At 29.8% G+C, this 64,793-nt stretch overlaps 5 protein-coding genes and 1 long non-coding RNA gene across 6 annotated transcripts; 3 read left to right on the top strand and 3 right to left on the bottom strand.

The window, feature by feature from the left end:
• Window positions 1-4,811: 4,811 nt before the first annotated feature.
• Window positions 4,812-5,192, bottom strand: LOC136089836 (uncharacterized). Its single transcript, XM_065815926.1, has one exon. It carries the CDS (start codon window positions 5,190-5,192, stop codon window positions 4,812-4,814), a length of 381 nt encoding a protein of 126 aa, XP_065671998.1.
• Window positions 5,193-8,587: 3,395 nt separating this feature from the next.
• On the bottom strand, window positions 8,588-9,115 carry LOC136089837 (uncharacterized). The gene has a single exon (XM_065815927.1). It carries the CDS (start codon window positions 9,113-9,115, stop codon window positions 8,588-8,590), a length of 528 nt encoding a protein of 175 aa, XP_065671999.1.
• Window positions 9,116-14,720: 5,605 nt separating this feature from the next.
• LOC136089838 (uncharacterized) lies at window positions 14,721-15,287 on the top strand. The gene has a single exon (XM_065815928.1). It carries the CDS (start codon window positions 14,721-14,723, stop codon window positions 15,285-15,287), a length of 567 nt encoding a protein of 188 aa, XP_065672000.1.
• Window positions 15,288-36,896: 21,609 nt separating this feature from the next.
• LOC136090174 (uncharacterized) lies at window positions 36,897-37,614 on the top strand. Its single transcript, XR_010643225.1, has 3 exons — window positions 36,897-37,018; window positions 37,103-37,347; window positions 37,533-37,614. It is a non-coding gene; the product is annotated as an uncharacterized LOC136090174 (long non-coding RNA).
• Window positions 37,615-39,016: 1,402 nt separating this feature from the next.
• LOC136089424 (uncharacterized) lies at window positions 39,017-40,153 on the bottom strand. Its single transcript, XM_065815413.1, has 2 exons — window positions 39,904-40,153; window positions 39,017-39,654 (listed from the first exon to the last, which is right to left on the bottom strand). Exons 1-2 carry the CDS (start codon window positions 40,125-40,127, stop codon window positions 39,399-39,401), a joined length of 480 nt encoding a protein of 159 aa, XP_065671485.1. The 5' UTR covers window positions 40,128-40,153; the 3' UTR covers window positions 39,017-39,398.
• Window positions 40,154-51,259: 11,106 nt separating this feature from the next.
• Window positions 51,260-52,089, top strand: LOC136089839 (putative nuclease HARBI1). Its single transcript, XM_065815929.1, has 3 exons — window positions 51,260-51,380; window positions 51,544-51,750; window positions 51,797-52,089. Exons 1-3 carry the CDS (start codon window positions 51,260-51,262, stop codon window positions 52,087-52,089), a joined length of 621 nt encoding a protein of 206 aa, XP_065672001.1.
• Window positions 52,090-64,793: the final 12,704 nt, after the last annotated feature.

Below are 64,793 nucleotides of genomic sequence, written 5' to 3' on the forward strand. Positions count from 1 at the left end.
AAGTGGCTGATATTATGACTCAAGTGCAATTTGAAAACATATGAAATATTTGCACTGCAACAGGAAGCAGGTCAGAATTGACCACACTGACAAGTTTTTTAAAGTTAGACCATTTTTCGATGCTCTGACAGCCAAATTCATTTTAAGTCCACCTGCAGAAAAGCTTTCCATTGATGAACAGGTTATTCCTTTCAAGAGCAAGTCAAGATCTAAAACTCCAAAACACCCAAAAAATGGGGTCATAAAGTTTACGTGTTATGTGGAACAGACGGAACGGTTGACAACTGGGTGTACTACACAGGTAAAATACACAGATAAAATACACACTTATCCTTGACAGCCAGATCTTAATGCCTCTAGCAACATTGTTCTTAAACTTTTTCAAGCAGTCCCTCAATATGTTTGTAGTGCACTGCAACAACTGGTTTACCAGCTTAAGCCTTTAAACTTGCCTCTGGAAACAAGAAATTTCAACTATCGCAACGGCAAGAATAAATTGTTTGATAGGACTTAGCCTTGGTGCTGAGCGTGAAATAAAGAAGCAAAGAAGAGGTATCACAGAAGTGAACACAGCAGTGATTGATGTGCAATAAGAGCCATCAAATGGTTTGACAATAGCGGAGTGACCCTGCTCACTACATTTGCTCGGGTTAGTCAACTTGTATTGTAAAGCGGTGGGACAAGCAAGTAAAACGAATAAAAAAGATCAGCTGCCCATCAGTGATAAAACTGTACAATCAGTTTATGGGTGGTGTTGACCTAATATCATTTTACTGGCTTTGCACAGAATACCAGTTAAAATCCAAGAAAGACTACCAGCGCTTGCTGCGACACATATTTGATTGTGCTGTGCTCCAGGCTTGGCTACAATTCCGCTATGATGTAAGTCCCAACTAAAAGATGCCACCGCTTGATTTTAAACTTAGCGTGGCTGAGTACCTTATCAGAACAGGCAAAACTACAACAAAAAGTGGGCGGCCTTTAGCTGACATGTAATTCTAGCTTTTGGCTAAGAAGCGCAGAGGGCCAACACCAGTGCCTGAACGATGCGCAAGGATTAACATCATTTCACACTGGACTTTTTTGACGAAAAATGAAGACGGTGCAAAGGTCCAGGCTAAAAGGGCGCGCAAAAAGTGTAATGTGAAAAATGCAATTTGTATATATGTTTTAAACCTGCATCCAACAGCTTCAGAGATTTTTACCTCTAAAACTGCATGTGTTTAACACAAACAGAGACAAAAGGAAAGAGAGACAGCACGTGAGAGATAGATATGGATGAAGTAGAGTAATAGCGAGGGTTAGGGGGGTGGGTTGGAGTAGAGTGATAGCGAGGGCTAGAGAATGATGCGGGTTGGAATATAAGGGAGAGAGATAGAGAAATTGGGGTTTTGTGATAAAATCTATTCTTGATTCTGATTAATGTATAATTGATAATGTACTCTGCTTATTTTTCTAATAGTAATGATGTGGGCAGCAACAGTACAGTTGTATGCGGCGGGAGGGGAGGGGTGGATTAGGAATTGGAAGCTGAGTTTATGTACCTTTTGTGGCATGAAACATAAAGTAATCAATAGTTGATTTGTACAGCAATGGGAAAGTGAATATTCAATTAATAAGAATAAAATAATAATGCAAGTTGCGAGCAATTTATATGAGGCTTTCTGTTAAATGCACTGAACCGCATGTGTTAGCTGTTGCCTGCGGCACGATACCAAGTATATAGATCACATAAGTCAAATCAATCAAACTTTCATGAGAAAGTTATTTTGGAGATCCAAGAAACACAACAAAGAAATAGAACTTTTTTTAAGTTATTCACATGCCAGGCCATAAAGGGTAAATTTTTTTTTTATAAGTTTAAAGTCAATTATTAAATCATTTTTTTAACTTCTAAGTAACCGCGATTAAAGTTGCATACTTTCTGCGGATTGAAGGAGGACAGAAAAGTGTGAAATCTGGTTTCCATATTAAACTTACTGTGAAAATATAAATTCCCAATGTTATCAGGAATAAATGAAAACAAAGAGCTAAGTAATCTATTACCTAGAGTTGTACAACTTAAATGCAATCTGCATCATTCCTATAGATTTTTAATGCATTTATAGTTGGTAGAGAAAGATACTCCTAGGGTGTATTGTAATGACGTTGAAAAGCTTGTAACAATATTGATGTTCATACCAATTAAGTAGTAAATGGAGCGCAGGGATATCTTAAAGTTACTCTATCAATCACCCTAAAACCAGAGTTAGAAAATAATAAAACCTAAATAAATTGAGAAAGTGTGACGGAAAGGTAAAACCTTTTTTATAATCAAATTGTTTAAAAACTCTTATATTTCTCCTTTATTCATTCCTATCTTAACTACGCAAAAATTGCTTGGTATACTAGGGTAGGGTTGGGAATATGGATAGCTGGGGTAATATGGATATGTTCAATAAGTATTCATGGAGCAAGTTATCTGTACATAATGCTAAAACCTAAAAATTACTAACAGATTACGCACATAACTAGCTTTTTTTATTTTGCATTAACAATGTTAAAATTTGATTTACAGAAATAGTTAAAATGTAAAATAATTTATTTTGAAAAAAATACAAAAAACATTACGTTTTAAAACTTTTGTCTGCAAACTTCAGTAATATTACTTACGCAAGTAAATGATGTAAATTTATTAGTTGGACCATGATGTAATAACCTGTAAAATTTAATTTATAAGTTCTTAACCCATATTATAAATAAAAAAAAAATTTTAAATGAGATAAAATGGATATACAGGTAAAATGATAGTGGGGTAAAATAGATATATAGAAAATCCTACGAACAATATAGTGTTTTATTACAAAATCATAGGCTTCAAGAGATTTATTACTCATTTAATAAATTTATTCTCATTTTTGTTTTTTAATATAGTATTATGTTTTTTTCAGTTATATACAACAGTTTTATATTATACTATTGAACTATTTACATTAAGATCATAGTCCAAATTTGTTTCCCCTGAATGGCTAGGGGTAGAACTTAAATTCCTATGTAAATTTTTATATTATACTTTTGTATTCTTCTTTATTTTATGATTAAACTTTATATTTTACATAATTAAAGTTTACTTTATAGTATTTTAGATAAAATAATAACACTAAAAAAAGTTATCATGCTTCGTGAATATCATTGCAAATTATTGTTACCTACGATCACATAAAATTAATGATTGCCATACAGCTTCTTAAGGAAGGGAGTCAGTATAAAATGTATCAAAGTCTTCTGGAATTTCTTATAGGACATTATACAGACGATCCTACGATTAAATCCAAAGGAATGACAAAAGAATTGGAAGTGGTTGTGGGTTTGCTTATCAGTTAAATATATCAGTGCTTATACTTAAAACTTTTAGTAGAAGCCCTGTTACACTTAGCTGATATGGGTCTTCCACAAGACCCATATCAAATATGAAAATATCAGTCTATTGGTTAAATCCTATATAACATTTACTGGCAAAAAACTCTATTCAAAGAAGACAAACCAGGGAAAGACAGGTGCATGTCTTATAAAAAAAGAGTATAGTTTTTGGAATAAAAACATGAACTTTTGAAAAATCAAGAGCTATTGATATTTCTCTAAAAACATTGACAGATTCTTTTGAATTATATAAAAAGACACACAATAATAATTCATTTGATAGACCACATTGTATATTTATTTTAGATAAAGCAGGTTTACGTACAGATCCTACAGCAGGAAAAATCTTTGTTCGGAAAACATCAAAAACAGCCTATTACATTGCTCTATCATGCGGTAAATCAATGTATACAGTACTGTGTTGTGGGTAAGCAAATAGCCATTGCCTACCTTCCTTTGTTGACTACAAAGCCATCCACTTGATGCATGGTGTCAAAATGGACCAGAAAATGCAATGTGTGGTGTAACAAAATTAGGTTGGGTAGAGGACTATACTTTTAAAAGTTGAATTGACAGGTTTATTATTTATTTAAAAGATTAAGAAAAGCCGGTTGCAGGTGTGCGATGGACACAATAGCCACATAACATACTCTACTGTTAAAAAGGCTCTTGAAAATGATATAATTTTACTTTGCTTACCTCTAAACACAAGTCACGCATTAGGGTAGAGCAGGGCATATAGATAAAAGGTCTAATCACTAAGTGGGGCAAGTATTATCTTAAGAATGTAGGTGCGATTTGATTATTATACATATATTTCAGGATGCTCAATACAAATTACAACAAGCCAAATATACAAGAGCTGAGTGCAAAGAGAGCGTAACTGCAAAAAGAGAAGACAGCTCAGCGCATGCCGCATTAGATTAAATACTATAAATTCGCGGGCATGCGCAAGAAGCAAATCTGACCGTAGCGGTATCGAACTAACGCAACACTGCGCCCGGCACTGTTAAATCATTTATCAATGCAATGTCTCTCTCCACTATAAATGTATTTTGTGATTTTCCAGCAGATACAGCTTGTTTAACGTATTTTTAATAATTGACGATTTATCATAAGATATAATTCTATCTTCCGCTGCTCATACTTGACCATCACTCGATGGTATCAAACTTTGAACAACTCCTATTTTCCATATTGACCGAGGAACTTCCGGGTCTTCAACAAGCACAACATCGGTGATTTTTACAATAAACCCAGAATTTTGATGTGAGATGTTCTAAAAATGATTTGTAATTGATATTTCGTTTCTTAAATTTTGCTTTATCGTTATTTTCGAGTAATATGTTATTTGAATCCACGGATTGGAGGTGAACTTTTCTTTCGTATAAGAGATGATTTGGGGTGAGCGGTTAGTCGTAAGTGAACGTGATTGGACATTTATTTGTTATAAATTCTATTTCGGCAAGTATTGTTAGCATTTCTTCGCATTTAAGTCTTGATGTGCCTAGGGTTTTCTTGAGATTTCTTTTAGTAATTCGAATCAATCTTTCGTATATCCCTCCCCACCAAGGAGCTGCAGGAATATTAAAACTCCATCGAATTCGTTGCATACTTGCAAACTTTAGAGTTTCTTCCGCAGTAAAATTTGAACCATTGTCACTGATGACTTGATAAGGTGCGCCATAGCGACCAATAAATCTACGAAGGACACAGATGCAAGCTTCCGCGGTATAATCAGGAACCAAATCTAAATAAAGTAAACGTGTTCTACAACATGAAACGACAAACATTCATGCCTTATAAATTTCACAAATTTGATATGCATTCTTTAACATAATTGGACCACAAAGATCTACTCCTACGTATTTAAAGACATATTAATCGTAAAGTCCAGTTAGAAGTAAAATCGGAGCATTAGGATAAGCACAGGGTTTACTATTTTCAGCATATGTAACAGTCCCTATTATGTTTTTAATTCGATTACGAGCTTTGGACAACCAAAACTTTGACCTTAATTTATTTAAAGTTTCCTTAGCCGCCATGTTAACTAAGTAAATAGAAATGTAAAATTGTAAAATTAGTATTAAGAAAATTTTTCGGTAAATATATCGGGAATTTAGCAATATAAAGTAACGGTGCATTGTTGAATCGACCGTGACAACAAACTATACCATCGACTTAGAAAAAACCTAAATCTTTTTCTAATTGGCTATAAGAATCTATACATTTAATATTTCTTTGAATAAACTTTATCCATGTCTCTGCATAATCTAATTCAGAGGTTGTAGGAGTAGATAAATTATAAATACATGTTTTTTTAATAATATTAACAAGCGTAGCATAAGGCTGAGATTTTAAGGAGACGACCGTACGTTTTAAAATTTTTAATATCAATAGAATTTAAATTAAAGTTACGGTGATCTGTATTTAATAATGTAACTGATTCAGAAAAACAATCTCATTGGCTATTTAAATATAATTCCAAAACTTAATCATATGAAAAACGATTTTTTTTCAAACGTTTTTGAATAAACGTTTTATATTTTTTATTTATATTGTTAACCCAATTTAGACAAATAATAGAATCAGAATCACGAAACACATGAAATGTCTAAACACATGACAACTCTTTATATACAAATGAAAAAAAAATTAGCTAACAATAGCATTGCTCTTAGTTCTAACTTAGGAATTGTATTTTCAAATAAAGGTGAAACTCTTGATTTGGAAAAAAATAGACAGGAATTTGCGAACCCTTCATTGCTACATCTTAAATAAACGCAACACCCATACGCTTGTATCGCAAAAGCCATATAATTCAAATTAAGTGTTGTCTACAAATTTACTGTACCGTCTAGGTATACTAATATAGGGAACCGAACTCAAGTCATTAATTAATTCTTCCCATTCATTTAAAATATCATTTTCTATAGGTGAACACCATCCTAATTTTAATTTGCAAATTGACTAGAGCAAAATTTTACATTCTGCAATAACAGGAGCCATTAATCCTAAGGGATCATATAACCTAGAAATAAATTTAAAATGTTACGTTTCGTAGATTTGTCTATTAAATATAAATGAAAAGATAAAAGTATCTTCAATTTTATTCCACTTAATACCAAGGACTTTAGCAATGTCGTTTGAAATAGAATTGCTCTAGATCCTAAGAATTGAATTCAAATTTTCGAAGGTTGAGGTTTCCTTTTTTAAACATAGTTTTGCTTTATTATTAAACTTACAGTGCTAGCCAATGAATTAGGAATTTAGAAGGATTTGATCAGATCTAGCGTATTCAGTCTTACTCTGGCTATATAACTACATTCTAATTCTTGTTTATTACATAAGTTGCTGACATGATATTTATTTTATTGTTTGTTGTCAAGGACTTTTCAAATTTGTTGCTAAAATATGATTTTTTTTGTATTTTGTATAAAATTTGCTTTAGGTTTTTAAGGCACTTGATTGCGGTATTTGGCGATATCTGGTCATTATTTTTGTCGTCTTTTGTAGCTTAATTGTAATTTAACTTGTATTATCGCTCATAAGTTATTACTTTGCTGTAATTGAAACAAGCTTTAAGTTCAAGCTTAAGAGAGACACTATTTGACAGAAACGGGTAAGAAACGGGACATTAGCGTAGCAAAAAAAAAGTGAAATAATACTGTTATTAGAAAACACTGCTCTTCGTAATTCCGAAATAGCTCGCAAGCTAGAAGTCTCGCGTCAGACTGTTGAAAGAATCAGAAATAAGTCCAAAGGCCAAGATGGCATAGCTACCAAGCGAGAAAATTGTAAAAGTGCTTCCAAGACTACCCCTTGGAATGATCACGTACTTCTGAATTTGTGCCGAAAAGGACGTAAGTAATCTTCCGTAGAGTTAGCACAGGAATGGCATGGCATAATAGGACTTGCAGTAAGTTCAAGAACTGCTAAAAGACGTTTGTTGAATTTCGGTTATAAGGCATACAAAGCCACAAAGAAATCCAAGCTGTCGGTTGCAACGAAGGAGAAGAGGCTGACGTGGGCACGTCGACACGACGATTGGACCAAAGACGACTGTTCGAAGGTAAGCAGTGTACATACTCTTATGAAATTATTTAAAATGAGAAACATATTGCCCACTTTATGGTGATAATAATGTTTTTTCATTAGTTTTGTAGTTTTGTCATGTTATTATGTGTATTTTCCATATCATAAAATACGGTATGTAATACCGTACTGATTACCGTTATTTTACAGGTTTATATTTGTTACTCAGGTGTGCTTCTCTAATGAGTCTACGCTGTAAGTCACGGCTGAGAGGGCATGATTTGTTTGAAGAAAGAGGCAAACCTCCCCACTGTATCCTGGAAACTGTAAAACACCCACAAAAGATCATGTTTTGGAGTGTTAATTCTGTCAACGGACCGGGGTGTCTGTCTTTTGTGGAAGGGATTATGCAACAGGGTCAATACAAGAGAGTACTGGAAACACGTCTCATACCACAGGTACAAGAATGGTATCCACGTGGAGATGCAATATTCATGCAGAATCGAGCTCCATGCCACACAGCCAAATCCGTGATGAAATTCCTGAAGGACCAGAAGATTCCTGTTCTGGGATGGCGGGCAACAGTCCCGACCTCAACCAGATCGAGGGGCTGTGGAACGAGCTGAAGAAGGAAGTTCTGAAACCTGCATTTACTAACAAAAGAGAATTAACTGAAATACTTATTAATACATGGCACCACAGTGATCGTATCCGTCGTCTCTATGTGGAATTTATCCAGTCGATGTCTCGTCGCGTTTCAGCCAATTTAAGAAGTAAAGGTGGACACACCAAATATTAGGCTGCAAACTCAATGATCTTTCAGAATTTTGCATTTGTGAAATTTTTTACATGGTGCTTTTATATTTAAGTCTTATTCAAGTCATTTTTTATGTTTTTCTTTGGATTGTTAAGTTATTCTTGTAGTTCTATTTTTTTTTCTTGTAATAAATGTGATAATTCGTAATTCATTAGCCACCACTGTAATTCCTTCACACACTGAGTCAAAACTATCATTTAAATCATCAACGTGAAGTGATTAAAGTAATTTTTTGCTAAATTTAAAATCATTAGAAGCACAACGTTAAGCGTGTTTAATTAATGCAGCTGATAATAAAAAGGGAGAAGAGGTTACACCAAACAAAACCCTGCACAGTCAATAAATGCATAATGCAGCATTACGTAAATTATTAATATCTAAATTAAATAAGTCTTTACACCATATAAATCTTACAAACTCACAATGTTTTTTAGATAATGCAATGTTTAAAAATGCCTTTTCAATATCGGCTTTAAATGCATTTCGCTTTGCACGAAAAAGTATAAGTACACTAAATGATGAATTTGTAAGAGAAGATCCAGAAAATAAACATTCATTTAACGTAGGACCAAATGCGCATGAACTTGCATCAAAAACAATGCGCATTTTAGAAGTTAATTTATCTTCTCGAATTACCGGACGGTGAGGTAAATAATGAATGTCACCAATATTACTTTTAAAATTTGAAACTTTTTCAATGAAACCCTTGGATAACTGATCCTTAATTATACTATTGTAAGATGAAAACAAATAATCATCATTTGCAAATTTTTTCTCTAAAGCTGAAAATCTAGATTTACATAAATTACACTTATCAATTATTACTGGGTGATATGACTTAAATGGTAACTCAACTTTATACATGGTACCGATAAATTTATTATTTTTTCTAAATTTTTTGTTAACTATTATGTCACTCTCAGTAATTTTAGAATCATCCCATAACAAATTAAATTTATTTTAAATCATAATTTTAGTATTAGTTGATTCAGAGGCTACTATTAAAACATGAGATAATAAAACAGTTGAGTCAACAGTTGAGAATTTTATATACTATCATAGGTCCGCCTATTTAATATCCAACCTTTGACTTAATCGCAACAGGTCCGTTAACACCCTATGAATTTTTCATAAATTTTCAATTAAAATTATCGCCTATTAAAATATCAACTGACAAAGTTTTTTAAAATTATTTACTAAATTTAAATCACTTAGGTGTTTATAACTATCACAAGCTAAATTAATATGTTGTCCGCTTAAAGTAGAACATATATCTTTAACAAAACATTCAACATCAAAAAAATAACAGTAGACATTTTTTGCAGAAATCATAACTTAATCGAAAATATCAGAAATGTTACCGTGTCCAAAAGTTTAAATGTTAATTTCATTACTTTCAATACCTTTCAGATTAGGTTTAGCACATGTTTCAGGAGTGATGTAACTTAATTGCGTACAATTGTTAAATAAAAGTCTAGATATAGCATATCTTAAATGTTACTCATTTTTAACAGTAGCTAACGCTGTTTGTAATAAAACGGTTTCAGTTGGATAAAAAATAGATTTAAAAGAAGAATGAAAAGACGTACTCGCAACTGAAGTCAATTCACCGTCTATTTGATTCACTAGTGTTTTATTATTACAATCTGTATTATAACTTTTATCACTATCATAAATTGAAACATGATGAAAACGGTTACATTTAAAAAACTTTATTTTAGAGGTACATTTGTTACTTATGTGTCCACTACGAAAATAACGGAAACAACATTTCTTATTAAATAAAATCTTTTCCCTTGCAGCAATTTTGCACTGAGGCGATTTATGATCTTTGTTGCAAAATGCACACAAAGGTAAGTAAGAATTATTTTGCATAAAATTAATTATTTTCATATGTTTATTAGCACTTTCAATGGAATGGAACGTACTAGCAGTAAAGGGTAAAATGATCAGAAGAATTAACGTGTTCACATACTCTTAATTCACATTTTAATACATTAAATACATCTTTAATATCCGAAATTGAGTTCTTCGGGAAGTTTTTCTAATAAAATTGGTATAAGTATATAAGAGCCATACATTGAAGAATTAATGCCAATATTTTCTAGCTACGAATTTTTTTTTTTAACATTGCCTAAAAGGTTTCGCAAGGAATGAAAATTTTTATTATTATTAACGCGTTCGAGTTTTATCGAGTTTTAGTAATGTTTTACGATTTCGGGATCAAATTTGTTTCTGTCACATCAGTTCAAAAGATGGCGATGCGATTGCAAGTTGTACCGATATACATAGTATAATTAAAAATTGCTTAAGGTAAATGATTTTGGGACAAAAAACATTTACCTTTAGGGATTTATACATCTAAACAAACATTCTAAAAGTTAAAAGAAGCATGCTGAGAAAAAAAAACTTCATTACCTGATGAACAAAAACGTTGAATGTTGAGAGGAAGAGATATTTAAAATAAACTTAAAAAAAAATAAAAATTTAAATAAAATGTTTTGTTCAATTAAACTTGTAAAACCTGTTATAGGTTACTGGCATATTTTAAATTATTTTGCAAACTATTTGCTTATTAAATGCTAAAGTTAACCAAAGCCCTTACTAAATGAACATTTTTATCTATGAGTTGTATTAGATTCTCCATCTTTAGTAAATAAAAAATCAACCGGTATAGTGTCAAAGACAACAAGACTCTTTGTCATATATTACAATTTTAATAATTTGCTGATTTTTTTTTGATTAGTTTTGATATATAATTTATAACATCTATTATATATTATAATTAATATTTTATAAAGTTTTATGTGCAAAAAACGCTAACCTATCAATTAATTATAGTTAAAAATTGAAACCCTAATGATATATTTTTTATCATATCAACTTTGTTTACATTTTCATCCTCTAAGAAAGAAAATGTTTCTTGAGTCACGTGACCCACGGGAACACTCTTTAAGGTTAATTTGCGCATCTAGGGCAATAAAACGACGATTTTATTTTTTAAGGTAGGAGAGCGTTTTCATTATAATGAGACTTTTTCTTTCGAAATAGATAAACGGAGTTAAAGTTCTAATGTTTAAAAAAATTAAAGTAAAGTATAAGAGGATAGGTAAACAGCTGAATAAGAATTAAAATAAAGGTCCATGTGAAATAAACTCTCGTATAATTTATGGGTCATGATAGCAAATAAAAATATAAATTTGAAGGCTCACAGGAAATAAGTGTGCGTTTATTTGTGAAAGTATTAATCTTTAATAATGATATTTCAGTACGATAACAAAAATCTTTAAAACCTAGATCATTATTAATTGTGTCTACCAAAAAAGAGTTTCATGGCATCAATACCCATACAATACAAATCCGCATCATCTATCGTCGCTAAAAGAGATGCTACCAAAAAAAAGTTTCATCTCATTTTTGAAAAACATAACTTGATTTTCAACATAAACTCCACTAATTTCTTCGATATGAAATGCATGTTAATGACGGTCTTGGATTTATCCTTTGTGAATATTTTTCGGTCATTTCAGATGATCATTATCTCTATATATAAACTACAAAAGATCAATGAGATATATTTTAGCTATTATTTAAGGTTTAAAAACTTTTTAACTTTTTTTTTAAATATTATTTAAAATAGTATTAAGTTAATATTAAAAATAATAATATTATATAAGTAAAAAAACTTTTACTTTGTATGATTTTTTACTGTTGTTTTTATTAAATGTTATTATTGTTTTTAAATAGTTATATATTTTTAGGAATTAACTAGTTATTATTACTACGTTTTCAAGATAAAACTTTTTAATACTATATTTTAATTATTATTGGTAATATTTGAATAATTAGCATGAAAATCATGAAATCACTTTGGTAAATATTTTTATGGTACTAACTTCTTATGATTTACTCACTATTTAGGAATAAAAAAGAATTATACATTTTTTAATAAAGTTTAAATAAAATACTTAAGCTTTTAAATGTCACATACTTTTAAGATAAGCTATTATTTATATTTTTAAGATATTTTCAAATAAGCATAAAAAAGCAGTTTTATTAATTATAAGAATACCTGCAGGTGCAGTGAGAACATTAATAAAATATTTCAGCGGTGTAATTTGGGTAGAAGATAAAATTCATTCGTTGTCATTTGTCGCACGGCGACAAATACAGGTGATTTGGAGGTGTTATCCATTGTTTAGAAACTAGATTAGAAAGAAAATTAGGATGGCTAATATAATTTCTTCACAAAAATGCACTTTGTATTCGACATTTAATAGAAGAGCTCGATAGTAAGAACACCTAAAAACAGGACTTTCTGGACCCATTGGGAAGTTGCTTACAAAGATTACTGAAATGGAAAGAAATTACAATTTTAAGCCAATATCAATAGGTCCTGGCCTAATTAAACTTCGTGAAGAAATTTTATTGTGGGTATGCAGGCATGGGTTAGCGCGAGACAACCTATAAAATATAGAATCAATTGTTAAGTTGTTTGTATCAGTTTACTTCCCTATATGGCTCCAAATTAAAGTGAGGCATAGTTGGATAGAAGGGTCACGATACATCTTGAACCAACTCACCCTAACAAAATTTCAAGATGAAAATGTACAAATGATTATTGAAAAGTATGTGAGATCTTTTGCATGGAATTCTCATTTTTGAAATTTTATTGCAAACATTACTCTGCAGCGAAAATAAAATTGAAAGAGAACTTTCGGTTAATAAAATTCTGGAAATTAGAAAAAATTTGGAAATGGGAAATCTAGCTATCAGAACATACAAGCTTTCGTATTTAAATTGGATGCAATCAATTTAAATATAGATCAATATCTGTGAGTAATGATTTCTTTTTTTGCCCTTCAATGTCATCATGGGTGGTACATAATGACAAACAGAATTACATGCACATAAAATTGTTGTTGTAACCCCTTTTCCCCTACTTGTCACTGATGAAACACACCGTTTTCCCGAAGACGAGATTACTTTTAATGGCTTTAGGACACATGACAACTCAGAGTCATCACAATTAAAAATTTGATGTGCCTAAAAGCGATATTTATCTACCAAATTCTCAAAATTACTAAAATAGATTTTAATATTACCTTTGTTCAAACCAAATACTCTGTTTATAGAAATTGCTTCTGGTTTTCTTAGTGAAAAATCAGGATGGCATTTAAAAAAGCCTCGCACAAAGTTTTCACCTACTAATTTACTATCTTTGTTAAAATTTTTTTGCAGAACTTAAATACTATTAATCTAATACCCATCGTTAATAGACCATAAAACGATTTGTCCATATCTCTAATATACTTATATAGATCTTGTTCTTGGTTATCAGAAAGCTCTTTTCTAAATCTTTTAAGTAAATTTGTATGTAAACTACTTTCAAGTGGAGCCTTTTTAACACGCCAAAGTAATGAATCTTTTGGCACACTAAAGTTTTTACAAGCTTTTCTTAAAGACATCTGCTTCAACTTTACTGCTGTAATAGCATTTTGCATGTCATCTTCGTTCCAGTTTGCTTGATTAGTTTTTCTCTTGTAGTTTCTAATGAAATTATGTTTTACTTTTACATATAATTCTTTCATAAAATGACGAAAGCAAGTTTATTAACTTGCTATCCTAAACGTTTACTTTGACGATCTTTTTCAGTAACTAGCAATGTCGCACTTTCACCGGAAATGTAAAGTTATATATTTCTTAAATATCTTTGAAACAAAATAATCTGACATAAAAAGAAGAATGGCAGCTGAAAGATAACAAATAAATGATTACAAACTCAATATTATGTTTGTTCTGTGGTAAAAAATGGCAGCGTACGTGGATTTTTTCCACAGGAGAAAAGAAAATTAACTTTGATTTTTTAATTAAATTGACGCAATTCGTAAGCTTTAAACCCACTTTTTTATGTCATATTGTATGAAAAAACTGATGGAAACTACTTCGAAACATAAAAAAAACATGAAATTTTAAATATAATAAAACAAAATTACTGAACCATTTTAAAAAAATTCTGTACAAAGCTAGAAAACCTAAATGTCTCACTTTGCCCTAGGTTACCCTAGAATTGTTGTCTGCAAGGGTTTTCAAGTTTTTTACCATAAACCATAAAAAGGATCAAGGTGCCCCATCTTTCCTACAATATTTATATATATATACATATTCAAGTAAAATGTTATATATGTATATATATATGTATGTATATATATATATATATATATATATATATATATATATATATATATATATATATATATATATATATATATACAGGATGCGGAAAAAGTTCCCGTACAAAAGTATAACTTAAAAAAAATATCTGCATGGTGTTTACTTCAATATATAGCGTGTTTTTAGCACTCTTCTGTATTCCTTCGCATTCTTTTAGTATTGTTTTGATTTAAATTAAAGTATAATTTGTTTGTTTTAACAGATTATAATTTATAATGTTTGTATTTTAGTAATGATGAATGCTAAAGGAAAAAGGCATGCGATCATCCAGTTGCCCAAGGCCGGAAATTCAGCGTCCTTTATTATAAAACATCTGAACTATCAACGTCAAACAGTTTACGATGCAATTAAACGTTTTAAAGAATTAGGCACATCAAATGATCGTGCTAGAACTGGTCGACCTGTCACGGCTACTACAACGTACATCAAAAGAAGAATTCACCAACCTGTTCAGAGAAATCCTGAGAGGTCAATGCGGCAGATGGAAAAAACATCGGAACTGAAAATCGGAAAAGAAAAATCAGTCCGAAATGTTGTAACAAAGGATTTAATGCTTCGGCCATATAAGCTTTCACGAGGACATTTTATTTCGAATAACTCAAAAATAAAACGTTTGAAACTTGCGCGAAAACTGTTAAGAAACTTTGCCAATGGTCGTCACCGCAATATTCTTTTCACAGACGAAAAGTTATTTACTGTGCTAAAAATTCACAACCGACAAAATCAACAAGTTCTTTTGCCAAACGGAACACATCGTCCTATTGTTTTGCGTCACTATTTTCCGAAAAGCATTATGGTTTAGGGTAGTGTGACGTCAACTGGTAAAACACTTTTTGGTTTTTATTGATACAGACGTCAAAATTAATGCAGCCCTCTATCAGCAAATTCTTAGAAACGTCCTCCGACTCGGGGTCGCTCAAAACTTTTATAATACACCAATGGCGCTACAGCAAGACTGGGCACCCGCTTACGGTGCAAAGTCATCAATCCAACTTTCAAAACAACTCTTTACGGGAGCATTGGACAAGAACGAATGGCCATCAAACTCACTGGATTTTAATGCAATGGATTACTCTGTGTGGTCCATTCTATTGTATTCCACGCTCTAAGCAAGACTGCTTTGCTTAGAGCGTGGAATACAATCACAGTTGAAGAGTGTTTGCAAATTGCTTACAATTTTCTGAAACGCTTGAGAGCCTGTGTGCAGGCAAACGGTAGTTATCTCGAATATTTGTTAAAATAAATTTGTAGACAATTATTGAGCTTGATTTTGACATACCTACACTGCATATTGTTTTCCTTTTCTCGTCTTGTACAGGAACTTTTGCTGTTTATATTTTTGTGCGGGAACTTTTTCCGCACCCTGAATATATATATATATATATATATATATATAAATATAAATATATATATATATATATATATATATATATATATATATATATATATATATATATATATATATATACACATATATATATATATATATATTAGGGTGTCCCTTGTTTATCGTCGAAAGACTTGTTTTTTGATATTTTTGATGCAGTCCCTCTTAAAAGTTTTTTAATGGTCCCACAACAACTAAATTTTTTTATGACCATTGAAAAATATTTAGGGGTCCCTCAAGGGTCTAGAATTTTTGTGTAAATAGGGAAAAAATTGACCAAAGTACCTTTTTTTTTCTAAAATCCACCCCAGCCTTTTTTTCAATTAAAAATAATTATATATTTACTTTTTCCAAGTTTTTTACTTTTATTGTAGAATAAAGGCTGTAGAGCAATGGCAAAGTGTAAACCTAACACAACTCGAAGTGCCGACATGCTCTGGTTGATTGGCCATCCACGTGACATAATAACTGGAGCTCGCCTTCCTTTAGGTCGTGATGTTAAGCAGAATTTTGTTTACTTCCAGAGGAAGCAGAAACTGACAGTTGCTCAAAGTGCACAGCAAGTACACGACCAACTACTGCCCTTCTGGATGAAATCGAGACTACCGGTCCGACACAAACCAGATATTGTTCAAAAGATTAAAGATCTTTACTCACAGCATGTTGAACTAATGAAAAATTGTTCAAGGAATAATGCTAAGGATCAACAGAATCAAAAAGAATACAATGAAAAGCTGGATAATTTGTTTAATATCAGTCATGCTGGTTCTGACAACCTTATCAAGAATGAGAAAGACCGACAGTTTCTAAAGTAGCAGAAAGAATCTAGAACCGGATGCATTGGATCTGTGGACAATGAAATGTTTTTCCGCGATAAGCGTTCAGCAAAACGTAAAGAACGATTAGTACTCCAGCAAAGAGCAGCATCAGCAGGACATCAATTAATGCAGGCAGATGTGGAAACTGAAGATGAAGATGAGGAAACAGCAGAATCATCGAAGTTGAGCTCCTCAGATGATGAAGAATCTATGAATGAATGAATTTGTTGTAAAGTCTCCAACTAATGATAGACCGACCAAGCAACCCAAGTGTGCTGGTGTGATGACTTCAAAAGTGGCTGCTGTATTAGACCGCACAAACATCAGGATTCGTATATCAACAAGGATAATTGCATCAATGGTTAATGAAATTGGATGCTCCACGACATCTGTTGGTTCTTTTAAAAAGTACAGTCCATCGTCAACGAAAGTTTTTTCGTTGTGAAACTGCACAGAAGATCAAGGATGACTTTCTACATAGTAAATCCGTCGTTCATTAAGATGGCAAACTACTACGTGACATCACTGGAGTAGACACTAACCAAGTTGATAGATTGGCAGTTCTTGTTTCTTCACTTGTTAATGGAAATATTAAACTGTTGGGAGTACCAAAGTTGACTTCTGGAATAGGACAAGTAAGATCGGAAGCAATTCTTGACCAACTCAAATCAAGGCAGTGCGATCAACAAGTCATTGGAATGTGCTTTGACACAACAGCCTCAAATACCGGCAGACTGAGTGGAGTCTGCACTCATCTGGAGAAGGCTCTCGGTCGCAATCTGCTATGGATGGCATGTAGCCATCAATCTTGGTTTTCAAGTCGAGCCATTGCTAAAGCACCATTGAATGACATTCTATTGATTCAAAGGCTGCTTACGTATGAAGATGCTGCTTTGCAGACAAAAGGTTTAAAGATGATGAAGCGTCACTCCTGGTACCTCAGCCAAGAGCTAGCAACAGTTTCCTTGTTCTCTCAGCATGTCTACTGAAGAAAAAACTTAGCTTGTGTCGATAATGAAAAGTGATTAAGGATCGCACTTGCACAAGTCTCTTCCAAAAACAACAGCAAAATTACTCATTTCTCGAAGTTTTTTCCTAGTTACTGCCATTGATGATAGCTTTCTCGATATTTCAGTGGAAGAGTGGCACGAAAATTATTCCTATCAGATGGCACATCAACTTGTAAATAACTTGGCATGTGTTAATGATTGTGCTGAACAGGGCGTTGCTATCATCCAAAATTTTAATGCAGCAATAACAAAGAATGAAGAACAGAAACAATTTCTACTTCAGGTTGTTGAAAAACACAGAAAAGACTGTTCCAAATGCAATCGTGACAATCTTGTGGACATTTAGATTTTAGAAGTTATTTATTATATTTTAGAATGAATAATTGAAACCATGTTGCCATTTTGTATAATAAATTATTGTCTTTAATTGTGTTCAAACGAGAATAAAAAAGTTACGATTACTATTACTATTGCCCATTTACACAAAAATTCTAGACCCTTGAGGGACCCCTAAATATTTTTCATTTGTCATAAAAGAAATTATGGCTTGTTAAGAGACTGCAAAAAAACTTTTAAGAGGGAATGCATCAAAAAATTCAGGAAAAAAAATTTTCTGGGACACCGTAATATATATATATATATATATATATATATATATATATATATATATATATATATTTATATATATATATATATATATAAGTGAGATAAAAAAAACAAACAACTTTTTTACGGTACTTAAAGTTTCATGGCGTTTGCGGCACTCATCAGCCATATATTTAAATCAAGAAAAATCCGTTCTAAAAAATAATTAAAAGTCGTTACAAAATTCAAAAAGAACATTCCGACACCATCAATTAAAGACTTCAAAACACCGTTATTGGATAAAACTGAAACATTAAAAGAATGCGATAGAAAGCGTTTTTCTTTTTAAAGACTTCAAATTGTAAAAACAATTTTTTATTATAACTACGGATTAAAAACATCTAATCATTCAAAACAAATTACAGAAATGATAGCTTTTGAAAATGAACTCATGATCTTGTAAAACACATTAAGTTTCGAAAGGTACACACCAGCTTCCAAAACAAATTAAAACAAGATGTAAACAATATTCGAAAATCTAATCTAACTTATACGTATGCTGATAAAATAACCAATCTTTACAATTTATCTAAAAATGATTATAACCACATGGTGTGAAATGCCATCACTTCAAACTACAAATTATCAAACTCAAGCATAATAAATAAAGTAAATTTAGAAGGTAAACGTCTTTTAAAAAATCATGAAGTTTTCAATAAAATTGACATTAATACATCTTCTAATTGTTTTATCACCATTTTCATTTATAAATGTTTTATCAACATTTTCAAACCATGAAGATAATTTTGAAAACAATTCGACTGCCCGTTTATTGAATCCTGCTAAAACCAAGGTTGGTAGAATTGGTAAAGATATTCGTTCTAAAACTAATACAGAGCAAAGAAATATTATCGATTGAAATGTTATCGATTGGTTTAAGGCCGTAAAAGATAACACCTTTAAAATTTGTTAGTTTTTGATATTATTGAAGCAGCACATAACATTAAATAAAGAAAACATATCACTAATTTTTCATGCAACAAAGTCTTTGCTTTTGAATAATGATCAAGTTTGGATAAAGCAATCAATTAGTTTATTCGATGTTTCCATGGGAGTGTTCGACGGTACAGAGGTTTGTGAGCTGGTAGGAATATTTCTTCTTTTACAAATTTTAAAACTATATAACAAGTTGAGGTTGGTTTAAACCATGACGATGGTTTAGCAGTTTTTAGTAATAAAAGCGGCCCTCAAACGAAAAAATAAAAAAGTACATAGTCGAAATATTTAAATGCAATGACTCACGAATTTCTATACAATGCAACATGAAAATTTTCAACTACCTCGTCGTAGCTCTAAATCTTTAAACATTATTTTAAACATGATAAAACATTAAACTACATCCATTCTGATTCAAATCACCCAACCAATAATTTAATCCTATAACAATCATCAACTCTAAAACGGAACAGAGCCCGCAACATCATTTGGTTGTACCCTCCATTTAGTAAAAACGTTAGCACCAACGTGGGAAAATGTTTTTTGAAACTTATTGACAAACGTTTTCCTAATAATAACAAACTGGATAAAATCTTTTAAAGGAACACATTCAAATTTAGCTACAGGTTTATGCCAAGTGTAAAATATTATAAATTTGCACAAAAAATACATTTTATGTAACAATACAAACCCTAATCAACAGAACTGTAACTGCTATAATAAAAATTTCGGCCCGTTATTCAATAAATGTTTAACAAGCAACATTGTATATCAAGCAACTGTTACAACTGATAACCTTCTCATTTTCATCTTTTAATGAAAAATCCTACATTGGGATAAGTGAGACTCCATTTAAATTAAGATACGTTAATCACAATAAATCATTTAAAATCTCTAAATGCGAAAATAATACTGAGCTCTCAAACATGTATGGAAGTTAAAAAAACCGAAGATGTTTTTCCATATTATTATAATATTATTATTTGACATCAGAATTCATTCCATTATTATTTTTTTAATTTTGTTACGGTTTTTTAATTTAATTTTTAAACAGATTTTTCTTGATTTAAATACATAGCTGATAAGTGCCGCATCGGCATGAAACTTTAACTACCGTAAAAAAGTTTTTTTTTATCGTACTTGTTTTTTGATGAATTTGATCTATTTTGTGATTATTTCACTTTATATTGATCACTCAATAATCGAAAAAATTGATTATTATCACATAATCAAAACAACAATATATATATATATATATATATATATATATATATATATATATATATATATATATGTATATAGATAAATATATATATATATATATATATGTATGTATATATATATATATATATATATATATATATATATATATATATATATATATATATATATATTTATACGTATGCTATCTTACACTTGATCCATATTTCTTTTATTGTTTATTCTTGTTTTCTTTTATTGTTTATCTTGCTCTCCGTGTTTAAGAGCTCTGCTATAAGAGAGTAAACCATCCATAGCTTGAGTATATTACGATTTAAATTTATTTGATCGAAACCAATGTATATATCTTTAATTCTGATAAACATGTTGTAATAGAAAATATATATATTTATATATATATATATATCTAGTTTATTTATGAAATACATTCTTACCCATGAAAGCATCTTCAGATCCCTTCAGCAGATTTATCTTTACATTTCAAGAGCACATCTCAATACTATTATCAAGTTTTTAGACATAAAGTACACACACACACACACACACACACACACACATACACATATATATATAAATTAGTAAAAACACTTATCTAATTTTTCTTTCTTCTACACAGTGTTTCTCTATCAGTAGGTTCATCAGGAAGAATTCTTCCTGATGAACCTACTGATGGTGAAACACAGTGTTGAAGTAATTAAAAATTAGATAAGTGTTTTTACTAATTTATTATTGCTCTGTTCTTTTAGAACATTGAGCACTTTATTTGTAGATTACACTAACATAATATATATATATATATATATATATATATATATATATATATATATATATATATATGTATATTATACATAAACATATTATACATATATCTAGATGTATACTTTCATACTCAAAGTTAGTCTTCAATAAACTCCATATAAATCTTGCAATATAAATATATAAGTTATATACTAAGTTACATCGTGGCATACTAATATAATAAAAATATTATTTGCATTGCAGAGTTAAGGAAGAGATTTTTTATTTTTCTGAAACTTTTTTATGTAGAAGCTTAGACAAGTTTATTCAGTTTAACTTTAATTAACTTATATTCAAAAATTACTTATGAACTTTAACCAAGTGAAAAATAAAACCGCGTCCCACATGGACTCTACGTGGTACCGTGTGGGATTGATGGGATTTATACGAACGAATTTTCCCATATGGTACCCGTATGGAAATTTGTCACTCTAATCCCATATGGGTAATCCTACATGGGTTACATGTGGTAACCATATGGTATTTACTCACATGGGGAATCCGACGTGGGTTTCTTGTGGGATTTATATGGGATTTTATTTGAAGTCTGGAAACTAAAAAAACCTTAAATTTTTAAATCGACATTACATTGCGGCGAGGTTATATCTACATTGTGTAAATATATTTAATATTAATTTAGAGAATGGCAAGCAATTATGTAAGCTCCACGAATAATGTTTATCTTTCTTTACAGAAATAAGATAAGGATTTGTGCAAATAGACATAATAGGATAATATAATTGTTTTTTGAATAATTGAATTCTTGAGTATATTATCTGAAAACAATTAACTGATGCAAGTTTAAATGTTGTCAAAAACCAAGCATTAAATGCATGGGACACTGCAGTGTCCCAAAAAGAAATGCAGATTTGAAAGTCAAATAATTCCCAATTTTCTTTATTAAAAAAGAAAAAAATAGGGAAGATGGGTTTCAGTAAGTTTTTTTAGGGTCTAAAACTTTTAACTTTAGGTAAAATACGGTCTTTAAGACTTAAGGGACTAACGAACTAATAGGTGTATGCATATGAAACCGCTGTTTAAAATAAGACAAGTTAATTTTCTTTTAAAGACAAAATTAATGTATGGATGATTATGTGTGTGAAACTACGTTCAATTTGCTTTAAATATCATAGTTTTTAATTTGATTTTATTCATATCTAGATAATTTTATACATCTTTCAAAATGAACAACTTTGTGCCTTCAAATATGCATTTGCGGGAAGTATTACTTCACTATTTTATTTTAAAGAAAACTGCTGCAGAAAGTCATCGTTTGCTTGTAGAAGCTTATTCTGACCATGCTTTATCTGAAACAACTTGCAGAGATTGGTTTAGAAGATTTAAAAGTGGCGATTTCGATCTTGACAACAAGGAACGTGGTAAACCTCCAAAAAAATTTGAAGATTCAGAATTGCAAAGTTTATTGGACGAAGACGATGCTCAATCCCAAGAACAATTAGCAGAGGAGTTGAATGTTGATCAGGCAACAATTTCAAGACGTTTACAAGCTCTCGGTAAAATAAGAAAGGAAGGAAAATGGGTTCCACATGAATTGAAAGAACGTGATATTGAAAGGCGTTTAGTGACATGCGAAATGTTATTGAATCGTTTTGAAAGAAAGTCTTTTTTGCATCGAATAGTGACTGGAGATGAAAAATGGATTTATTTTGACAATCCAGTCCGCACAACACATTATGTTGACCCAGGCGCACCTGTAAAATCAACACCAAAGAGGAATATTCATGGAAATAAGACTTTGCTGTCTATTTGGTGGGATCAGATTGGTGTGGTATACTATGAGTTGCTAAAACCTAAAGAAACAATTGATGGGCCACTTTACAGACTCCAATTATTCCGTTTAAGAAAAGCATTAGAAGAAAAACGACCCGAATATGCTGAGAGACACGATAAAATAATTCTTCAACATGACAATGCTCGTCCTCATGTTTGTAAAGTTGTTCAAACAGCGTTGAAAACTATCGGATGGGAAGTCTTATGCCACCCGCCGTATTCACCAGACCTTGCTCCATCAGATTACTATTTATTCCGATCAATGTCACATGGCTTGGCAGATCAGCACTTCTCGAATTATGAAGAGGTCAAAAAATGGCTCGATGATTGGATAGCTTCTAAACCTGAGAAATTCTATTGGGATGGAATTCATAAGTTACCAAAAAATTGGCAAAAAGTAGTAGAAAATAATGGAAATTACATTCAAAGAAATATAAATAAAACATCTCCAAAACAAACGTTCTAATTCAAAGAAAAAACAGCGGTTTCATATGCATACACCTATTTCCTCAATTACATTGAGGAACAAAAATAGGATATTTACAGAAACGTTTTAATTTTTAATCTGGAGTACCACAGTGTTATTGGGAATAAAGCCTGAGTCCAGTTTTCAAAGTAATATGATCTAAAGTAATATATAAAATAATATGCTTTAACCCTTTCCTGCCTTACGGTACTTAGAAGTACCACAACATTTTTCGTCTAATAGCTTAAGTACCAAATCACTTGATGTTAACAACAACTGATGTTCGTTTAGAGTAGCGTTTCCGTAGGCCAATCACAGCTCGTTATTTGTATTACCACGTGACATTGTTGATAAATTTGAACAGCGAGTTACAAGTGGTCGGCCATTTTTTCACTTCACTGTGCTCTGTCATTGTAAAGTGTTTATAAATAGAATATCATAGATAAGAGCTATTTTTTTTTTACTAATTACGTTGTTTATGTCAGAGCACATTTATTAAAGCTGTTATAATGTTATATCACTTTATTTTATATGAATATTTGATATAAACCGGTGAGGACTTAAAAAATGGATATTACCAACAATAATGCTGTAATTGAAGCCCTGCTATTAAAAGAAATTCCGGACTGACACGAAGAGTCTGATGCAGGTGTGTCCGATGATGAAGTGAAAAATATTCAACTATCCTCACGAAGAGGCTTGTATGAGGTTTTTGAAAGAGCTCTAGAAAATATTTTAGCTGAAGATCCGCCATTGTCGCCTTCAAAACATGATGAACTGGAGTCAATCAGGCACCACCATCACAAACACCTGGATCTAGTGCTCAGACTAATCTACCGTCAGCAAATACGTTCTCACACAAAACTAATCAGTGATTACCCGAACCAAACCGTAAATGGAAAAAGAAGGACCTAAATTCTTTTTTACCGGAATACATTCTAAATACTGGAGTAATAGAAGACTATTTTGCTTACTGTAGCACCCCGACTGATATATTTTTAGTATTGATTGGAGATATTATTGATAATATTGTGTACCAAAACAACTTATATGCTACTCAGAAAGACAAAGTATTAAACTTAAAGAAGGAGGAACTTCTAACATTTATAGGTGTGAATTTTTTTATGGGTTACAATACTTGACCGGCGTGGAGAAACCATTACTCTTCGGCACCTGATCTCAACAATGCACTTCTTTCGCAAAACAATGCCAAGAGACAGATTTTCTATTATTTTATCTCATCTGCATTGCAAATCATCATCCCAAATGCCTAGAGACTGCCAAGATAAGTTGTACAAAATTAGATTTAAGATTGATGCACTCAATAAAAATTTCAAGAGATTTATAATGGTATTCGCGAACTGAGTGTAGATGAATCTATGATTAAATTTAAAGGTAGGTCTGTCTTGAAACAATATCTTCCTATGAAGCCAATAAAAAGGGGATACAAGTTAAGGTGTCTTGCTGACCAGAGAGGCTATATAAAGAAGATAAAAATTTACTAAGGAAACGACGAAGAACTGAACTCAAAATTTACCGGCTATGGCTTGGGAGAGAAAGTAGTTTTGGAGTTGACGGAACAAGATTGGAGTAAAGGGAAGATAGTATACTTTGATAATTTTTTCTCGTCTGTTGCGTTGCTTGAGAAACTGAAAACTAAGAACACCTACGCATGTGGAACTATCCGAAGTAATAGAAAAGGACTAGCCGGAAATATGCTCGCTGATTCTCAAATGAAAAGGAGCGACAGTGATCATCAATTTTCAAATTTATTCATTGGATATTGGAAATGGAAGGATAACAAAGTGGTATATTTAGTATCTAATTTTTATGGTAATGACACGGCAACTGTGTTACGTAAAGAAAAAATTGGATCCAAGTCTGCCATTACATGTCCTGTAGCTGTCGAAAATTATAATAGCTACATGGGCGGCGTAGATACAGCTGATCGATTGAAAGCCCTTTGCTGTATAGATCGCAAATCACCGACCTACTTTCGTAGAAAATAGGGGAAGGTGTGAGGTTTGTAGCTTGAAAGAGATTCAGTCGAAACCTCAGAGTATATGTTCTCATTGCAAAGTGTTTTCGTATGTAAAATAAAATAAAAATTGTTTTGCTGAATACCACGAGGTCAATTTGTAATTAAAAACCTGTCTATTTAATTATATATATATATATATATATAAATATATATATATATATATATATATATATATATATATATATATATATATATATATATATATATATATATATATATGGGCAATTCCACGCAAGTGACGGTCGTAACATTTGACGCGTTTTTAGCCATTAAAAATGAACCAAGAATGGTATTTACATGAAAATTTCCAGAAATGTTAAATACTATTATATAATTTAGTATTCAAAAGTTAAATTATTCAAGTGTTCAATTTATTTGAAAAATCAACTCAACGTAGCGTGACGGTCGTAACGCTTACTTTTTGACAAATCTAAACAAATAAACTTTGTCAATCTTTATGCAGCCATCTACTCAGTGCGAAAAAAAATCCTTAGCTGTGTTCTTTAATTACACATTGAACTTACTATATGGTAAGTTTCATAGTTTTCGCTTGAAGTTTTCCATGAATTTTATTAAGTTTTATGTCGTGACGGTCGTAACTGTGACGGTCGTAACGAAAAAGCCAAAAATGAAAAACAACAAATAACGCAATAAATGAAATAAAAAAAGATAAATGACTATAAAACCAATTAAATTATGTTAAAAAATATGAACTTTATAACATTATCAAGGTTATCCATGGTGATTCTTCGGGCAAAGAAACTTTCAATAGTTTACTATCACAGCACAATGAACATTTCATTATCCAACATTGGTACGTTGGGGGCTTGCACAATACATAATTTTCTAACCATTTATTGCAATACAAAGGAAAAGGTATTTTACTTGCCTAAGCAGCACACAAATAAGTAAAATTACTGTGATAAATACTACCACATCAAGTGGTGTATCTTTGCACGTAAGAATGTATGTTGGCCTTAATTCACAAAACTTACTAAATTTAATTTTTTTGTCGGCACTCTCCTTGTTGGGTGCTGAATATGGCCTATGCAGTGCATAGGCCATATTCAGCACCCAACTGCTCTAAAATAGTTTGTCTTTTATTTGGAGATTTTGGAAGAGCCTGTTTTGTCCTAAATATGTTATTTGATATAAAAGAACCCAAATTATGTGTAAGCAATTATATTAAAAAATTTATGTTAATATAATAAATACTCGTGTAATGCCTTTCTCATTGACGATTTGCAGTTATAAGAATTGTCTTGCGTAGAATTTAGACTGACGTTAGTTATGAAATTAAATTTTTTTTCATTCTTAGCCTTTGGTTGCGAACCTTCGCTTGATTTTTTTGTTTATTTTCTTTTCTTGGTGTCAATAACTGCCTCCTTAGATAACTTCTAATTCTTTCTTTTTCTAACAAAGCTTTTCTGTTTCTTGCTCTATAAGCTTTCGATCTTTCAGCATCTGATTTTGGCATTTTAAATATGTTATTAAATATAACGGCTGCTGTTTATGATATATGCTCCGTTATATATTTTAAAAAAACCCGCGAAATGTTGTAAATAAAAAAACAACCGCGAAATCGATTAAACCAAAAAGTTGCAGGGCAAACTATAAACAACGTTTAATCTAAAAAAAATTGCCTTTTTAATAAAAGTTTTTATTTCTTAAAAAAAAATTATTTACATCAATTTTTTGAAAATAGTTACTTATGGTTTCAAAAAAAACTTTAACAAGTTTAGTAATAAAATGAATAAACAAACTGCAAATTAAACAATAAACAAAGTTGATTAATATTATAACTTGGTTTAAATGACGTAAATCGTTTGAAATGGATTATATCGTTCGCGCTTAAACTTTTATTTTTTAAGTCAAGAAGCCGTTACGGAAAAGCAAACGTGTCGTGATGGTCGTAACGTACTTAGTAACATGTTGAAAGGGTGATTTAAAGCATTTTAATGTTTTTTTTTTGAAACGATGATAAAATATGTATGAGTATCTTTACTTTTACCATGGTTGTAGTTTTAAAAAGTTCGATACGAAGGATAGAAAAAGCTTTTCGACTTTTTTTTGTGACGGTCGTAACGTCTTGTTTTCATTAATATGTTCTTCTTATAGACCTAGTTAGAGTTCGTTTTTATAAAAAATATTATGCATAATGTTTGATTTTGCCTTTTAGTCAAACTTAGAAGTAATAGTTATTAAAAAAAACAGCACTGAAACTTTTTTCAACGCTTCACAACATAACTATATATAAACGTCAAAAAATGCTCATATAACCCTTACAACTTTAAGAGTATGTTATAGTATGATAAAATTATTTTTTTTAAAAATTTTTTTCTTAAAAGTATTCTTAAATAGTTGGGAAATAAATTTAATGAAGTTATTATAAGTCGCCGATAATTTTTTTTTTTTTTTTTTTTTCCTCTTTTACGTGGAATTGCCCATATATATATATAAATACAATAAAAATCTTATATTTATCTTAGCGTTGCTTTTTACCTACCTTATTATGATAATTTACTTATTATGATATTTTAGCGTTGATTAATTTACTTTTTAGTAATTAGATAGCGTTTAGTTAATTAGATAGCGTTGAATAATTTAGTTAATTAGATAGCGTTGTTAATTAGATAGCGTAATTAGATAGTTAATTAGATAGCGTAATTAGGTAGTTAATTAGATAGCGTAATTAGATAGATTTAGTTAATTAGATAGCGTTGAATAATTTACTTATTATGATAATTTAGCGATAATCTTAGCGTTATGATAATTTACCTTATTATGATAATTTAGCGTTGCTTTTTACCTACCTTATTATGATAAGTTAAAAAGCGGAAATTCGTCAAAAATCACTATCCCGGCAGGAAAGGGTTAAAATGCATATAGTTATACATATAACTCCTGATAGTTAACTATATGTATAACTTGTTATATATATAATTTATTATAAACTTATTTTTAAGGTTATGCTTGAACAAATTAGTAAATGTAAGCTTTTTAAGGTTTTGTTGTATATCAAAAGGTGTCGTAAATAAAATAAAAATAATATATATATATATATATATATATATATATATATATATATATATATATATATATATAAATATATATATATCTATATATATATAAATATATACATATATATATATATATATATACATATATATATATATATATATATATGTATAAATATATATATGTATATATATATATACATTTTTTATTTAGGCTATGGGGTCATTCATAAAAGATGCTGGTAGATATAGGGGCAGTGTGAGCCGAAAAGTTCGACAATAAATGACAATGGGGAAGGGATGTTAAGACCAAAACAATGTCAATTAAAAAATTGAATTAACAAAAAAATAAAACACTTTATTTTAAAAAAAATAAAATAATTTATGCTATCTATGAGCAGGTTTTAGAGGTATTTTACACCAACAATGTGTTAAAAAAACTTCTTTCTTTTGTTGCTTAAAAATGTACAGGATCATCGGAAAAATAATTTAAACTCAGAAATAAGCATAGTCATCTGAAAAAACAATTTTTTTTTCTTCAATTGAGTACTGCTGAGAATAAATGCATAATTAAAACAGGAAAAAATTGATGGTATATGCATTTTGCATATTATAACAACAATTCATATATACCATCATAATATGATAACAAAAACTGACATCATTTTCAATGCGAGATGGCAAAAAATTGACCGGGTTTGATAAAAGGGGGATGGTATTTGATAAAAGGGGGATGGTATTCAATAAACCAGGTCATCATCTGACATTATTATGCATAGATGAAGCTTTGAATTAGGTAAAAAAAGTAATCAATTTGTCATATTTCTCTCTTTAGAAAGTGTAAGAAAAAAGCATTCTATGAGGAGAATCTATCTACTGAGAAAGGTTTGACCACCTAATTTATAAATTCGAGAGACAGAGGTAGACGTGCGAATCGCAATGAACTAATAACGATGCTCTAATCTGATTTGAACTTTGTAGACTAACAAAATCGTATTTAGAAATAATAAATAAAGCTTAAATTATATTATTAATTTGTATTTATTTCCATTAGTTGTAAGACTATTTTATAAAATGTATTAAAAAAACTATTTATTTATAGTAATAAAATAATAACACATAAATACTAATAAATGTTAATGGTATTCGTTTTAAAGTAAAATTTTATTTAAATTTTATTGTTTTAAAGGTGTAAATTTACGTATAGAAATTTAGATATTTGTTAATTGGTTTCAGAATAATATATTATGTGTGACGAAAAAATAAAGATACTTTTGCACTCAGTGTCTATTGCACCCAATGTCTACATCATTGCAAAGTAGGTTTTTACATTTTTTGATTTTGGTTTTTGTTATTTTGTTCAACGACTTATCCTGATTGATTACTTTTTTTCAGGATTCTCTGTATAGGATTAAGCTCATAACCCATAATATGGGTTCAATTAGCCATAACACGTTAGTCATTAGAAGTAATAAATTAGGAAATTAATATTTGTGAAATATTTTAGTCATTAATGACTTCAACCTGTCAACCTGGCTAATAATTAAAATTGCTGGACTAATAAGCTTCCTAATAAAAATTGCTGTCTCTCTTGCTCTTTCTCTCTTAATATATATATATTTAAATATATATATACTTTTTTTTTAGAAAATGTCTGAAGAAAGTTAGAAGATACTAAAAACCTTGGTATTATGCAAGCCGAAGCGATTTACTTAATTAATTCAATCGACAGAAGACGGCGTGTAATTCGCATAACAAAAATAATACATTTTAATATTTATTTTCAATGTATTTATTAACAGCATTTATTTTAAAACAAATTCATTTTGCAACACATTTTTCATATTATAAAATTTCCTTATAATAGTTTATGGTAAATCCCATATAGGTTATATGTGGAAAACATCACAATTAAAAGATCAAAAATGCTACACATTTTGAATCCCAAATGGGATAAAGTAGCAAATACCAGATTAAGTTAAGCCTCTCTGATAGCTTCGATGATTATATTTAAATAACTATTAAAGTAATTTTTAAAGAAAAGGATTCTTAAAATAGAAGCATTCTGACTTTCATTTATCTATTTGACTACTTTTATACCATTTGGTTTAAAATATATGTGGCATTTAAGATCTATATATTGTAATATTTTCCACCCCTATCCCATATGGGATTGAACATACGAAACCCACATGGGACAAAGTAATAATCCATATATGGGTTACATATGGTAAAAACCCACGTGTATCCCATATGGAACCCATGTGGGATGTTCCAAATGAAACCCTCATGGGACAAAATAATAATTCCACATGGGCTACATATGGAAAAAATCCACGCGCATCCCATCCTAAATATAACTTCAAATCCGCAATCCTAAATATAACTTCAAATTGTAATATAAAATGTAAATATGTGAATTATTCATATGCTGTTCTTAACTAAATTTGTATTTCTACCTCACTCTACGTCATAACGTAGAGTGAGGTAGAAATAATCAATTTGCCCGGCCTCAATTTTTTCTGCCTATGCCGCCTACGGTAATATTTATATACATGCTGTTAATAATTTAAAAATATATACAAATATTTTAAAAAGCCACATTATAAAATCAGACAAAAAGGTAAACTATCGCACAGGACCCACGGACTTTGTGTACGTATACAACTTGAAATATCCATTGAAGTCAATAATTGAAAATGTTGGGCAACTATGTAAAACCCGTTCTTATTAGCGCCCATTATTTTTAGTCATTGACTTTAATGGATATAACAGGTTGTGTACGAACACAAAGTTTTTCGGTCCCGTGAAATAGCTGATTTTATACTTTTTAGTTTATTTTTAAAATGTTGTTTTAAGAAAAAAAAAATTATATATATTTTATTTAAAATAAACTGTTTGACAAGAACGTTTATTAAATATTTGTAAGCTACTTTTTTAGTGATCTGGATAACAATCAAGGCAGCGCAAGCGCGGTTTCAGTTTTAAATAACATTTGAGATAAACTGAATATGCAGCAGAAGCATATAGAGAGCTGGAATCATTTACTTATCGTGTCCGTTTGTATAATAGGAATGTCGGCAATGTTACCTTATTATGCCGGACAAAAAGAAAACAAAACAAGAGTTGAAATAAAGACCAATCCCAATGCTAACTTAAGCATTGATCTACCGAGAATTAGGCTTAGAGGACCAAGATTAGGATCAGGAACAAAACCTATCATAAGACATCTTTAGTTATATTAATAACAAAAATACTCATGGCAATGACGGTCAAACGAAGGACCACCGGCTGCTTAATCCTGTTGCTTAAATTTAAAAAATGTTGTTTTACTTAAAATTCTTTATTTTATACTTTAAAGAGCACATTCAGTGTGATCTTATTAATTTTTAAAATTATTTAATATAATGAATTAATTAGGCCTTATATAACTATATTTAGACTTATTATATTGTGTTTGTTTAGAAGTAGTTTAACTGTTATAGATTTATTGTAAAACGTTTTGTATTACGATGAAGTTTATAGAAATCTCATTTTTAAAAAACGCAATAGTTTTTCTGGTGAAAGTTTAGAATTTAGAATTTTAAGGTTTAGAATCACTCGACTCAACGGGAAAAGTTAAGAACAACTCGACCCGACGCACAACGAGTCCGACGTTGCGTAAAATAAAAATTTCGTAAAAATGATTCCTACAATTTTTTAGACATTATCCAGCTAAGAAAATTTGAAAGTTCTAAAAAATTTGGATCGTCCAAAAAAAATTATCACGTGCTGAAATTGTGCCTTATAAAATGGCTTAAAAAGGCCAAAAAAGACAGTTTTTCTGGATTATCTCGAAAAGTAGCTGAAATATATATAACACGATGTATTACTAAGTTAAAGAGGAGTAAACGCTCTACAAATCGGTATATCTGAATTTTTTGTATGTTTCAAAACAGAGATGCCACTGTAATTTAAACAACAAGTTTATTAACTACATCATTAAGAAATAAGAAACATCGAAATCGATTGTCAAAAATATTACAAAATTAGACCGGAATCTGATAACAAAACATCAATACACATCAATGCAACATCCATTTTAGGGCATTCTTTAACCGATTTTCTCCGAACAACTTATGCCGAATTATTTTGTTCGATAATTTACTGTGAAAACTTACTATTCCTTCTTCAGATCCTGCTCCGATAAACTTATTTTTGTGCACAAAAAATTCGAGATGCATCACCATCATGAATTAAAGGGCTTGTCCCAAAACCGCCAACCGTCTCAAGACCAGTCGCTAGGGTAGCTGTCAATCAACAATCTCTAGAAGCAGAATGAACTTCTTTGCATGCGATTACAGCAGCTTTCTCAGAAGAAATATTCACTTTTGTTGAAGAAACAGCTTTTGACCACTTGTCAAAATCTCTTAATACTGCAAGTATTTGTTTAGAGTGATCAGAAAGTGGAATTGTGGCGAAATCGGGAAGAGATTCACACAATCTCTTTACATCGTTCCCATGAAATTTCGAGCAGACAATATCCTCAGCTTTCCTATCCACGTTAAGGTTATATCTTTGCACTATTTCTTTGAAGAATTTCGAATCTTTCACGTTATCCTGGAACTTTTCAAATAACACATTCCCAATTTTTATTTTGCAATGTAGAATTGGAGGAACAATTAACTCGTTTGGGACAACAATCAATGGGCTATTCATGCAAGCAAGCTTTCGATTCTTAACAAAAACTTTAAAAGTTTCATCCCGAGTTGGATTCTTTGTAAAATCGATCAAATCAGGGCAACTTTGACTTCCCTTTTCAAATGGTTTCTGGCAGAAGAATCATACTTTAACTGAGAAGGCAGAAGAATCATACTTTAATTAAATGGTTTCTGGCAGAAGAATCATACTTTAACATAAATCATACTTTAACTGAGTCCATAATTAGTCGTAAGATAAGATAAATCACCGCCTAGATAAGCCGTAAATCCAGCATAAATTAAGGTTTTGTATTGAGTGCTGAATTTGCTTTCAGAGAAGTATCCGATCCGGTCCAGCACTGAATGGGCAAAGCATTTTAGTACGATGACGGTTTGTCGCAATATATAAAAGCAACAGTTGCTGTTACTCTTCCTTAGTCAACAGAGAGCAAAACTTGCTTACTCTCTCGGTCGTTCAGCTCTAAGCGAGAAATTCTCTCCTATAAAACTTTGTCAACTTCGTCCAGCACAAAACCTCCAGCTATATTCTCTTTGAAGCTAATCATTTGCTCAAGATCTTTCCTTGCTTTTTCGAGCATTCTTTTTGACAAAATCGGTCTTTCAAACTTTTTTATAGCGAAAGAATTCACCTTTGCCATTCCCATTTTGCACTCCTTTTCAGGCGTAGCCCTTGATAACAATCTTGCAGAGAAAGATACAATGAAGAGAGCTAGTAAAGAAGCTAATGAAAATCGAAGACTGAAGGAGAAAGAAAGGTTGCAGGGGCTTTAGATGGAGTAAATCTTACCGTAAAACGGGGTGAATAGAAACAATTTTCAACTTTGGTTTAAAATTTTGCATATTTGTAGTTGTTTTAGGTTCACCATTTTTTCCCCAAATACAGGTCTCTGTTAGACCTATTTTTTTATGGTATTTCCATTTTTTTTATCTTATTTCATTTTTATGAAAACAAATAAAAAAATGGTGTTTCTATTCACCCCGCAGATGGGGGTGAAAAGACCCAGTACTTCAATTTCATGTGCTTTTCTATTGAAACAAATTTAGGGTGAATTGAAACAGACAAATATGGATTTTTGGTCAATAAATGAATACAAATAAATTTATTTCTCAACATAATGATTTATTTGAGTACAAAAACTAAAGAAGTTACATAAAATGTGCCCTACGGTAAGAAAACAAATTGGAATTGGAATATCTTCTGATGATATCTCCACACGCTTTCGGCTTTTCTTTGGCTGAATCTGTTTAGTACCTGAGGTACCTGGGTTTTGGCCAGTAGAACGTAAAGTTTGAGGAATCTCATCGTCCACGACGAAGTCCTCAACACCGATACTTTTTGCAAGGTTTCACATTTACTTTGGTCCTTTTTTGCCTTATCTTAGGAGTCTGATCATGACGCAGACTCTGAAGGAGCTCTTGGAAACTCCTGTCAACAGCTTCAGTGTTCTTTTGAATGTTTTCTGGATTCTGATTTAATAAACCGCTGATCACATTTTCTTCCTTCAATGAATCACACAACTTTTTCAATAACGCGGGAAATTTGTCCTTAGGAACAGTTGCTTCTGCTCATCCTGGGCCCTTTTTCCACTCTTCGAGAATCTGCCGCCATGTTGATTTCAATGGGCGAAAAAAGGCTACGTCTAGAGGTTGTGTGAAATGGGAGGAAATAAAAGCTGGGAGAAAAATAAAACTGATAATATTGCCTTTACACAACTTCATAGATTCCATTGATAAGTGGGAAGACAAATTGTCCCCAATCAGAATTTTTCGAACCGTTTTGTTTTTCAGGTACGGAAGAGCAACCGTCAGTACCCAATCTTCAAAGCAAAAGGAATCGAACCAGCCAGACTTTGTCAATTGTACCTGGCGTTTTTTGGCCCACTTTCTGTCCAGCTTTGGTACAAGTGCATAGCCTTATACACAACGTAAGGTGGTAAAATAGTGCCATCAGCAGCGGCTGCAAACATCACAGACGTAGATGACTTTGATGAGTTTATGACTCTTTCTGGATATTTTGTCCCTCTACGTATAATGACCTTTCGTTTACCAGGGTCATCACTTAGATTCGTCTCATCGTAGTTTACGATATTAGATAAAGGCATATCCTTTAATTCATTTGTCAGTTCATCAAAATAGTTGTTAATTGTTTCTGGTGTTACACCAGCCCTCGAGCGTTTAATATTCTGATACATTCTCACGGCCAGTTGTTCCTTATGACGTTTTATAAATGATTTCACAAAGTCACAGCCGGGGAGGTTATCTTTAAACCTCTTAACTTTTTTCCCTCTCCGGTCTAAAAAGTCTTTTACAAGGAGTCGTAGAGTTGTAGTGTCAATGGGATAACCCCATTCGCCACATATCTTAAGCCTATCACTAAACAGCTGGGTGCTTATTTACAACTTTTCCGTAACTCTTGCGTTGCTGAGCAAAAGTTATGAAAAACTTACGCAAACTATTTTTTGCGTAACTATTTGGTATTCACAACTTTTTCGTAGCGTTTGCGTAAAGTTAAGGTTGCGCATGAGTTACGCAAAACTTACCCAAAACTTACGCAAATATTTAAAAACTATTTGTATAGAATAAGTAGTTAGTATTACTAAATTCTTTTGTTTTGATAGGTATCTACTAAAAATATTATATATATATATATATATATATATATATATATATATATATATATATATATGTATTTATATATATATATATATATATATATATATATATATATAAATACATATATATACATATATATTTATATATTAATATATATATACATATATACATATATATATATATATATATATATATATATATATATATATATATATATACATATATATATATATATACATATATATATATATATATATATATATATATATATATATATATATATATATACATACATATATATATATATATATATATATATATATTTATATATATTTATATCTGCATTTGTGTCTTATATATAATTATATAATAACTAAGTTATTATATAATTATTTATACCTAAGAACGTATATTTTCCCAAAAAAGGAAGTGAAGATGAGATGGAGAATTAAGGAGAATGAACGATTGAGAGAGAGATGTTTCTAGTAATTTTTTCCTTATTTGGGGAAATACACGTACTTAATTTAAATTTTAAATGTTTCTTTAACTAATTTCTTGATTAATTAAATTAAAATAATATACTATTTACTCAGCAAATGATCTAATAAGGAAATAATTAAAAATTATAAATGTACATATTAATTTTTAATGCCTTTACTGATTACTATAAAATATCTGCAGACTTATTTATTATATTTTATTTATTATACTTATTTTTGTTAACAAAATAAAGTTCTTCAAAGTAGCATAAGTAATAAATAAATATTGCTGCTTAGAAGTAGGTTTTTATTTTTATTAACTCTTTTTTTCTACTAAATATTTTACTAATCATTTTTAATATTAATAGTAGTATAAATTTATATTAAATGGTACAAAAAAGTAGTTTAGTGCTTTATTTATGTATGGCGTTTTATTTATTTATTTTATTATGGCATTATGATAAATATGTTGATGCTAAAATTTACTCTAGTGTCAGAAATCACGAAAGATTCTAAAAAAAGAGCTGAAAATTGGACGCTTGAGCAGATAGGACTTTTGGTCAAGCTGTATAACGAAAATAAGAGATTGCTTGATGGAAAATTTTCTCCTTGTAAAAAAGATTTATTTTAGATATATATTATATAATAATGATAAAACATTTTTAATGTTAATAAAAAATTTCAATTATTTTTAGCAATCTCAAAACTTACAAAAGACGATGCATGGAGTAAAATTGCAGACCAGGTTTCTCTTGTCGGTTCATACCGCACAGTGCTACAATGTAAAAAGAAGCTATCTGATCAAAAATCTGAAAGCAAGGGAAAAGCAGCACGGATTATTTCTAGTCTAAACAAGACTGGCGGGGGTGAGGGGTGCTTGGAAGAGCTTAACTCCATTGATCAGCAAATGGTGTCTAAGATGCCAAAAGTTTCATACATGGTAATGATTTTAGAAGAATATAATTTTTGTGTGTTTTATATATATATATGGATATATATATATATATATATATATATATATATATATGGATATATATATATATATATATAAATATATATATATATATATATATATATATATATATATATATATATATATATATATATATACATATATATTCACAGGGAATCACTGGAGGTATTGACTCTCTTCAAAGTCCTACCACATCGAATAACGACTTTATTTTTCAACAGATATCAGGGAGTTTTTCACAAAAGCCAAAGGAACAAACGGTTGATCAGTATGCAAACTATTTTTTGTGCAATGCGGTAGTTTAATAAATTTTCTTGCTTATTTTTATTATTTGCTAAATATATATATATATATATATATATATATATATATATATATATATATATATATATATATATATATATATATATATATATATATATATATAACTTGTATAATTTAGCAACAATATGCAGTCTTCAGATTGCAATGATAATGAGATTTACAAAGAGAATATAGTGCAATCTAGTTCAAAAGAGTCCAAAAAAGTATTTTTATATTATTTTCCCAAAAAATATGTTATTTGTATTTTGATCCCTAGTGTTCTTTTCAATTTTTGGCAGTAATCAGTACTCATATTGAATTATAGACGCCATTGTTGCACGATACATCCTCAATTACCAAAGAATTGCTAAGTTCCACTGCATCAACTAGTTCTCCTACGTTTTTGACAATACAAGACAAAACGTCTGTTGAGCCAATTTTCACAAAACAGGTGCATCACTCCCTTTAAATTATTTTTGTTTTACAACAAAAGTAAATAAAATAAATAAACTACTACTTATGTTTAAAATTGTTTTATTTCTTAACATCGAATTTAAATTTAATTTTAGAATGTCGAGTGTAAACAGTCACTAAAGTCCTCTAAAAAACGAAAGTTATCGCCATCAAATGTAGATAACTATATGATAAACATGTCCAAGCTTGGTCAACAAATTATTGAAACCGGACAGCAAATAGCGTCTGCTCTTAAGCCAACTATTCTAACTGATCAACCACTTTTGGAAAGTATTGGCGACACCTTAAGATGCATTGCAGAGTCAACAAAAAGTCTCGCGGAGTCATCTGAAAAGACGACTAATTCCCTGAAAGAAATCGCTTCAGCAATCTCAAATAATTAATAAATGTACATTATCTAATTCATATTATCTAATAAATTGATTTGTTATTAATTTTATTTATTACCTAATAATAGTTAAAAATGTTCATCATTAGCTAAAAACGAATGTTCGAATGGCAAAAAATGAAACATGAAACAAAAAAAATTCTTAAGTGAATAGCATAGCTGTTCTATTATTGATTTAAAATAATTTGTTCTAATGTTGATTTAAAAACAAAAGCTAAATTTTTAAGACCCTTTGCACATTAATAGCATCTTAGAATAATGAAATCAATATTATAGTTTTAATAAATTGAATGTTATTTTATATTTGTTGATTAATTTAACATCTTTTCAAAATAAAACAAAAATTAATTTATACAATCCCATATGAACTTATAGACGTAGACATCGCACAAAAACATAGACATAAATATCATTATTAAAGTTTAAAAAAAGATTTTATTTTACACACTAAATTTCTTAAATAAAGAAAGCTTTTTTTTTTAAATAACAGTTTTATTTAATAACACAACGTTATAAAACATGGGGATGTCTATTGGCAAACATATAGTTTTTCAAATCATTTCTTCTAGTTAAACCAAGTCGAATTTGGTTGATTTGTCTTCGACCAACGTGATAAAAATTACTATTATTTTCAGTGCTGTTATTATCTGTTATCATCTCAGTGTTACCAACTGCATCGTCGCTAGCTACTACATTATCTGGCTCTTCTAAACCCAATGAATTGCACATATTCTCAAGTAATACACAAGTATAAATGATCGAACAGCACTTGGTAGGAGAATATTGAAGAGTTCCGCCACTTTTAAGTAGACATCTCCACCTGTTTTTGAGACTGCCAATACAACGTTATATTCTACTTCGAACCCTTGAGTGGGTTTTGCTCAGGGGTAATTGCAGGACTAAATGGTGTAATCATGACTGGCGATAACCCGTATCCTGAATCACCAAAAAGAAAACCTGCAACTGGATCAGCTTCCATCGTTTGTTTTAAAGTAGAATTTGAATAAACAAAAGCATCATGACATGATCCTGGATATTTAATTACTACATCTCTGAACTGTCCATCATAATCGACAACAAATTGGCAATTTATAGCTGAATAGCCTTTTCTAAAAAATGAAGCAAAACATATTAATAAGCAAAATGAACGAATTTTTATAAGTTAAAATGTATAATTACACTATAACTATAATTAGGAACTAGAATTTTAACTCTTCAATATGATCATTTAGATCCTACAGTAATAAATACTGAATAAAAAAAAATTAAAAATGTCAATCATATAATTTAATAGTAATTTGTATACTACTCAAGCCTATTTAAAGATTACTTTGGCTCATTTAAAAACTATTTTTTACCTGCAAATAAAAGCTGGCTCATCAGCCCCAGTGACTCCTTTGATGGGCACCATTGTACCATCAATTAGGCCCAAAAGACCCTTTACTCCACAAGCCTCAAAATAACTTTGTTTCACTTTAGTTATTTCTTCTTGACTACTGTACCATTTGACAAGGTAGCTGTAGTGTTGCATAAATGACTCACAAAACTGATGGATTATTCGGCTAGTGCTAGCCTGGCTCATCTCAGAAGTGCCGCCTAAAATTAAAAAATAATAAACTTTCATAGCTTCTTTCTTTCAATTCTTGAATAAAAACTGTGATTTTATACAAGATGTGTGACCTTAACTTTTAACCTTACAAAATAATACATAGTTTTGTGAAATTGCAGTTATTCTAAAAAAATTAATACGTTCTGTTAATTTAAAAAATCATGTTTGGTTTTTGTCTCTTAAAGAACGTACATTTATAATCTAAACACTGGACTAATATCAATTAAGTGAAGCATTAGCTAACATGTTTACTTTTTTTTAAGTATTTTTAAATACATTTCAATAACATATATAAATATATACACATAATATAATTCTTACCTATTGGATTTTGAAAGCTTCCTGTTGCTAGAAACCTTAAAGATACAAGTACTTTAGTTTCTGGTAAAATGGAATTGTTTTGGCCAGTTGTTGAAGACAGATCATCCTGTAGAGTGTTAACAATCTCAGATATTTTACGCAACGGTAAACGAAATTTCTGACGACATTCAACATCTGAAAAATCATTAAGGACAGCACGATGAGCCTTTCGCCAATTTTGATTTTGGAATTCAATTTCTTGAATCATTTGAATATCCATTTTAACTAGAATATTTCAAATAGCATTTCAAATAGCTAATTTAATATGCTATTCTATATAAAATCATATAATATTATTCTGTATATATTACTAAATTAGTAATTTTAAATCAATAACGTATTTATTGCACCTAATAATAATATTATTATTATGCGCAATGAACACGTTATTGATAAACACGCTGTTGATATAACTAATATATATACATATATTAAATTTAATATACACATATTTTATTATAATAAAATGTGTGTGTAAAAATGTATGAGTAACAATGATGTTACTCACACATACACATATATTAAATACGTGTGTATGTATGAGTAACATATAGTAACAAAATCTATGTGTATATTAAATTTAATATATGTACATGTATTAGTAATATATATTATTACTAAAAGACTTTGATGAATATTGTACATTATTATTATATGTAGGGTAAAGTGGGGTATTAAGCCCTATGGGGCATTAAACCCCATTTACTCTGTTTATATAATAAAATGCCTAAATAATATTGCATCTATATTAGCACAAATATTAACTCTCTCTCTTTCTGAGAGAGAGGTAATATTTAGAGAATATTTAGAGGTAATAGAGAGATTATAGTAATATAGTAATAGAGAGTAACATAATAGAGAGAGAGACAAGAGTATAAAGTATATACTTCAATAATATTATTGTATATAGATTTGTATATAGTATTTGTATAGTATTGTATATAATATAGTTGTATTATAATACAACCATAAGTTAATATAGTATGGATATATCATATAGTTTTGTAATATGACAATAAATAGCTATTAAGGTAACTTAACTTACTTACTAAGTTATTGGCTTACTACAAATCTATATGAAATATTCATACTAATATGGATATATCATATATAATCATTAAGTTATCTTAATAACTCTCATATATATCATTAAGTTATCTCAATAACTATTTATTGTCATACTACAAAACTATAGGATATATCTATACTATAATACCTTATGGTTGTATTATAACACAACTATATTATATACAAACTAAAACATATACTAAATTATATAAATATTACAATTCACATTCTGACTTACCTGGAAAGTTCAAAGTAGATGAAAAAACAGCATGAATCACGTGCAACATTCAAGAAGGCAAACAAATAGGAACCGTGCTGCCACCCTAACAAACCATTATTTCCCTTTTAGCCTAAAGTGTACCAACTTAAAAAAAAAAATAGTTGCCACTATTTGACCATAGTTATGTAGGAAATAAATTACTATATATATAAAAATAAAGTTTTGTTTCTATTCACCCCATTTTACGGTACTGATCGTGGAGCTTTGTATGTTGTTGCATCAGTAGCAAAAACCATAGGCCATCCTCATGACAACCTGACACTGTCTAGGAGCAACATCAGAATGTAACGAATGGCTATCCGGAAAAAAGTAACTGAAGCAGGAAGACTTCTTTTTTAACTGAATTGCCTCTACTTCTCCAATGGGATGGGAAACTGCTTCCGGACATAGTTGGTGCAAAAGAAACCGTCAATCGAATTGCTGGGATTGTCACTGAGAAATTGTTGGCAGTTCCAAAAATTGTAGGAGGAACTGGGAAAGAACAGGCTGTTGCATACTTTTAAGTATGCAATTTATTAAGTATACATTATTATTTTAAGTACTTTTAAGTACTAGATGACCAGAATCTACGAGAAAAAGTTTAAGGTCTGGTATTTGATACAACTTCCTCCAACACAGGCATCCATCGAGGGGCATGCGTTCATATTGAGGAAGCCATTGGCCATGAACTTGTTAACGTTGGATGCCGTCATCATGTCCTGGAAGTCGTTCTGAGCAGTGTCTTCACAGCTGTGTTTGGTGAGACGGGTGGACCAGAAGTTGGTCTTTTTAAGAGGTTTCAGAAGAAATGGCCATCATCAAGCAAACCAGAGTATTCGCCAGCTAGAGACGAAATCTTCAATGATGATACCGAAACTCTTCGGACGGAGATGGTTGTATACTACTACAAAGCCAAAGGACATCAGCAGCCTCGGGAGGATTACCTCGAGCTCTTTCGGCTGCTTTTCTTCCTCAGTGGAAGCAGTTTTAAGATGGAGTTCGAGTTCCGAGCTCCAGGAGCAGTGCATTATACTCGATGGATATCGAAGTCCATCTATTCTATTAAAATGGTGCTATTAGAAAGCCAGTTAGAATTGACTGCTAAAGAAAAGCGAAGTCTGAAGCAGGCTGGCACTCGTTTTTTTCATTTATGGACGTTTCTGGAACAAGGCTCCACTGGCTTCATACGCTCCCCTGAATGATGCAATGATGATCGGGCTTCTTAAGAAATATCCAAACTGTATCATTGCTGATGCGGCTTTCACTGCATTTAATCGACATCTATGGTTCTTCTCAGAACACTTCGTGGGCTTGGCTTTTTTTGACAACCGAGTCCCTCTAGATGTTAAGCTATGATATATGCCTTGTGGAGAACAAAATTTATAAACATTTTTCGGACCACCCATATATATATGTATATACCTATATATATATATATATATAAATATATATATATATATATATATATATATATATATAAATATATATATATATATATATATAAATAAATATATATATATAAATAAATATATATATATATATATATATATATATAAATAAATATATATATAAATAAATATATATATATATATATAAATAAATATATATATATAAATATATATATATATATATGTATATATATATATATATATATATATATATATATGGGTAGTCCAAAAAAATGGTTTATAAATTTTGTTCTCCACAAGGCATTTCTTGTTTCATATAATATTAGAGATTTTCTGTATATATATTCAAATATATATATATATATATATATATATATATATATATATATATATATATATATATATATATATATATATAAATGTGTGTGTGTGTATATATAAGAGGCGATAAAATTGCAAACTGAAGTAGATAATGAAAACAAAGAATCGACGATTGTGAATAAGTGCAGCTCTAGCTAAAAATAGTAGCTCTAAATAAAAACTTAAAACAAGCCATGAAAAAAATTGCATTAAAAAAAAAAAAGCTAATAACTGTTTAACGAAAGTCTAGCAGAATAAAAAAACAGTAATTTCCATTAAGTCTATGGTTAAAAGTTTGAATAAAAACAAAATGATTTCCCGAAACAGTCGAGAAATGCTTTTAAAGACATTTTCTGGATTACCAAGAGCACATAAAAGTTATGCAAATAATAGTTACAGGCAAGCATACCGAAAACGAGAAAAAATATTCCCCTGAAGTTTAGGCATTTGCGCAATGACGTTGCAATTTTATTCTACAAAAGCATGAGTTTGTGCGAAAAAGATTTGATTTTGCCTAGCAAATCACACATTTGAAAGTGGTATGCAAAAATTGATGCGAATCTTGGTTTTACAAACCTGCATTCGAAGCTATAAAGAAGTAAGTAGAAGAAGCAAAATGTAAATATGAAACAGTAGTTTGCTCTCTCATGTTGGATGAAATGAGCATTAATAAACATATATCATGGGACGGTGAAAAATACAGTGGTTACGTTGATCTTGGCTATGATATAGACGATGACTGAACACCTGTAGCAAAGGATGCATTAGTTTTTAGGGTTGTAAGTGTTTGCAGCTCATGGAAAGTTCCATGTAGATAATTTTTCATTAATGGTCTCACTGGAAGTGAAAGAGCTTATCTCATTAGAGTCTGTATTCAGCGTTAGTCTGATGTTGGTGTCAAAGTTGTATTAATTTCTTGTGATGGTTCATCTTGCCATTTTAGTATGCTGGCAGAACTTGGGGCTTCATTGAAAGTTACTAATATGGTACCTTCATTTTCACACCCACTCATAGCAAATGAAAATTTTTTTTGTTCTTCTTGATATATGCCATATGCTAAATCTGATACTGTTCGTGTAATTGTATAGACCAGGCAATGCTGCTGGACACATTGTCCGTATATTTAAAAACTAAATCACTCTTGCAGAGGATGTTGCACTTGTTTAAGTATATGAAAGTAATATAATAATTTTACACCGAATGTAAATAATTTTAAATAATGAATGTAAATATTATTTTATCAAATGTTTTTTTACTTACTTTAGATGTCCAATTTTTATCAATTACTCAACTTTTTTAACCTTTTTTCGTAAAATTTGTAATCATTTTATTATTATGTAATAACAAATTTTTCAGATTACTTAAAATATGTCTTGCTTAGTACCAAATGTAGCTACACTAACTATAGTAGAAATTTAATTTTTGAGAGAAGCCGAAAAAAATAAAACTACTATTACAGAACAGATCATCATTTTACTTCTAGTATTTAGGTTAAGCTTACGTTATACCAATTTAAATGGCTTTTAACTATTTTTGTAATGATAACTCTATCAAGACATGCTACTACAGTAGACACACTTAAGTGTCTTCTGGTCTCAGTGTCAATTCAGAAGTCAGTGGCAATCGTCCCGACGGGATACTTTAACAATAGTCCTAATGGAATAAGTTTGAACCCTCAAAAGAAACCCTAGTGTAGACCTAGAGTGGAATTTCTTTTGGGATACCAGTCTCGGACGAAAGTTGGAGGTCTTCTTGTATTCATATCTACAATAAGGCGCGATTCCATACTGCACTCAGGACACCAATGACACACATTTATCTATAATGTATGTTTATTACCCTAATAATACAAAATACACGATAACTACTTATAAAACGAATAATTCTGCTTCATCACTGATACTGTCTAAACATATAACTTACGCTCGATACTAACGATAATTTAGTAGGTACGCGTAAATCCGTATTTTTTTCGGCCAATTTCTGTGACACACTTTTTCAATTTTGTTGAAAAGTTGCAAGGTATGAACTTGTTTTGCTCTGTCATTTTTTAAAAATATGTATCGACATAAATATTTTATGAATACTAGAATTATGGAATTTTTATTTTGAATGGATTTCTTTGATGTAAAATCTTTTTTATTATGAATTTGACTGATGTTAAAAATTTGCTTGATCTTTGGACATCAAGTATATATCAAAGAAATGCTGGTGTATTTTTCTAATATATTCTCTCACCCTTAACAACCTTTTTACTTACTACCTGCCTAATTTCATTGGAAAAAAAGCAAACATTACATTTACACTTAAACAATTGAATTAAATAAACAATTGAATAAGCTTATTTAAAAATAACTAATTTCAACTATTTAGTACATTTAAATAAGATTATTTAAATGTACTAAATAGTTGTAATGTAGTTAGCAATTGTAATGTCATTATTTAAAAATATTGTTTTTTCTTTATAAAAATTCAACTTTTTTTTCCTGCTACCATAGGGCCAAAAACGAAGTTTGTGTTTTATGGTCAATGCAAAAAGTATTTAACTGCTAATTTTGAATTGTCGCAAATAGGCATTAACTCTAATACAGAATGTAATACAGTTTGTAGAAATTGACATATCTTTTTATTTTTTACAAAAAATAGTGATTCGTTTCTTAAAACATCTTAACAAGTCACTGAACATTATAAGATAGACCCATGTAAAAATCAGGTTAGGAGTCTCGTAAATAAATCATTGCATTGGGCTGGAAATTTGAAGAGGGCTGAGGACAGTAAGCGCTTTTTTGAAATTTGCAACAAAACTTTTTTAAGCCATATATCAAGTTTGCCTAATATTGTATTATCATCAGGCTCCTCCGATGTTTCATATACTAATTTTACTAATGTAATACTAATTTTTTATCTCCTTTAACTAGTGGAACATATGCAGGCTATAGCGAAGGAGACATAACTAACTTTTTAGAGAGAAATTAGGCCCTCTAAAACAAAAACTAAAAGGTAGGTTATCTTACGTATCGTCTCGGTTTGCTAACTCTTACAAAGAACGTCGGAGCAAGATAACACTATTAAAAGCTGAATTAAACAGCATGCCAAATCAATTATGTGTTTTAAGAAAATATTTCAAACAAAAAGAAAAAAATAATCAAAGCTTTAAGGGCAGAAATATCTGAAAAAACACACACAAAAACTAAAATTAGAATGAGCTGATTCATCACTTTAAAGCTAAAAAAAAAAACATTGAATTAAATGAAAAGCATAAGTTAAGGCAACTCAAAACTAAGCATAATGCTGCTGTTTGACAAATAACAGGGCAATTGCTAGTTTGGAGAATGATTTGATCCAGATAGAGGAGGAAAGAAATGTACTTAGTTCAGAAGATGAAAAAACATATTTATGACAAGTAAGAGCAATAATTATATGATTTTGTGGAGTAATATACCAACAGGTTACATTCTGTATATATTATGAGCAAACTAAGACATTATATTGGTGCTTTTGTTAATAATACTCCTTATCGAAATACTGTTGAGCAAAGGCCTCGTGAACTTGGGCAGAATTTTAGATTTGCAAGCAGCAAAGTGGGCTATGTATAATAATATTTTTACCCTTGGGTTTGTCTTGTTATTGCTCTTGATAATGTCTTGTTATTGCTCTAGATAAGAACCAGGAGGAACAGCATTTGATTATGAAAGTCGTATATGCACTTCAATTGACTATATGGCATTTGTTTATTCAGATTTTTACTAAAATAGCTTTGATGAATGTCGTAACTCGATTATTGAAAATATATCTAGCACAATGTCAGACAGATTTGCAGTCAACCATCTTACTATAAGCAAAGTTTGAGCAAACTGGAGCGAGATTTTGAATGAGCTGACACCCTCTTGACACAATTCCAGTTTCATGTCGCTCAACATTACGGTCTCTTGTGAGTGAGAGTTGTTAATTATTTGGAAAGGATCGTGTGGCAGTTAAAGTTTTAGCTATGAACGAAATGAGGATTTAGCCATGTATTAGCCATGAACAAAATGAGGACTATAGACATCAAAGGTGATCCAAAAGGATCTGCAAATTTTTTAGATACAAACGATCTACTACAAGGTATTATTCTTAGATATCGTGAAAATCGGCTTCATATTCTATTTCATACTCGTTACATAATTATGAAGCATTACAGCAAGCCTGAGGATTTTCTCATTGTTGAAACAGTAAAATGTAAAAGTTTGAAAGCAATTCTAAGAGGGCATTTTATAATACAAGTGTCATAAAAGAAATGTGCGTACTTGCATAGTTTGGAAAACTCCTTACTGAGCCTTGGATGAAAAAGTTTTATATTTTAGCTGAGGATGCAACTTTTGATCATGTTTCTGGTATTTAGTTAGTGAAAAATGTTTAACCAATAATTATAAATTGTAAATCTAATCCAGTTGCTCACTTTTGCAGAAGAACAGATTTTTTAGGGAATTCTCGTGCCCCTAACATTTTAAAATCAGTATATGCTCGATTGCTAACCACTAACACTCGTATAACCTTGATATACTCGTAAAACATTGATAACCCAGTTTAGAAAACTCGTATAACATTGATAACCCAGTTTAGAAAAATTCTACTTGTCTTGTTGCTGTGCAAATTGTCTTGTAGCAATAATATAAAAGATATTTCTCACTTTCTATTACAGAGACACTAACCCTGAGAGGAGGTAAGAGACGCAAAGGGGATCTCAATGATGTTGTAAATTTATTTATTTTAATAGATTTTTACTAAACAAACACTATTTTTTATAATTTTTATTAAGCTTATTTCATAATAAAAATTAAATTTACCAGCTTCATTTACGTCATCACTGCCATCTTGCACCCAGAGTGAAAACGAAGACCTCCTTGTTATGTTTTAATATTTACTGTGTGTTCATTTTAATTTTAATTACTGTGTTTTAATTTTAATTTTTTTTGCGTAAGTGTGGCGTAAGTTCAAAACTGTGAAATACGTATTCACGAAACTTGCGCAAAAGCGTTTAACAAAACTTACCTAAGTTTTTTTCTAAGTTCAGAGCTAAAAAATCGGTATTCACCAAGCTGAAATGGTATTCACCAAACCGTTTAAACTTGCTCAGCTCAATTTAAGCAAGAAAAGTTACGTTAGCTATTAGCTGCCTTAACTTTGGCGTAACGTTAAAATCTTTAAAAATTAAAAATGGTGTGTCTTATCAAATTGCATATATAGCTTTTGTGTCATAATTCATATATTATTAAGATATTATATTATTATAATGCATGTATATTTTTGTTGATTCTATGTCATAGATATAGAATACGAATATTGTTTACTATATCACAATTTTCAGTTATATCTATTTAAAATTTACTGTTAAAAAGAAACTAAATGTATTAAAAATAATCCTTCCAATTGTAAAGTCATGTGATATCAGATTAAATTAGTTGGCTTGATATTATATTTTCATTATTATTGTTTTTATTACATTGTAATATTATTTGTGAACATAATTTGTATAATATTTAACAACAGATTTAATAACATTTCAAGAACTTTCCAACAATACTTCTTTTTAAACCTGTTCCTTAAAAAAGTTATTAGCATATAGTAACACTAATTTAGTATGTATTAATATTAACAATATATAATTTTATATAATTTGTTTGTAAAGTTAAGTGAAAGGTAATTGTAAGTTGAAAAGTAAAATATTTCAACATTATATCTATATTAAATATATATATATATATATAATTAGTAAAAAACACTTATCTAACTTTTATCTTCGACTCGGAGTTTCACCATCGCTGGATCATCAGGAAGAGTTACTAAATCTCAAAAAAAATTCAATTTATAGAAAAAATATTTTACAGGAAGTTATAAATTATTATAAAAAATTTTTAATTACTATATTTTTTTGTTAACGGGAAGTTACAGAAAGTAATTATGAAATAATTTTCTTTGGAATGGGGATAGTTTAATTTGGTCATTTGTTTTTATAATTTTTTAAGAGGTATTTATTTTCGTGCCTACATTTAGAAATTAATTCAGATTTTTTATTTAATAAATTTTCTTGATTCAAATGAGTAATTATTTCAAATTTTTCTTGCAAACATAGCATACATTTTTTGGAAATGTTATTATAGGCAGGGGCAGATTTTAGAATAGACCATTGTAAATTAAAATTTTTATTTTTTTCTTTTAAATCCCAAATATATTTTGACAGCATAGTCTCTTTTGAATATTTTTTGTGTTTAAACGATTGTTTGTGGTTGGCATAACGTTTTTTCCATTCCCCCTCGGTTAAGCCAATATATTGTTTATCAGGGTTGTTTTGTGAGGAAACAATGCACTTGTAAATTACATTTTTCGAAAGGCATTTTCCATTTAGAGGGCAATCTATTTTTTGTTTACAATTACAATAATCAGTGTTTTTTTCTTTTATATGTTTATTTTTATTAATTAACGCGTAGTTGTGGCCTTTTATAATTCTTTCTAAATTTTTTGTACAACTATAACTTACTTAAATAAAACTTAATTAAATAAAAAATCTGAATTAATTTCTAAATGTAGGCACGAAAATAAATACCTCTTAAAAAATTATAAAAACAAATGACCAAATTAAACTATCCCATTCCAAAGAAAATTATTTCATAATTACTTTCTGTAACTTCCCGTTAACAAAAAAATATAGTAATTAAAAATTTGTTATAATAATTTATAACTTCCTGTAAAATATTTTTTCTATAAATTGAATTTTTTTTGAGATTTAGTAACTATTCCTGATGATCCAGCGATGGTGAAACTCCGAGTCGAAGATAAAAGTTAGATAAGTGTTTTTTACTAATTAATTATTGCTCTGTTCTTTAAGAACATTGAGCACTCTATTTGTAAAATACACTAACATAATTTACATAATTTACATATATATATATATATATATCTAGCAATTAATAAAGTTTTTAGTTGTTCCTTTGTTTAAATATTAAAAAAAGGTATACACTAATTCTTAAGTAGATGCAGAGTTAACTTTTTTTGTTTCAATAAGTATTATGAGCATAATCCATATGATTTTTTTAACAGAGCTATTCAATTTAAGTAAAAATGGATATTCCAATCATTCTAGCCAAACAAGATGATGATCAAATATGGCGTGAAGCTCAGCGTGTTTCTTTAACTGATTGCTCAGATGTTGAATGTCTAAAAAAATTTCGTTTGCCAAAAACTAATATAACAGAAATTATCAACACTCTTCACAACAGTTTGTCACCCATTACATTAAGAAGTAACTCGATTTCTCCAGAAGCAAAGCTGTTGATTTCTCTAAAAATTTTATCAACTGGGAGTTTTCAAGGTGTAGTTGGTAAGAGTAATTTGTCAATGCATATAATATTAGCAATACCAAAAAAATATTAACTCTTATGATTCTTTATTGTCATTGTTTTAGTTATCTTTTATAAATAAATGTTAATGGCGGTGCATATAATCTTAAAGTTTACTTCTGCAAAAGATTTTTTTTATAATGGTTTACTTTATGGTGATTATAGGTGACACTTCTAATGTAAGTCAGCTGCAGTCGCATAATTCACCAACTTTGCAAGTTTTTCATTCAGCATTATTTTCACCTGGTAAAATGGTATGATAATCAAGAGGAGATGGATGAAGCCAAGAAAAAGTATCTTCAATCATATGGAGTTAAAGGTCTTCTTGGAATAATAGATGGCACAATGATACAAATCAAAGAAGTGTCTGGGGTTGATGAGCCAGCATTTGCAGGTAAATTCATTTTTAAAAAATCATTTTTGTTTGATTTTTTTTTTACTTGTTTTTATTGTATTGCAGTAGGTTTATACCAAAAACCTTTTCATTAACTGATCTCAAGACTTGTAGGACTTTCTGGACATTGATCCATATTTTTTACTTCTATTTTTTAGAAAAGGGTATCCTGCTTTAAACTGTCAAGTGTTTGTAGACTACGATGGAATGTTTAGAGATGTTGTTGTCAAGTATCCGGGATCGTGTCATGATGCCTTTATTTATTCTAACTCTATACTAAAACAGACATTAGAGTATGATCCTAATGCTGATTTTCTTTTTGCTGACTCAGGGTATGGATTGTCTCCAGTCTTGATTACACCGTTTAGGTGTAACAACACCAGAAGAAATATATTATAACAAAGTTCATTGTCAAGTACGTAGTGAAGTTGAGCGATGTATAGGTCGTCTAAAAAACCGTAGGAGGTGTTTGCACAAAAGTGATGGGGCACTTCAATACACCCCTAGAACTTGCTGCAAAATAGTTTTTACATGTATTTTACTTGAAAACTTATGCAATTCATTAGGACTAGAAGTTCCAGATGACATTGACTTTGAGTTTGAAGAAGATGATGTTCAGCCTGAACTAACACAAGCAAACCAAGTTCGACTTGGTATTGTAAAAAGAAACCAAGTAAAAAACTATATATTTGCAAATCGAAGGCGTTAATGCATTGTTGTACTTGTACATAATTTTCTGTAGTTTAATTTTAAAAATAATTATTACTTTAAAGTTAAATGAAACATATTAGCTTAAGTTAATGTTTTCTTAAAGAAAGCATTGTTACTTTTTTGGTTAGTTTTTTGAAGAGTTTAAGTAAGCATTTTAAGTTTTCATTAAGCATTAAGTAATGGTTTTTTACACTTAATGAAACCCTAATCCGGAATCAAGATTATTTAGGTTAACTTACTAGGAATATCTGGCAAAGCAAGATATTATCTAAAAGCAAGAAAAGCAACTTTTTTTAGTATCACATTGTTTTTTTTTAAGATCTAGGACACCGTAAAACTTGTTTTGTAAAATATACCTTATTTCTTAGTAATGAATTTACATTGGCAGATTTATTATGTAATATCAACGCAGGATTCGCAGATGGGGAAGAACTTGCTAGGCGAACTTCAGTTGTCGAGCGATCAGGCGTAGTCTGTGACTGACAGAATGGTGATTTAGTGAGACAATTTAGCCAGTGAAGATAAAGACTTTTGCAATTGAGTTTTTCTCTTTATAAAAGTTTAGATTTTTTGAATGATTAAATTATTTTCTTGTTGAACAATACAAAACCTTTTGATAACATAAAACTTAATCGTTGTAAATTGTTGTTAAACAAAAGGTTAAAAAAAAAAAAATTATTGTTGATCAAGTCAAAACAAGAGAACGATTCCTGAAAATGAACATCTACAAATAATGATTTTTTTATGAGTTTTTATATTTATGATTTTTATATAAAATGATTAACCCTGATGCAATCCTCTTTCTCATCTGGTTGAGGAATACATATTTTACTATACTCATTAAATTGCTCTATCTTACACATCTCAGAAGTAGTTTTGATATTTGTTGCCTAAAATAAGATGGCATTAAACAGCTACTTTAATAAAAAGTTAAAGTGAACTTACTTGACTGTAAATTAAAGTAAAAGTTGTAAATATACATCTTAATATATATTTACAACTGCTGTTATAAACATTTAGCGCACGATAATAAGATAATTCTTTACTAAATAATTTACTTTACCTCAATAAACTGAGAATCCATTTTTCTACAGGTTGCAGTACAAAGTTTTCCGTAATTATGTCAAAATAAACTTCCTCATTGGGATCTACTATGCACAGCTTTTGATGAGTGTCAATCCCACCTGGAATTCCCTAAAATAGCGAACCGTAATTCATGTAAAATTTTCTCAAATTTTTTCATAAATATTATAGTTAGGTTTGAAAGTTGAGGATTTAAAGTTTAAAAAAACATCAGTTTAAGTTTCAACTAATTTTCATAAACCTATTTAACTAAATTATAAAAAAATATAGGTTAAAAGGTAAACTTTCACATATGTCCCAATATACCATGTATGACACGTTAGGCATTTTGTTGATCAATACTTAATCAATTGAGCTCAGTTCTTCGCTGTTGCCTTCACCTCCTCCTGTCTTATATAAACTAGAAGAAATACGAGCTGCCTTTGCCTTACTGTCCGACTTTTGATCGGATGATTTCTTTCGGCACTGTTCTATTAGAACCAACAACAGAAACTTGGTCGGCAATTTAAGACCATAAGTCATCTTTTGTTAGTTTTGAGACAACTAAAAAAAATTAAAAGTTGTATACATTACATATTAAATTATTTAACTTTTACATTGACATATTGAATCAACAACTTAAATAAAACTTTCATTTCATTTACGTTTTTTTATTTATTTTAAAAGTTATTTAAACAAACTCTCTAATATCAATAAATTATAATATACTTAGATTTTACCCAGAAGGCATTTGGTACAAAAAAGACGTCTTTTAAACATTTAAAAAATCGTTTAAATCCTTTATGCAAAAACGGAGAAAAAGCGATAGGAGTTTAGACAACTTTAAAAGCTAGTGTTACTGTTAATACAAATTTGAAAATTAAAAAAATATAATTAAAAATGTGTTTAATATAAACATATTACTTATATAGGTTTTTTAATTAAATCAAACCTTGAGAAAAATTTCCATCTAAAGTTTTTTTATTCTCATAGTATTTTTCAACCATCCTGAGCAGCGCAACTTAGTATGCCCTACTTACTTCTGTTAGTTAGGCCAACAATGCGTTTTGGTAGGCCGTAAGTTGGCGTCGTGCAGGAATATGGTTGGCTGCCCATCGTGCCTATGTTGGCGTAATATACTCTCAACATTGTTGGCGCAACGTTGGCCCACTCATGTTTTTGAAATAGTTAGTGCAACGTTGGCACACTCATGGTTTTAAATAGTTGGCGCAACGTTGGTATAACGCATTTTGTAGGATGTTAACTAAACATTGGCGCACCGTTGGTTTAAGTTTGTTGGCCCTATGTTGGCGTAACAAAGTTTTAAGGTTGGAGCCGCGTTGGCATATGATCGGCCGCCTATCGGGCCTATGTTAGCATTGCTCATACTCAATGTAGTTGGCAATGCGTCAGCCCACTGTTAGTTTTATATAGTATGCGCGTTTGTGAATTTATACGTCGGATGATGTCAAGCATTGTTTCAATGTTCGCGCAACGCTGTTAGCAACGCGTTGTTTGCCGGATGGGAATATTAAAGTTAATAAATTTGTTGGTTTCTAGTTAAATGTTTATTCGTTATAAATCTATGTAAACTTTTATACATATACAAAAAGATAATAAACTATATATATGAAACTGAAATCGTTATAATGATATGTGCCTTTTCCACCTCCCTCCATCACGATCTTTTGCAAAACGAAACCATGCTTTAATAGCACAAGCAATCTCAGCATCCGTTCCGCGACATGTTGTAAGATTACGCCGAACAGCATCTAAATAAAATAAGATATGAAAGTGTTAACTATCGACTCGTTTACTTTTATTTTATATAAAACATTAAATCTTATAAATACAAACTATAAAAAAATATTAATAAAAAAACCTCAACATTAAGATGAAATAATGACCTTTAAAAACAAAACAAAAATAACGCACTATTTATAATTTGACAAAGCTTGCTATTGCTAATGGCATATTTCCCCCCCCCCCTTTCCTTTCCAATTACAAACAACTGCTACTTTGTTTGAAATCAACCGTTTCATTACATTTCTTGTGGAATCAGTGATATTTGTTCCGCCGCACTGACCTAAATAGCGTGTCTAAGTGGAAAAAACAATTTAAAAAGACATTATTTACTATGTAATAAATTTAAAGTAACTTAAATATGTGAACTAAATAATTATAACAAATATCATACAAGCTTTCCTTGGAGGTCATTGTCAAGGCAATCTGTTTCTAATTTTTTTAATTGTTCCATTGATGTAACAGGAAGCCCAAACTCATCAAAACTTGTTTCTATGCTGCCACGCTGCTCTTGTGCTATTAATTGTTGCAGAAGCAAAATTATAGTTTGATTATTTTGTTTAATCTCTTCTAATAATATTAGTTATCGACGATCATTTCCTAAATGTGAAAAAATATATATATATTTAAAATACGCATAATAAAAATATAATAATAAAATTTTTATATTAAGTTCATATGAACAAACAAACAAATTCATCATTTGCTAATGCATAAAAATATGAAACACACCTCCAACATGACGATTAACCAAATCAGGTGATAACTGTTCTACTTGCAATGCTCTAGTAAACATTGGCGTTAATATTGATGATGGTATTGTAGTTTGGTTGTCTATTTAAATATTTAAACTTAATTTGGTTCATTATTTTTACAAGCACACATATGCAATCATGCAGCTTGCAAACTATAATTTAAACTTTAAAAATTGTAAAACTATCAAGTTAAAAAGAACTGTAAACTAACCATCTTTACTAAAAGATAAATCGTTTAAAAATGATGACGAGGAAGAGCAGATAGCTGATGATGAATTTTGAAGAGACGGATTTTGAATTTCTAAGCATAAATAATGCATTATAAACATATTAGAAATGTCAAATATTTATTAAAACAACATATGGTATAATATAAAAACATATTTAATTTTTTTAAACGTCATTAATGGCCAATTATAATCATTAACGTTAAGAATGTTGACAGATCATTGATGATCCGTAATAATATATTTTTTAAATTGCAAAAATCTTACCGAATTGCAACTGAGGGGGAGGAGTAGGAAACTTCAGGTTTTCGGTTGAAATTAAAATAGATAACTTCTTCCCATTTTCAGATTTTGTATAATCAGAATTAGAATCACTAATAATCAGAATCAGATTCATTCTATGAAATTGGTAATGAATTTTTAACCCTTTGGTAATTGGTAATGAATTTTTAACCCTTTTCATTTGATAGACTTATGTGTTATTGGTTTATTATGTTTTGGTGTTCATTTTATCTATTGATAAAATAAATTTAAACTTTATATTAACAATAGATGAAATGAACACCATAACATAGCTTATTATTAAAATAGCATGATTTGTAACATTACAAAACTATTAACTGAAATAATAAAATTAATTGAATTTAGAATAACAAAATTAACCTTTTCGCTTTCCTTTTTTTTTGTGTCAACCTCTGATTCTGTTTAAAGTTCTGAGCAGTCTTAAGCAATGTCCAACTTGGTATTAGCAATTTCATATGTGCCTTTAAGATAATACAAATTAAAACTTAATTTTTTTTTAACAAATAAGCTAAGTTTAAAACCATTAATTGAAATAAGCTTACTGTAAGAATGCAGCTCTCTAACAAAATACCGTTTCCAAATAGGTTTGGGAGGTTCAGCAGATTTTACCGCTTTATTTATTTTAAGATCAGAAGTGTACAACGGCCATAAACAAATGCATTTTTCGTCTTCATATTGCAGCCAGTTAATAGGAACAACAGATAATTCATTTGTTTCAAAAAATATTACTATTGCAAACATTCTTATTCTAAGTTAGAGTCTATCAATTAATAACTAAAAATAATGTAATTATTAATTTGGCATTCATATTCATCAGCGGAAACCGACAACATAATAAAATAACAAACCGATTATATAAACAAAGATTACAATTTTAATAAAGATTGATAACAATTATTTTCAGATATAAAAGCAAGTTTGATAGATCCGGCAGAGTGGTTAATTAACCGCTAAATGGAACTTTATAATCTCGATGGCACATAACACACGAGCGAGGTTATCAATAGTAAATAAAACAGAAAAGCCGTTTTTGTTTATTTGCTAACCCAAACTTAATGGGAAATAAAAATGTTAAACTTTTTATAATAATTTTTTTTTTTGTAGCGTTTAATTAAAACAACTAGATATGAAATTATTTGTAAAAATATGTTAGTAAAATAATATCTTTAACTTACTATATAGTCAGATTCCTTTTAAAATAAATGGGTAACATAAGTAAAGTCTTCATTTAAATATATATATATATATATATATATATATATATATATAGATATATATATATATATATACATACATATATATAAATATATATATATATATATATATTCATTGGCAATTGCAAAACATTAAAGTACCTCTTCAATACTAAGCATTTTCACCAAGTATGGCTTAGTGTGAAATAAATATATATGTATATAGATAGTATATTAAATAAGAATAAATTATTATTATTTACCTTGTTATTGTAAAAATGATTTTCAATGGAAAATAAATAGCTTGCTGTTGTTATATATATATATATATATATATATATATATATATATAATATATATATATATATATCTATATATAAATATATATATATATATGTACATATATATATATATATATATATATATATATATCTATATATATATATATATATAAATATATATATATATATATGTACATATATATATATATATATCTATATATATATAAATATATATATATATATATCTATATATATATATATATATATATATATATATATATATATATATATATATAATGATGTACTATAATAAAAATTTAATTTCAAATAATGAAAATATGTTATTTATAATCTTTAATATACAATTTCTTTATAATCAGGAATAAAAAGTCATTCAATATTTCTCAACAATGTCTTTTTTGATACCCTAAAGAAAAATCTTATTGGAAAAGGCGCGATGTTAAGAAAATTGTCGATATGTATCTCGAAGAAAGCCTTGAGAGTAGTCATAATGTTATTGTAGATACTGTAGATAGTGATAATATACCTTTTGATCCAGTTTATACGGAAGAGTTGGTGAAATCGGACAACTTGATGGTTGACGCAACAAGTATATGCAGTTCAGAAGATGATATTTTTTCTTCTGAATCAAAACCTTCTGATGATGATGTATCAGATGAACAATTAATACCACTTTTGAGAGAATGGGCAATAAGTTGTAACATACCAGTGACTAATTTTTCACAATTGTTGTAACTTCTTCATCCTTTTTACAAATTCTTGCCTCTTGATGCCCGCACTATATTAAAGACTCCACGAAAAATAAAAACAAATCATTTAGAAGATAGTAGTCAATATTACCACGTTGGGGTCAAAGAGAACTTAATAAAATTGTTCCATGCAAAAGAATTGAATTGTTTGTCAAATAGCTCTATACCTCTTTTGATTAACATTGATGGTTTACCTATTTACAAAAGCTCTACTTATCAATTCTGGCTTATACTTGGAATTGTGAAAGGTTCTATTAGTGAGAGACCATTTACTATTGGTATCTATGGTGGTAATAAAAAGCCTGCAAGTGTTACAGAATTTTTAAATAACTTTATTTCTGAAATTAAAGTTCTTGAAAGAGAAGGTATTTTAATTGAAAATTGTTTGTTCCAAGTTACAATTTCAAATTTTGTTTGAGACGCACCAGCTCGAGCTTTTTTAAAATGCATTAAATCGCATTCAGGTTATAATTCATGTGAGCGCTGCATCCAGAAAGGTGAATTGGTTGACGGAAAAGTTATTTTACCGGAAGTTAATGCACTGTTACGTACAGATTTATCTTTTGACAAAATGTTTGATCCTGCACATCATCATGCTGCCAGTCCACTAAAAGAGCTGAATTTTGGAATGGTTAGCAGATTTAATCTTGACTACATGCATCTTGTGTGTCTTGGAGTGATGCGCCGGCTTCTAACTATGTGGAAAAAAGGACCTTTGAAAAGTAGACTTTCTGCAAAGCTGACCACTCAACTATCTGAGCGTTTGTGTAATTTTCGGTTGATGATACCAAAAAAATTTAGTCGCAAGCCACGATCTTTACATGAGTTGGATCGTTGGAAGGCCACTGAATTTCGTTAGTTTTTGCTATATACTAAAAGGCATTTTAAACGATACTATGTATCAAAATTTCTTATTGTTTTCTACAGCCATGTATTGCTGCTTGAGTACAAACCTTTGTTATCACTATGCTGAGTATTCTCGTAAACTTCTCATGCAATTTGTAGAATTTGCTCCTTCATTGTATGGGAAAGGCATTTTAGTTTATAACGTTCATAATTTAATCCACATTGTTGATGATGTTTTAATATTTGGAGCATTAGGTTCAGTGAGCACATTTCCTTTTGAAAACTACCTTGGAAAATTAAAAAAACTAGTCCATCATTCAAATTTGCCTTAACAGCAAATCATATGTCGTCTGTCTGAACATGAGCATTTAATACCTACTATGGCTACTAAAAATAAAATTGAGCTAAAATATATCCATGAAGAGGGGCCCATTTCTTTTAGTTTATAATGCTAATAGTATTCAATATAAAAAATTGCAGTTTGATAACATTTTATATGCGTATCTAAAAGTGATTCATTTTTTTTTTGCAGAAAAATGGTAGCATTATTTGATAAAAAACATTTTGAAGATTGACAATGATATAACTATTGTTTATCAACAGTTTATAACAAAGTCTTCATTGTACGAACTGCCACCCTTTACATCTAGCGAATTGGGTATATATTCTTTATCTAGACCAGATCCAAATTTAAAGTGCACTCATTACACCCAAAATGCTAAAAAATGTGTTGGATTGTGGTATAAAGAAGGTCAGTTGGCTTGCATTCTATTTGCTCATAGGTTTTGAATGTTTAATCCTCGCATAATACTTTGTAACAAAGCACATAAAATATAAATGTAAAAGTTTTGATAAATGCGAAAATAACCAAATAAATTTTAAAGTTCATTTAGTTTTTATTTATAATTTTCTAATAAAAAATTTAGTTAACAACCTAAAATAAATTATTTAAAAGTAATTACAACCGCAGAGCACTGTTGTAATCCGTGGTATTTATAATTATGACTACCACTGCTACCCACACCTTTTTTAGTATTTTTCTAGGAGGAATGATTACATCTGTTGGTCCAACTGCAAATATAGTATATATTTAGTTATATATAGTTAGTGCAACTGTATTAACGCAGTTGAACTAACTATAGTAATATAGAGTTGTCCCAACAGCAAATACAAAGCAGTTTGTCAAAGCCAACTAACGCTTTTTGCGATAAGTCCAATAGCGAATCTAACACAGTTGCGCCGATTGCGTTAAATAGAATTCCGTAACCTTAGTTGAGTAATAATCCTTGATATTGAGGTCAGAGGGTGTGCCCGAAGCCAAAAGGACTTCCAGCCTATCAACCTAATATATCCAAATCATATTTGATGGTACCCTGTTAGAATATATTAAAAATGCAAATAAAAATTGTAAATTACAATTAAATGTTTTCTTTTAAAAAATCTACATTTTTCAATACAATAAAGAGTTTTCTAGACGCCCCTCTAGCGCCCTTCGAACATCCTTTGTATATAAATATTGTCCTCTGTTAGACTTATCTTTTGATACCAACTTGTATGTATTTTGATTAGAATTGACCAAGTTGTGACGTTATAAGTTATATAAACCTCAAATTCGTTCAGTTTCTTTAAGAAATCCATATACCGAAAATTCGGTTCTTAACATGCAATACCTTTTTGTAGAAATGTTTAGTTTTGATAATTTTTTCACCTTTAAAATACAGAATTAAAAGCCTTTTCAATAATAATAACGAACTAGTGCTTGAATAATTTAAAAATATCATGTCACGTAACAAAATTTAGTAGCAATCAATTAATGACTCTTACTTTCCTCGACTATTGTTTATTGTTCTTGTTTATTTTACTCAGATCAGTTTTTTGAATTTGTCAACTTTTGAAGCTTTTTGTTTATCACTGGACATCTGTCCATTTGAACTTTAACCTTACTCTGCTTAACTCTTCTTATCTTATTATTTATCTCTATTGCGTTCTTTCCTCGGTGCAGCTTCATTAAAATGCATTGCAATTACAAAAAACGTCTCAAGAAATAGAAACATGCGGGTTTTACGTGACTCCCCCCCCCCCCCCTTCTAACTGGAAGATTACCGAGGACTGTCAAGACCTTTTTGTAGAAATGTTTAGTTTTGATAATTTTTTCACCTTTAAAATACAGAATTAAAAGCCTTTTCAATAATAATAACGAACTAGTGCTTGAATAATTTAAAAATATCATGTCACGTAACAAAATTTAGTAGCAATCAATTAATGACTCTTACTTTCCTCGACTATTGTTTATTGTTCTTGTTTATTTTACTCAGATCAGTTTTTTGAATTTGTCAACTTTTGAAGCTTTTTGTTTATCACTGGACATCTGTCCATTTGAACTTTAACCTTACTCTGCTTAACTCTTCTTATCTTATTATTTATCTCTATTGCGTTCTTTCCTCGGTGCAGCTTCATTAAAATGCATTGCATTTACAAAAAACGTCTCAAGAAATAGAAACATGCGGGTTTTACGTGACTCCCCCCCCCCCCCTTCTAACTGGAAGATTACCGAGGACTGTCAAGACCTATTACAATCCTACTAATCTTCAACACTTTACTTGTCAGAACATCTTTCGCTTACTATATTTTTTCACAAAGATCAAATAAATTCACTGCACCTTAACCTTCCTAGCCTTTCTAATTTAAAGTTATATATAATATTATTTGGGTATAGATGAATTTTTATTTCAAATTATTTTCGTTTTATTGAATATTTTTTTATTAAAATTCGACTTTAACCTGACGTTGAACATTGTCGTTATTCCTATTATAACATTAAACTAAGCCACTAATCTCTCTCGTTACACTTCGTTATCATTAAATATAAGTAATGTTTAATATCTACTATTATAGTATTAATCGGGTTTAGCTCAACTTTTATTTTTAATAACAAAGAAGCAAAATTGATGCAAAAGTGTATTCTTTACAGATCGGTAATACAAAAAAAATGTTTTTAAAGGCCTGTGGTAACTGTTACGAAACTTGTTTTAAGAAGCACTTTATCCTACACGTGTCGGATTTTGAATAATAGATAGATTAACGGCTGCTAAAAATTTCCAATGAGGTTCAGTTTGTACCTGGATAGTCACGGATATGATGTAAAATTTTTCTGATTTTTATTACACTATTAACCATTATAGTCACGGAATCCCAACGTGTAGGAACAGAATAAGTTAGCTCAATAGAAGTCACTTGGACGGCTTTAGATGACTAATTTTTGGCCGCTTGTTTTGGTCTTTGATCGCACTTTAATCTGTGATGAACTTTTGCAGCAAGTTTTTTAAATGCATCCAGTGCTGCTATTACTTTTTGAACAGTCTCTAATCCATGTTTCAGAAAAATTTTCAAGATTTTTTAAAGTTTTTAAGCATTATTAATCTAATAGCGAAGTTTCGTCATGTTATGCTTATTCTGATAATATTTGTCAGCCTAAAACTTCTATATCTGTAAGGCTAAAACTCAAAGTGTAAATTTTATTAATCTGATGAGCAGTATAAAAAACTATGCTTAGAAATATTATCAGCATATAAAATTGATTCAGATGATACCCAAAAATGTGTTAATACTAAGAACAGAGGTGGTCCATTTAAAACTAACATCTATACTCAAAGTATCTTTATTCAATGTGTAACTATTTTTTGCAAATAAAGCAAATCTTTTTAACATTCATTAACAGCAATGCTCTGGGTAAATAAATGCTAATGGACCCAGTGATTATAAGTTGCTTAAACAATAGCTCAAAACAAATTCCTGATAATACAATCACGGTTAAAAGGTTATATTTAGTAAATGTTACACTATTAGGCTTAACATTTTTCAAAATTTAAGCCTAATAGTGTAAGAAACATCAAAAAATATAAAAGTCTTATATATTTTTAATAAAACCAAAACAAACAAGACATCTTTTTTTATTGAATTCTGTTAATACAATTTTTTAAATTATTTTTGTTAATATTTTTGTTAATGTTTTTGTTAACCCAAACCCTCCTTCATTATTTTTTATTTGTTACCAACAAAATAAAGAAACTGGATATGCATTCAGTGTGGCCCACGTGTGGGAAGCTATTTAAGTACCACTCCTCTTTATAGGATGTCGTTGGTGCGGCCCATGTTTGATTACAATGCTTTCATCGTTCACAACTACACTAAAAATTGAACGAAAGCAACAAAATACTTCTACATGAAAATTTAACGTGGACACGGTGTGAAAAAAACCTATATTAAAAAATCTTGATAATGATATATATATATATTTATATATATATATATATATATAAATATGAATATATATATATATATATATATATATATATATATATATATATATAAATGCATATATATATATATATATATATATATATATATATATATATATATATATATATATATATATATATATATACATATACACACAGGGATGCTTTCCCAAAATTTATCAACCGGTTCGCAGTGATATTTTCTTTCAAATTATTTAATTTTTTTAATATTAATATTTCCATCAAAATATTATGGTTGTCAGAGTGGCGGATTAAGTCAAGAATATTTAACTATCGTTCATATTTTTTGCAACAATAATGTAATAGGATAAAAGAGAATAAAAAAATAATTCAACGAGGTGAAAATCACTTTTATTTTATTCATTCATTTCAAGAGATACAAAGTTTACATAAAAAGAAACTGAACATAACAAAAAATTGTGAAATTTTATATATCAGTAAATATTATTGTTATAAAGTAATTATATTATTTAAAATATTTCCAAATAGCTAATTGATTTTCAGTATATTTGTTCGGTTTAGATTTTTTAACCCTTGTATCATCTGCCGAGTTATGGTTCCTCAACCAAGTTTTTACATACCCAGTAAACATTTGGACGTCCACTAGACGTCCAATGGACGTCCGTTTTGGACGAACGGACGTCTGTTTTGGACGTCCTTAGACGTCTAAATTAAGTCCAAATGCAACATGTTTCGTCCGTCCATTTTAGACCTTAATGGTCGTCTGTTTCAGACTTAAATTGGATGAATACTTTAGGTCTACGGACGTCTACAAGACGTCCAAATTAAAGAAAAAGAAACGTTAACGCCTTTAAAAACCCTTACACTGCAACACGCAATAAATAAGAGTAATTTGGTTGCGGTATAAGGAAAAAGGAATGTTTTTGACAAAAAGAAGATACGAGTAAACAGAATTCAATTTATCGATAGATCATATTTTACAAGAAAGGCATAAATTTTTCTTATAGTACGATACTCATGTTAAATAGTTGCAATTTTTTGGACGATTTCGAGGTTGCACGTTTCATAAGATCGCCAACTAGTCCTTCGATATTGCGCGCTTCCAAACCACCTTTGTCATATATAACTGCATCTAAAAGGAAAGTCATAATTACCTTAAATAATGTGTATATATGTAAATAT

The sequence above is a fragment of the Hydra vulgaris genome, chromosome 13 (assembly GCF_038396675.1).
Source record: "Hydra vulgaris chromosome 13, alternate assembly HydraT2T_AEP".
NCBI classification, from domain to species: domain Eukaryota; kingdom Metazoa; phylum Cnidaria; class Hydrozoa; order Anthoathecata; family Hydridae; genus Hydra; species Hydra vulgaris.

What these genes read in the sequence shown, in the direction of transcription:
- LOC136089836 (XM_065815926.1), bottom strand. Translation starts at nt 5,192, where the DNA reads ATGTTTGTCGTTTCATGTTGTAGAACACGTTTACTTTATTTAGATTTG.
- LOC136089837 (XM_065815927.1), bottom strand. Translation starts at nt 9,115, where the DNA reads ATGTATAAAGTTGAGTTACCATTTAAGTCATATCACCCAGTAATAATT.
- LOC136089838 (XM_065815928.1), top strand. Translation starts at nt 14,721, where the DNA reads ATGAATGCTAAAGGAAAAAGGCATGCGATCATCCAGTTGCCCAAGGCC.
- LOC136089424 (XM_065815413.1), bottom strand. Translation starts at nt 40,127, where the DNA reads ATGAGCCAGGCTAGCACTAGCCGAATAATCCATCAGTTTTGTGAGTCA. An exon ending in GAGCCAGCTTTTATTTGCAG is followed by an intron (nt 39,655 to 39,903) that starts GTAAAAAATAGT and finishes TTCATTTTTTAG; the next exon opens with AAAAGGCTATTCAGCTATAA.
- LOC136089839 (XM_065815929.1), top strand. Translation starts at nt 51,260, where the DNA reads ATGGATGAAGCCAAGAAAAAGTATCTTCAATCATATGGAGTTAAAGGT. An exon ending in TGATGAGCCAGCATTTGCAG is followed by an intron (nt 51,381 to 51,543) that starts GTAAATTCATTT and finishes TTTTTAGAAAAG; the next exon opens with GGTATCCTGCTTTAAACTGT. An exon ending in CTTGATTACACCGTTTAGGT is followed by an intron (nt 51,751 to 51,796) that starts GTAACAACACCA and finishes TTCATTGTCAAG; the next exon opens with TACGTAGTGAAGTTGAGCGA.